Genomic DNA, 72089 nt, shown 5'->3' on the forward strand with positions numbered 1-72089 from the left:
CTCGTCTGGTTGGCCACCCAAAAATAATGGATCGAAAGGTATTACAACCAGAGAGCCAACCTCTAACACTTCAATCGGGAATTTGGTGTTAAGAAAGGTGACACTGAACACCCGTAACCCGAACGAAGTGAAGCTGGGACCGAATTGGGAAGGTCCATATCGAATTATCGAGATTACTGGCAAAGTATCATACAAACTCGAAGAAGGGAATGGTGAGCGACTACTGAACAACTGGAACGTAACCCACTTAAAATGATACTACTGCTAAGGTACGACCCCATCCATTCTTTTCTTTACATATATTACGAATTCGACTAACACTTGCAGGTAACAGCCAAAGAATGATGCAGCTATCAGGCCCGAAAGCACGCGTTGCACTCTTTTTTCCTTGAACCGATTTTGTCCCAAATGGGTTTTTGGACAAGGTTTTTAACGAGGCAATAGTAGATCGTGCTAACTTAGAATTGAAGATCGGTTACAAACCAGAGTCAAGGGTTGCATCAACATCAACTGAGTCCTCTTAACGATCGACCTTGAATACTGGGGGCCATCACCCTCGGATAATGATTTTAGCAAGGAAGGAAACTTTGTGCTTGAACAGTCTGAGCTCGGTGGATAAGATTTATTGTAAGGGGCAAACGGCCAAATGAACCGTGCCCACATAGACCACTTAAGCCATAACACGAAGCTTGTACACATTTACAATCTTGTATGTTGCTCATATAAATAAAAGAAAGTTTCTACCTTGCAAATACATATTTTGTCCCTTAAGACTATTAAATTTTGTTCCTTAAGGATAGATATTAAGCCCAAGGGCCACCTTTATCCGGATCCTAGAGATCTTCCCTACTCGGGGAGTATCGTCCAAGGCAAGCCCGGTCGGGTATCGAAGCCCGGGGGTACAAAACCTATTAGGAAATACCCGAACTTAAAAGGCTACGACCATCCTAGAAACGGCTCGAAGACGTTCGAAGTCCGTAATCAAAACATAAGGCCTTCAAAAATTTCAAACCGGCTCAAAGGCTACCCTCGGCAAAACTATAATCTAAAAACATTTAAGTAAGCACTTTGGGGAAAGCTTCCGGTCATACCAAGCCCCCACGAGTTTCAAAGAAAATTACATCGAGAACGAGCCTTGTTCGAACCTCTGAACAAGACCCTATTACTATGTTTTATTTCGTGCTAAGTCATTTGAAATCTTTGCAATCATAAAGAAAAAATCAATAGAAACAAACTCGAAAATTGCCAAAGGGAAAAAGCCTTATATATATATATATATATATATATATATATATATATATATATATATATATATATATTCTAATAAAGATCTTTACAAAGGCCAAACGACCTCAACAAAATGTACAAAAATACAAAAACAAAAGGAAAATCTCTAAGGCACCTAAGCCTGATCTGCACCGGAGCTAGCCTCGTCACCGGGGCCATCAGGGTTTTCTCCGCCCTCGGGTTCGCCAGAGCCCTCAGAGCCTACATCGTCCTTGGGGTCAGCCAGCTTCTTGGCCTCGACCTCGAGCCTTTTATCATCTTCGATCTTGGCCGACAGGTCGAAATCCCGGCATGGACCTCTTTAAGACTACCACTTCACGTACTCAACAGTGACTTTCAGGCGGTCCTGGGCTGCCTCAGCACCAGCTCTGTACTGAGCCACCATCTCTTCGGCATCGGCCCTGGTTGTTTTCGTCACTGACTTGGCTATTTTAAGCTCCTTTCCAAGGGCATCCCGTTCAGCGATGGTCGAGCCCAGCTGAGACTGGAGGTCTTCGATTTTTTGGGCACGGGCCTCGGCTTTCTCCCTCGCCACTCGAAGTTGGACATACACCAAGGCCAGCTACTCCCGGGGCACTCTCCTTCTCCGAAGCCAATCGGTCCATTTTTTCCTTCCACTTTTCGGCCATGGCCTTGACCTCGTCCATCTCGACTCGAAGTTAGTTGATCCGGTCAACCTTCTGCTGAACCTGCGGATTTTGACCGTTAGTCACCATGTTTAACTCATCATCGCTAACTTCAAAGATCTTTACCTTTTCCACCAGGTTGGCATGTTTCTTCTGAGCCGCGTCCAACTTAGCCCGGAGATTCTTGACTGCTTCTTCGCGTTGCTTGCTGAGAAGCTTATACATATTCCTCTTCTTAGCAAACTCCTTGACCTCAGCCTCGAGCTGGTTAACGTCATCCCGGTACCGAATAAAGACTTCATGATGAAGTACCGAGGCCTCCAAATATATGGATAGGAAAAGGTATGAGAAATATCAAAAACTAAATTCAAAGACAGAAGAGTGTAATGACACCTTACCCGGTTCAGCGCATGTTGTGCTTCGTTGAACAAGCACGACGCATCAACCTCGTTCATTTTCGCCTGACCTTCTTCGGTTACCAGGCACCACAGGTAACTAGCTACTCTAATAGGAGCAAAAAGAACCTGGGCATTCTCCGGGATGGTGATGATAACTGACCTCTTCCGGCCAGGATCCATGCTCGGGGCGGGGAATCAGTTGATCAACTTTGGGCTCGAGTTCGGCCCACCGACCTCCGAGGATGAGCTTTTCCTCGGCACCTCTAAATCACCCAACCTGGAGAAGTCTTCTAGAGAGGTTGAGTACACATCATCAAAAAAGCAACGGAGGGGATCGTCCGCACCATGAGCCCCTTCGTTGGATCGCTCCTTCGTCGCTCGGGATTCATCGAACATGGACTTTGTAAATGAAGGCGACCCGAAAATTTCTATAACACCGGGCAGGGCGGAGCCGGCGTCTCGAGAGGTCTCAACCCTCACTTCTGCACCAGCTTCCTGGACCTAAGGGGGATTAGCCTCCGTTGTTTCCCCCTCAGTTGCCACCCGCTCCTCAGGGACGGATGGTTCGCATGCCACAAAAGGATCGTCCTCATCGGGCTCGTCCCTGAGCCGATAAAGCAAGTTTGAGTCAGGCACTCGGTAGCTAGAGCTTCCCTTTGGCTTATGAGCCAACCTTCTCCTTGGCTTATTTTTCTCCAAGCTCGGGGAACTCGGAGCCCTCCTTCTTTTCTTCTCTCTTGCTGTGGCCCCGGGCTGCCCCAAAGTAGAAGGATCAGCGGGCAGGTCTTTGTCCCCTACCAAGGTCCTAAGCTCAATGGTCTTAGGCAAGCCTGCAAAAAGAGAAGAGAAGGAATGAGAACATAGTGCTGAAAAAGAAAGCCTAGTGCTACTAATTCAGGAAAAGAAATCTTACCGTGGGAACGAGCCTCCCAGTGGCCTTTCGCGATCTCGGCATAAGGCATCTGCGAACAAATGTTCTCGATCCACTTCTTGATCTGAGGAATGGCGTTTGGGACTCGAGCGAGGGCTGCACCACAGCAAATACCGATGAGGAAAAGGGAGGTAAAATGTAAAACCAACATCTAAAAGGAAAGGACACTTATGTGCTACATTCCACTTCTCGGGGAATGGCCTAAATTTGACATGTATTAGGTCGGCGGTCCTCACCCGAACAAAGCGTCCCTGCCAACCCCGATCCCGGTCCTCGTCAATACTTGAAAATGGGGCTTTACTAGCCCCGCGTACGAGCTTTATCAGTCCCCCCCCAGGAAGATTCGGGAATTGTACATGCGGAGTAGATGATCGACAGTGAACAAACAAGAGTCAATTTTGTTCATAAAAAATTGAAGGAGGATTACGATCCTCCATAGTGACAGATGGATCTGACCGAGGCACACGCCATACCTCCTGCAGAAGTCAAAAATGACCGGGTCCACCAGGCCCACTGTGAAAGGGTAAGTGTAAACACTCAAATACCCCTCCACATAAGTAGTAATGTCGTCATCGGGCCCGGGGATCACTACGTCCTTATCCGCCCAGCCACAGTCCTTCCGAATTATAGGAAGAATGGCCTCAGTGATGGAGCAAATGTACCTTGACACCGCCTCGCATCGGCCTTGCGAAGAGGGATTTTCGACCTTAAAGTTGTCTGCGACCTAACATCCCACAGGGACAAACATTTTCAAGGGGGGCTCGGCTGCCGGTTCATCGGTAGCCACATTAGGAGCAGACCTCTCGAGGGAAAATACATCAGGGGAAGTTTCTTCGATCTCGCCGGTCGGCTGCGAGGAAGAGGAAGCATATTTTTTGGGGAATAGTCTTGGAAGTCTTCGCCATTGTTGTCTGGAAAAAAGTTTGAAAGTGTGAAGAAAGATTAGGAGGTGAAGGGTAAAAACTTGCTAAGAAAATCAAACACGCTAGCTTGAGTAGAGGATAAAGAAAAGATTACAGTTTGTTGAAAAAACTTGAATAACGAAGGTAAGAATGTTGGAGTATGAAAAAAGGCAGTGATATCTTGGAGGATCGAAGGTAGAAGCTTGGTCAAAAGTAAAAAATGAACGGAGGAGGGAGTATTTATAGGGGCTTTGCGTCATTTCGAATCTAGAAACGGCTTGTCGATGGCTGAGACGTGTTTGGAGTCATTATAACGCCACTGACGGGACGTTTCGGTTTCTTTGTTGTTTCTGTCACGGCGTGTTGAAGAAGGAATCAAAGAGCTCATGTCGTTCCTCGTCGTTTTCGTAAACTTACTCTCCGAGAAATGAGGGGACTATGTGTATACGGGTGAAACCGGGTCCATGGGACTCCCCGATTTCTAATAAAGTAAATCGAGCAAGAGACGTGATGATAAAAAAATCGGAATCGAAGCGAGGGTCTCATCGAGCCAGGGTCTGGGGCCACAACGCCCAACCTCAGGAATATCGGGGCCGGGATCGGTCCAAATCCCAAAAGACTTTAGAGAGCGTCGTCAGGCAACCAGGCATGATTAACAGAAGGTCGTGATATCCGTGACTAGCCGGGTATCACGGCGTGGATCTCGGCACGTACCAGCGAAAATCCGGTGGTTAGTTAAATGGAAGATTTTAACCTTTTATGGAATTGTACCTAAGGTAGGACTCCCCTACTATATAAAGGGGAGTCTGATTATTCATTAAGGATACTGTAACACGTATATCAAGGTAATATACTATTATTTTCTCTGTTATTCAAAGTTATAGTTCTTGTTCATTAGTGCTTGGTCATTGTGAGTCCGGGATCGAGGGCGGATATTTCATTAAAATTGTTGTTAAGTTCGAAATTACCCTTCTCAAGTGGTTTGATAATTTATTACCTCATTTATCCGTTTAATCTTACGTAATTTATCGTTTGTATTGAATTAATCCACATATCATTAAAAGCACAAACAAATTTAATTGTTATCCGTAAATGATGAACACCATGTAAACATGAATTTGAAGGAAACGGAGAAGAAAAAAACAGAGAGAAATTGGAAGGAATTGCAAATCAAACAACCGAAAAAAACTAAGAAAGAGAATAAAAGGAAGACAAAGGCAAATGAAAGCTCTGAAGCTAATGGTGAAAATAAGCAGGTCACGAAGAAAGTAGCCTCAGAAGGCAAGGGTAAGGAGGACTATGGAAGCTTGGATGACAATGAGCATGATTCTAAAGGAACAGAAAGGGGAAATTCGGTCTCCACAGGTGATGATGAAGGATGCTCAAAGAAGGTTGCCTCTGGTGATGAAGCTAAGATGAGCCTTGAGAAAATTGCTACTGAAGGCAAAGATAAGCCTGAGCTGTCACACAAGAAGAAGAAAAAGAAGAAGAAGGAGTCCGCTGAGCAGGCTGATAGCGTGGGTTATGGCTGTCCAATGGGACGGGACGGGACAAAATTAACGGGACGGGATGGGACGGGATGACATTTAGCCAGGACGGTGGCGGGACGGGACGAAATGGGATGGGACAAACGGGACGAAACGGTAGGCCCATCCCGTCCCGCTAACAAACGAGATGGGACGGGACGGGTTCGCGGGACTTAAGTGCCATTTTTAAAAAAATTATTTAAGCATTGAGTTTGACAACGGATATTCTTTTGGCAATGACTGAGTTTTTAAAGTTTGCAACATCTAGTTTTTTGACTTATTCAATAAATTTAAAAATTAAACAAAAATTAGGAAACTAAGTAAAGAATTATAAAATATTAAAACAAAAGACTTGTAATAAAATATTCTAGCAATTATAAATATATAATAGAGTTATAATTTATTTAATATAATTTCAATCCATTAAGTAACTAAGTAAGAGTGTAAGAGAATTCATAAAACAAATTCAATGCTTAGAGCCTTTTATTTTATTAATAGAACTTTCAAATCTCACATAAAAATATAATTCTTTTGAAGAGTACCTAATCTATGCAGCCATCTTCTAGGAAGGGTTCTGTTTGAACTTTGAACTAGGCCTCTTAGTAGCCAATAAAAAATTATCATACTAATATTTGTAAGCTCCTATATAACTTCGTTGTAACTTATCTACAATTTCTCTCGGATATTGTTCTGGAATTGGCAATGTTGATTGATGTTCCATGAGTTCCATGCTGTCATCGCTCCCAGTGCTAAGTATCTCATTGTATTCTTATTCTTCCCTAGTGGTTAATTTTTTAAAACCAAGATTTCTTCTTTCTGAATTAATCCAATCTCTGAATAATACGGAAATCTCTAGGCTGTCCTCCGCTAATGAATGTCTATGATCTCCGATTTAAAATCTTGCCGCGCTAAAAGCACTCTCCGATGCTACTGATGATGCTTGAATAGCAAGGATATCTCTGGTCATTATGAAAAGTGTTGGAAAAGCCTTGCCACGCTCCCTCCACCATGCCAAAAGTTGTTCATTGCCTTCTTCGTCTTTAATACTTTTCAATCCTTGATTAAGATAAGAATCAAGTTCATCATCAATAGAGGAATCAAAACCTGTTATATCATCCATATCGTCCCATAGAACTTCTACTCTAGACTTAGAAGTAGAAGGAGCAGTTTCACCACCTGTTGTTTCCATAGATTTATATTTATCAAACATTGATCTAACATAATAATATATGTTTGCTTGGCATTCTTCGAGAGATGGTTGTTCATTTTCTTGAATTGCTAAATTCTCATAAATTTTACGAACAAGTCCCTTTGCACCTCTTAATTTTAAAGATGGGTTAAGTATAGTAAAAATTAAATAAACTTGGGGAATAGGGAAAAAATACTTTTTAAATTTTGTAATCATTTCATTAATGGCCGGTGCATAAGTTGGATTAGTTTTATACTTACCAAATACAACAGAAATTCCACAAATATACCATAATATTTGTGTAATAGTAGGATAATATATACCAGAAAATTATTTTGTAGCATAATAAATTTTTTCTAAAAATTTAGTAAGCTCTTTGATCTGATCCCAATCAGAATCAACAATTTGATCAGCGGGGATACCATTATGCATATTAAATACCTTTTGTATAGGCACCCGATAATCATAAGCAACTTTAAGCATTTTATAAGTAGAATTCCACCTAGTACAAACATCTTTTGGAACTTTTCTATATGGAAGGTTAGCACTAGCACATTGTTGAGCAAATTCACGAATTCTACTCGCTTTATTAGCCCGAAAAATATAGCCGCAAGCATGTTGTACTTTACTACAAGCATCAGAAAATAAATTAATACCATCTTTTACAACCAAGTTAAAAATATGGCATGCATATCTAACATGAAAAATTACCGGATTAATTGGACAAAATCTAGTTCTTAAGCTAGTTGCTGCAGTTGTGTTAGCAGAAGCATTATCTAAGATGATAGTTAAAACTTTATCAATAAGTCTATAAAAATCAAGTATTTGTAGAACAGTAGTTGCAATATATGCTCCAGTGTGTTTTGAATCAACAAATTTATAACCAATAATACGTTTTTGCATGTTCAAGTGATGATCAACCCAATGATATGTAACAGTTAAATAATCACAATCATTAGGACTACGACCTATATCAGATGTGATAGATACTTTACAATCTAAGTAAAAAAATACGCAACGAATATACTGAAGATATTCGGTTTGAAATTTAAAAACATCATTTCTAACTGTAGTCTTAGGAAAACCTTGAAAAGAAGGATTATAAGTTTCTTGTATATAATGAACAAAAGCAGGGTGAGAAGAAAAAGTGAAAGGTAAGCCACATACAGCTACCATTTTTGCTAAGTTCTCACGATCTCTATCTTTGTTTTATGGGCGTAAAATCGTACCAGAAGCAGGGTCAAGCTATTGTTGTAAAAAATTAGAACCCCCGCCAGATATACTAGGAGTGCTAGTACAAGTGCTAGGATCCGGTATTTGCCCGGCTTCTATTTTAGCTTGTATCCATAAAGCTTTGTGGTCCCTACCTAAATACCTAGATAAACCCCCCGTCCCACCACTTTTGGTGTGCACAAATCGTTGCTTACATATTTCACATGTAGCACGTTGCTTACTAGGATTAGGATTACTACTACTTTCACCTTTACTACTTTTTTTACTAATTTTTTTAAATACGCCAAATACATTTTTAGGTGCCATAATTTAAATACGAAATTAAATTTAAAAAGTTAACACAAAAATTAAAAACACAAATGAAATACGAAAATAGAACACGTAAAGTAAACACAAAAATTAAGCACTAAAATAATGCGTAACAAATATATATTAAAATTAGGAGATGGAACGAGTGCACCGTGATTAAATATTGAAACTTGAAGAAATTGCCCAAACTATTGCTCCAAATACTTGATAAATTAATTTGAAGCTTGAAAGTTACTCCAAATATTTATCCAAATACTTGAAACTTATCACTTGATTGCGAGAAAATTGAGAGAATAATATAGATAGAATAAAAGGGATTTGAGAGAGAATAATTTATTTTTGTGGGAAGAAATGAAGAAGGATTGGGGTATTTACAGTAGAAAATAGGGTCAAAGTGTAATTTAATAAACTTAGGGATTATATTAAAAGTTTGGGGGTAGGGGTGTTTTGGTGGGAGTGGGGGCCAAATATGGCCGTTTTTGGCCGTTGGGAACGGCTATTTTTGCAATTATAGCCGTTGCCCAACGGCTATAATTAAAAAAAAAAGGGGACGCGGGACGGGACGGGACGAGACAGACGGGATGGGCGGGACGGGACGAGACGAAACGGGATGAAATGGGACGGGATAAACGGGACGAAATGGTCCTTCCGTCCCATCCCGTGTCCCGTTTAACATGGGACCATCCCGTTTAAAATTAAGTGGGACGGGACCGGGACGGGACCGGACCGTTGGACAGCCATAGCGTGGGTATGATTTTCATGTGCAACTCTGAGACAAAGAAGGACTGCTATCTGTACAAGGTTCTAGGACAGCCAGCAAACAAGAGAGATGTTGGAGTAAGTTCAAAAAGGGATGAAACTCTTTCTATATGACGTTGAATTGAAATTGATGAATGAGATCTACAAAGCTGCAGGACATGGGGGTTTTAACATTGAACCCAAGGCTTTTAAGTCACAATTCCCATCTCAGGTCAGCTAGTACGACTTTGAATCCCTTTGAGCTCCACCTTTTTACTCTTTTATAGTTTGTTTGCTTTGAAGAACAATTCTAGTCGTAAAATGCAACAGCAAAGTGACCTCTGACCAATAAATGGTAAGAGCTAACAACATCTCGAGGATCTTTAAAGGGTGGAGTCATAAGACCTTGAATACATTATCAACAAGGTTGACATTTTGTGTAATAGCTTGTTCTTTCGCCACCTCCTCCACTTGCCCTGCTTCCTTCTCTATTTTCTCTAGTGTTCTCCCGTTTGGACTAGTAATTGCTTTATTTACGACCTTCCCTAAGTGGGGAATTTGCACAGTAAATTAACTCTATGATTTTGTTGACATTGTTACTTGGCTGAATCGGCCATAGAGATGAATTATATTCAATTCAGGTTGAGGTACTTCATTTTTCTTCCAATAGGCCGTGACTTGCTAAAAGTATCTGCTGACGTTTGTTTCTTCTTTCCTTGTGGAATAACAAAATGTTTGTTTGCATCCCTAAGAAATCTGATTGAGCTTGAAAAGTATTGTTGGAAAAGCAGTAGTTATTTGATAATTATGAAACTAATTTCTCATTTAGATCCATGCTTTTAGGTAAAAAAAAATTTCTAGTGAGCAGTTTATATTTACAACGATTCTTTGTCAATGCTTTGCACTGATGCCCTAATTTAGTTTCTCTGGTGGATTATTGTGCTATATTCTGGAGACTAAGAGTTGAATTAGCAATATATTTGATTGAATATGTGCATTATCCTATATCAAGGAACAAAACTGTACAAGTGACCATTTTTGGGTATATCAATTTGTGGAGGAGGTATTCTTTCCTTTGTTCTGCCTTTGTTCGTTTTATTGTAGTTAAAATCTGAAATTATTCTACAAGACAATGTCCCATGTGTACACTGAGTACATGAAGTTCTAGAAACTTTCTCTATCCAGTTACTTTCCCTTATGATGTTTATAGGATGATAGTGAAAAGGAAGAGATTGGCTGGGCAGAGGGTCAATAGAAAACTATCTTTTGGATTGTGAAACATCTCGAAAGATAGGGTCTAGGGGCATGTAAAAAAGCTCGTTGTTCCATTTTGAGGTCTTTTGATTTTCATCTGAGATAGGGGCACGTAAAGAAGCTTGTTATAGGTGCATCAGAAGTGAGTTTCTGAAGTTGTTATAACACTGATTGCACTATGCTTGCTGCATTACTGCGTGGTTCATTAGTGTGCCAATGACGACAAAGGATCACTTTGACCATCCTGTTCTTTCCCATTCTATTGGTCAGTTTTTTAAATTTCAAGTGATAATAACTATCTTTTGCTGCATGTAAATTTTCCATTGAATCACATATTACCTGCAATACGTTATCTTTAATTTTTGAGAAGTTCACATATTTCTCTCGGTGCTCGTCCGGCTTTTTTTGTTGCTGGTGTTCAAGGGCCGGGGGGTGGTGCACCATGAGTTTTGTATTGCGAGTTTGGAGAGATGGTTGGTGGTCAAGGGGCTGGGAGGGGTGGTGCATTGTGAGTTTTGTATTGTGAGATGGAGACTGAATGGATTATGCCTCCACATTAATTATGTAACTGGCAATGATGTCACATATACTACAGTAATTCTTGGTTTGTTTAGAAGACTTCCTCAATGCAAATTAAATTCAAGAAGTGTGTTGTGTTGGTGCTTATGTTTTGTGCAGTTTATGGATATGATTGCTTGAATTGCCATTTTATCTTAACTATATATCTGATGATTTCAGGTTCATTTTTCTGTTTGTTGAAGATTGCTTGCCACTAGCAGAGGAGAAGTTTAGGGAAGTGATTAAAACGAACTATTACACGAGGACAAAGTTTGGTTGCAAATTGACCTCTGAACAGGTATCTGGACATTTATTTTGAGAATGGTAACTAAATAGGTATCTGGACATTGTATTTGCATCTATTTGAAATCCTCACACTTGTTTGGATGCTGATTGTAGCCTTGTGTGGGTCATGCCAACAACTTGTTTATATTTGTTGCTAATGAATAGGTGAAGAACTTGTGTAAGCTTTTCACTTCTGCTAGCAAAGAGTCCGGATCCGAGGAGTCTGGTTCACAACTTAAATCAGAGACCAGTATTATGGCCAAGAGGGGCAGAAGTATGGGGCGGCATGTGCATAAGAAGAAAAAAACTGAACGTGCTCGACAAGCTAAGTGGGTGGATGTGGAAGAGTCTAGGTCCATGCATATCCACATCTGCACGGAAGTGATGTAGTTACAACTGCACTGGTGCCATTAGCTTTGCCTCAATATTTACTACCATGGACCACCTGCTACTGGTCAATCATATAACAGAACTTCGGAAATTGATGTTTATGGACGGGACACAATGACACAGAGTCGTGATTCTTACAGAGAGGTGCAACTGGTGGAGCCACATGATACTTATAGGCGGGACATACTGCTAAAGAATCCTACTATTAACAGAAGTGAGGCTCTAGCAGCAGAGCATTGTGATTATTCCAAACAAGATGGATTAGTAGAGCATCATGAATATCAACCAGTAAATTTGGAGACAGGGCACCAAGATGCTGTAAACCATTATCGCGATGCTTTATACCATGAGCATTTGTCATACCATGATACTGTATACCCGACGGGCAGACATCCCAATTATAACCCTCCTGCAGACCGACGACCTGAATACCATTTTGGTGGTCTATCAATGGAGTACAGTTCTACCAGAGTCATCGCTCCTGATTACCATTCATCTGCAAATTCTCAGCCCGAGTTCCATTATCATCATCCTGTACACCGATATTAGATTCTGTCAAAGGTACACAGTAATAAGAGAATGCTAACTCTTCCCACTAGAATTCAGCTTGATCGTGTTGATTATTTAGTGTTTCAATCTTCAAGGATTTGTGTATACTGATGTTTACTTTGTTAGTTTGAGCCGAATTTCATTAGATGGTGACCCTTATTTTACCATAAGTTTTAATTAGTAGTTATTTATCACTTTTGCAGAAGAGAAATCCGTTGATCTAGATTCATCTTGATTTTTATGGTTGTCGTTTGCTCTATTACTTTCAGGCAGCAGTACCAACTACCAAGTAGTGAATATTTCTCTCAACTCTTTTATATAAGGTCAGTTTGACTGGTTTTAATGTTCTTCTTACCACTTATCATTATCTTATAGGTGATATCAGCAATCAAATACAGTAGTATAAGACATAGAAACACTGGAAAGGAAGACCAATTTGACACCCTCCGCTCCATTGAGCAGATATATTGATTGTGGTTCTTTAGTGGATTATTTTGATTAAGCTTATATGTAGGGGTCATAATAGAGACCATCCTAGTTTGAGCTAATTCTGTTCATTTCAGGTCTTACTAGATTTAATTAACCTAAACTACTCTGCCCATCTTCTTAACCTTTGTGTTAAATTTTGATGCAGGCCAGAATTGCAGCTTGTTCTCTAACCGCGCATAGAATTAACAAGGGGGGTCCTTACATGAACATGAGCCGAGCTGAGCATAGAATTGAAGTTTAAACACACGGAATTTAGTGATCTAACAGTAATTTTTCTTTTAATTAATATCAGTATATACATTTTGCTGAAGTTGTTGATCCTAGTTTTGAAACTTCTGAAAAAGCTAGACGAACTCAACTCAGAGCAAACTCTGTCAACCGTGCTGAAAGTTCTTGAATTGTCAGTCCCAACAACAACAAGAACAACAACAACTCAATATAATCCTACTAGTGAGGTCTGGGGAGGGTAGTGTGTACGCATACCTTACCCCTACCCTGGGGTAGAGAGGCTGTTTCCGATAGACCCTCGGCTCCCTCCCTCCAAGAACTCTCCACCTTGCTCTTGGGGTGACTCGAACTCATAATCTCTTGGTTGTAAGTGGAGGGTGCTCATTACTAGAGCAACCCACTCTTGTCAAATTGTCAGTCCCGGGTATTAGTTTTCCATTTTGATTGACATTATTAGCGGAAAATGTTTAGCTTTGAGGATTTTTTGAGATGGAGCTTTCATTTGCTCACACATTGCGTCTATTTTTCTTTTCTCATCAATATTATCTTATACTATTAGTCTTCCTTTGACAATTTAGGGATGGCAATGGGGCGGTGCGGGACGTGTTTATACATATGCGGGGCAGGGCGGGGCGGGTTAAACTAAAAGAAAAATATTTTTTTGCGGGTGCGGTGCGGGTGTGAGTTTAAATACTCATTTTTCGCAAAACTATAAGAATATCGTTCATCAATTAACGCAAAATTATTCGGCCATTTATAAAGAAAATTTCACAATTAGCTTATGACCCATATTTCTTTTATTATTTCAAATATTTGTAAATCACATTTTAATATTCTGAACAAAACGGCTTTTCAGAAAAAAGATAATTAGGTTCATATATTTATAAAGTCGTCTGATGGCATTCAACTTCTTTCCATAATATCCATGGAAATAACAAATATCAATGAAGAATAATACAAAAATTTAAAATTACAAATTAAAATGAAGATACAAAAAGAAATGAAGCGGTAAGCTTCATGATCGGATCCATCTCTTCGTCAACTACCTCGTTTGAATCTGTTAGCTACAAGAAAAAAAGGAAAAAGAAAGTTGCCCAAAAAAGGAATTGTGTGAATGCAATTTGATGAGGTGAATGTGGCGGTAAGAATGTCGCTGTAAGATTGCTTAAGAAATTTTTTTTAAGCAAGTGAGCAAATTTCGCATGAGTTTAAATACTCATTTTTCACATAACTAAAAAGGTTGTGGGGCGGGGCGGGTGGACGCGTGTGTGGTGCGGGGCGGGTGGATGCGGGTTAAAAAAGCTATGCGGGATGGGGCGAGAGTGAAATTTTGCGGGTTAAGAGAGAACCCGCCCCGCACCCGCACCGCCTGCACCGCTTGCCATCCCTATTTAATTTGACAGGGTGATAATGGATTATAGATGGTGCGGCACTGCTATATGAAAATCGTGAAGTCTGGGCCAAGAGAATAATCTCCTATGACTTGTAGGTAAGTTAAGATGGTAGTTTAGTCCTGGATTGGTTATGAGTAGCCTAGCTTGATGTTGGCATGTTTTATGACAAAGTGTCTTCAATGCAGTGGTCCTAAAAAAAGGAAGAAAAATGAGCAAATTTAAACGTGGAGTTATTGCCTAGGTAAGCCATTTCTGCCTGTTTATGAAAACTTACATGGTCCCAATGTGACAGTTTGATGAGCAAACGGTCCCAAATGTTAGAACCTTTCTAGAATTTGGTTTTCCCACATTAACACTCGTAACATAGAAGTATAGATCCCCCTTACATTTCTCTTTGGAGGGGTAAGTTTGATGACAAGAGCGGAGCATGCTCCTTGTAAATGGTCCCCATAAAATTACCAACTCCAACCAAAAGTTGATTTGGAACAATTACTTTTTTCCACTCATAATTTTACATTTATGATAAGTTAATTACAGAGAAATTTTTATACTAAATATCTATTGTTAACTTGGTAAATTGTAATTGATGTGATAATACAGACTAAATAATAAAGTAAATTTTCTTTTACATTGTCACTGTATGCACAGTATAGGTTAAATACTTTCTTAAATATGTGTCTCTTTAGTTGTGGGGCTTCTTAGTTACAACTCTCAGTCAGCAACTTAACTCGCTAGCACCCCTCAGTGAAAGGAGCGGTATGTAGCATTTATGAAGCTTGATCCACTTCCTTTCTTGTTTGGTAGGCTACAGGGTAGTTATGGCAATTACGGTTTCTCATGCACTTGAATCCAAAAATAGTGTGTCGGTTCAAGTAGATTTTAAAGATTTTAAAGCGAGTTTTTTGTCAATATTGTTCTTTATCTTTAAGGGTATATCTATTTTGGTCCCTCAAATATAACCTCGAGCATATTTAGTCTCTTAAATATGCTAAAGTGAAGCACATTTAGTCTCAATGACAGAATCTGCCCAAGATCAATTACGTGGTTCGTTTCGGCACTCACCGCCTTTTTAATTTACTTATCAAAAATATTTTATAAACCAACACCCACTAATAGTACAGAGCTGATAAATTTAAGATTTTAAAGTTGAAACTTTTACTTTTAAAAATTTCGGTTGATTTTTCCAAAAAGAAAAAGTTAAAATTTGAATAAATAGAGCTGCCAATATCACTTTTAGGCATATTATTGAAGCAAACGAATAACCAGATTGTATTATCACTTTTAGCCCGCGTCAGTAACTATTTACATCTAGTAACCGAAAAAGTATATAAAATTTGTATAATTTTTGTATATTAACATACAAAATGTATATATATAATTTTATATATTTTTCGGCTATTATTTTTACAGCAGCTATACGGTGTCATTTTTTCATTGAAAACTGGCACGGAAGGGGATATTATCAAGATCAAAAAATTTAGAAGACATTATCTAAAAATGAGGAATTAAAGTGATAATTTGCGTTATCCAATAAAATGAGAGGAAAGGTTTTGCTTCAGAGCAGAAGATTTGCTTCATGAATCAGAGTAAGTTAACACCATTAATTTTTGAATACATTCTGTCAGTGAGACTAAATGTGCTCCACTTTAGCTTAAGGGACGAAATATGCTCAGGATTATATTTGAGGGACCAAAATAGACCTACCCTCAAAAATAAGGAACAATAATGATCAAAAGCTCGAGTTTAAGCTATGCGTACTTCTATCGTATAAAATATAAATATTATTAGATTAAGTTGATCCATAAATTCAGAGGCAGAGCTAAGAATTAAAACTCATGAATTATGTATTCTAATCTTTTTAAGTTATTGAGTTCTAAACTAATAATTTATACATTGAAAAAAAAATATAAAATTTAAACTAAAGTTATTCGTTCAGTCGACTTCGTAGCCGACCCTCTAGCTCCGCCCTCTCTACAATAACATATAATATTTCGTGGGAGAATATAGAGAACAACAACCTGCTACATACAGTTAGATCGCAGCGATAATGTGAAATTATTTTACATTAACAATATATAACTTAAATATGATTATAAGAGGCCCTAATCCTTAGGGCAGATCTAGTAGTATGTAATATATGGATTGACGTAAATTGCGGGACACATTGCTCTTCAAAATTAGTCAGCCCCTGCATACTTGTAACCAAACAGTTGGACAGGAGCGCACCATGTGCACCCGACCTAACAATTACTCTTTCCGTTTACTAACTCATGAGTCAAAACATATGCCCTATGCTTCAAGATAACTGTTCCTGTCTCTCCTTTTTTAATGACACAGGTGAAGTGTACAATTATTGATAGTATTCAACTTGTTGAAAGTAATGATACTATCTTAAAATCTCATTAATTTGGCCGTGGAAATCATGCGGGATGATTATCATGTCAATCATACAGTTAGCACATATTACCATATACATATATAATTAGAAAACTTGGAAGAATATATTTATACAAAAAATAGTGATGCCCGATGCATGCAATGATATTCTACAATTAATATCCTCGGTCTTCTTCATACTTCACTTGTTACACTTGAATACAACAAGTCGTCAAAACATGTTTTCGTTATTCGATTCTAGAGAAGCTCCCAACACCAAGTGAGATGTTTTCGTTATTCGATTCGATTCTAGAGAAGCTCCCTTATTCGTTATTCGATATAAGGGAATGTCTCATGCATGGACGAGAAGTAGTTGTCAGTTTGGTATAAAAGATCTCTAAAGACGCATGGTTTAATTTTGACTGTAAGGGTAATCTTACTTTTCTTCTCCTTTCAATCCTCTCTCTTCTCTTCCGTTCAGAACACATACTCTGATACACACACTTGTTCTGAACCATATTATTATGCATACACGTCAGTAAAAAATAAGAAAGTTGATCGTTGACCATGCTTTATGTACCTCGTCTTCAAGAGAGGAGGAATTACAATATGAATCTAGTAGTATATCATTAGGCGTATAAAATTTAAACTCATATAATTTCAGAATCTAGTCACTCTCGCCCTTATCATGGAAATACAATAAAATTTTAATGTATTTTACAAGAAATATGCTCTTTACAATATGTCCATGCACCTAGTAGTAGCTAGTTAGGTCCTGCTAGCTATTTTAACAGAGTAGCAATCAGAAGGTCGTTAACACTAGAAGATACCATGTTAGTTCCAGCAGTGCAGTACAAATGAAAGTAACAATACCTAACACCTAACACTATATATATGTGGCCGTTGACAACAAATTAAAGACATTAACAAAATTCCAAATACGAAATGTGAAGCGCAAAGGATGGAACTAATTAAGAACACGATAAAAACAGATCAAGACCAAATTTTGAAACAAAAAGAAATCAAATAAAGTACAAATTCAAGGTGAACTTTTAGACTAAATAATTGAGAAATACGCTTAACAAACTATCTACCAAAAGATAGGTTCCAAATTACATGAAGTTACATAGTTACGTCAAACACTTTTGACTCATGGAAGCACTTTTTCTTTTTACGAATTGACCCCATATTTAAAATCTGTGCACTACAAAGCTCAAAAGCATGTCTCGAATGAAAAAAGAGATTTAATGTTTTAATTAAAGAAGCAAATATACTAAATAAAGCATCTCCATTTTTTAAAGGCCTGGGCATGTCAAAGTTTGTCCTTACTGTCAGCTGCCATATTTCCTTTTCCTTCTCTGAATTTTTTAATTATAGAGTATTTTTGATTAATTTTTTGTTGTCATTTGGTGCTTAATTAAATAAATATAATTTTAGTAGTTAAAGTTAAACTGAAAATTAATATCCCTTACAATTAAGCTTGACATGTGGAACAAGTACTTTTTTTTCATTTCCCTTATTTGAGAAAAATAAGTTTATTATCATAATCATAAGTCGATTGGAATGACTACGAGCTATATTAGGATATATATCTCTAGTCCCAACTTCAACATTTTTTACTTCCATTTTTAGTAGCAAAAGAATGATTCTACCATGATCTACCTTACTAGGGAAAGGAAATCCCCGTGATTGTCTCTTCTTTCCCGTGAATATACCTACTCTTCATCACTTTCCTTTGCTTCAATTTGCACTAATAAGAACTTACTAGGATTCGAGCTGATTACTAATTAAATGTATCGGTAAATATCGATTTCTTAATTTTAATTTTAAATATGTATACGGGTAAAATCGGGCTCGATATTCGATCGAGCTTCTAACCTCCCTAATTAAGGCCAGGGCCGATATATCCGTAATCGGGTAAAAGTCGAGCTCGAAGTTCAATCTTACGTCCAACACAATTAGCCAAGATTGAAATATGGTAATTAAGATCGGACCCAAAGCATTGCTAAAATTAGTCATCAACACCACCAAATTTGCTCTCGAGTTTACCGAAGTCATAACCGGTCCCGGTCCCGGTCATAACGGTCTCAAGGAATATATTGCCACCTTATCCGAAATTCCCGCAATTAACCGGATATTACGGCGAAAATCACAAAATATACCAAAAAAGGAACAAATCAAGGACATTTTTACCTTTTATGATATAATAGAATAATACCTAAAAAGTAGGTTCTTCTAATATATAAAGGGGACCTCACAATTCATGAATACATTGTAGCATACACTGATAAGCAATACATTCTCTAAGTTCTTACTCTTTGGTATCTTCGTGTCAATAAAAGTGCATTTAACTCAAGGGCGGCTTGCTTTCCTAAGTTGAAATCATCCAATTCATGTGGTTTGCAGTTAATTTATCGTTATTTATTTCAATTGCAATCTAATTTATCGCTCTGTATTAAGTTAATCCGCATATCCTTTAAACCACTAACAAATTCAATTGTTATCAGATTTTGAGGGTAAACAGTTTGGCGCCCACCGTGGGGCTAAGGATAATAGCGGCAATTTGATACGAATCATCATAACACACCCCATTTTATACTTGTTCTTTGAAGTGTCTCTGATTTCAGTTCAGGATCGAAATGTCAAACCCACAGTCTGTCCCTCTAAACATAGACACAGAATCTGGCCACCACGGCAGGAACAATAATGTAGCGCTTGGTAACGAGGCAACACCGGTCGATCTTGGTAGAATTCCAGTGGTGGTTTCCATCGACGTCTGTTCGCATATGGCCATCGACATAAACCAGTCCACCGACCCCAAAAACAGCGTGGGCAGGGAAGTGCATTCGATTGACCAAAACACTCACGACGGCGAAAATGATGGGATCAACATGCGTATGATCTTCGAAATGTTACAGGATCAACAAACGGCGATAGCTCAATTGCAGAACCAAGGTCGAACACTGAGCAGGAATGAACCCGAGCTCCCCCGGGAAGCCATCCGCATAAATGAACCAATCTCGAAAAAAATGAGCAAGAGTGAATTAGGGACTAACCTCGAAATCCTAAAATTGCTCGAAGAATTGACGAAACGGATAGAAACAGGGGAAAATAAAATCGAAGTCAATGATAAAAAGGTGGAAACCTACAATTCCAGGGTTGACCAAATCCCAGGAGTACCCCCGATATTGAAGGGCCTGAATTTCAAGAAATTTATTCAAAGGCCTTTTTCCCCGAGCGCGGCTCCGAAGCCGATCCCCAAAAAGTTTCGCATTCCCGAAATCCCTAAGTACAACGGAACGACCGACCCAAACGAGCATGTAACCTCTTATACATGCGCCATCAAAGGAAATAATTTGGAAGATGATGAGATCGAGTCTATCTTGTTGAAAAACATCTGAGAGACCCTGTCAAAGGGAGATATGATATGGTACCACAACCTTCCTCCTAATTCTGATGACTCGTTTGCTATGCTTGCAAATTACTTCGTAAAAGCACACGCTGTTTCTATAAAGGTCGAGACCAGGAAGTCAGACCTTTTCAAAGTAAAGCAGAGGGATAACGAGATGCTCATAGATTTTGTTTCTCGATTCCAGATGGTACAGATGAATTTGCCCCCGGTCGCGGATGATTGAGCCATTCAGGCTTTCACCCAAGGACTCAACATTCGAAGCTCATTGGCTTCGCAACAGTTGAAACATAACTTGATAGAATATTCAGCCATCACTTGGACCGACGACCATCAACGGTATCAATCAAAAATCAAGGTCGAGGATGACCAACTCGGGACCCCTTCCGGATCTGTACACCCTGTCAAGATCACCGACCTAGTCAAGAGAGACACCGATCAAGAACCTAGATCAAACCAGGATCGGTATCAACCATACAATAGGGACCGGAGAAGCAGTGGGTCCGGGCGAAACCCTATGAGAAATGAAAGAAGGAATGACCGAGGACAGAACAACCGAGGACTCATGAGCAAAAACAACGAAAGACCCATCGAGCCTAAAGAAGCACCGAGGCTCTCAAAGTATAATTTCGATGCCTCTGCTATCATGTCCGCCATCAAACACATCAAAGATACCAAATGGCCTCGACTGTTGCAATCCGATCTAAGCCCAAAGGGATCCTAACCTTATGTACAAATATCATGTCACTCATGGACACAGAACGGAAGATTGTCGATAATTAAGAGAAGAAGTAGCACGACTGTTCAACAACGAGCATCTCCAAGAATTCCTCAGTGATTGGGCCAAGTGCCATTTTCGAAATAGGGATTCTAATAAACGAACTGAACCAGAGGAACCCCAGCATGTCATAAACATGATCCTCGGTGGGGTCGACATCCCCCAGGGACCGATGCTGAAGCGTACCAAACTTTCCATCACAAGGGAGAAACGGACTCGAGATTACCTACCGGAAGGAACCTTGGCGTTCAACGACAAAGACGCAGAGGGGATCGCATAACCCCACAATGATGCACTGGTAATATCGGTACTCATAAATAAATATCGAGTTAAACATGTGTTGATTGATCCTGGTAACTCGGCCAACATCATCGGATCGAAGGTCGTGGAATAACTCAGCCTACAAGATCAGATCGTACCTACTATCCGAGTCCTAAACGGGTTCAATATGGCCTGTGAGACCACTAAAGGGGAAATAACACTACTGGTGAACGTCACCGGAACTGTTCAGGAAGCCAAGTTTTATGTAATTGAATAGGATATGAGATACAACGCTCTGCTCGGAAGGCCGTGGATCCACATCATGAGGGCGATACCCTCGACGTTACACCAGGTGCTGAAACTCCCAACTCCCGAAGGAATCAAAATGGTTTTCGGGGAGCAATCGGCTGCGAGGGAGATATTCGCAGTTGATGACGTGATCTCAGCATCTACACTCTCGGTACCGAAGGATCCGAATCCAGTGATCGAAGATGGGGCCAAATAGCAATCACTAATACCAACCTCGACAGAATCGGAGGAGCGGGGGATATACGAGGGTACCGACTACGGAGGCCCCAGATCGTTCATAGCCCCCGATGACTCCGACGCTACAAAATCAATGGTCGAGGAACTGGAGCAAGTCATACTGAGTGAACACTTGCCCGATGGAAAGGTATACCTGGGCACGGGGTTAAATCCCGAGCTCAGGAAAAAGCTCATTCAATTTCTTATAACTAACAAAGATTGTTTTGCCTGGTCCCACCTCGATATGATAGGGATACCGCTGGAAATAACCACTTAGAAGCTGAGCTTAGATCCGAGGTTCCACCCGGTCAAGCAGAAAAGGAGGCCCCAGTCTGAGGTCAAACATGCTTTCATCAAAGATGAGGTATCTAAACTTCTTAAAATAGGGTATGTTTGGGAAGTTAAATACCTGAATTGGTTAGCAATTAGTGGTAGTTCCTAAAAAAAGGGGGTAAATTAAGAATGTGTGTAGACTATAAGGATCTGAATAAAGCATGTCCCAATGACTCTTTCCCTCTGCCAAACATCGATCGCATGATCGATGCCACGGCCGGTCACGAGATCCTCAGTTTTCTCAACGCCTTCTCCAAATACAACCAAATACGGATGAACCCCGATGATCAGGAAAAAACCTCTTGTATCACTAAATACTGCACATACTGCTATAACATAATACCATTCGGATTAAATAACGCCGGTGCCACTTACCAACGCCTAGTAAACCGAATGTTCAAAGAACAAATAGGAAAATCAATGGATGTTTGCATTGACGATATGTTGGTTAAGTCCATGCGAGCAGAGAACCATTTAAAACACTTATCTGCGCTATTTCCTGATCATAGCTGTACTATATTTGATTAGTTATCCGTCTCCCCTACCCTGTTAAAACGCAGGAAACCTTCAACGTATTAAAGAAATACAACATGAAGTTGAACCCAAAAAAGTGTGCGTTCGGAGTTGGATCGGGTAAATTCCTCGGATTCATGGTATCCAACTGAGAAATCGATATCAACCCTAATAAGATCAAATCCATCAAGGATATCACGGTCATAGATAACGTAAAGGCTGTGCAAAGGCTAACCGAACGCATAGCTGCTCTGGGGCGATTCATCTCGAGGTCCTCCAATAAGAGTCACTGATTCTTCTTATTATTGAAGAAAAAGAGTAACTTCTCATGGACTCCGGAATTCCAACGGGCCTTGGAAGATCTCAAACGATATCTATCGAGCCCACCGATGCTCCACACGCCAAAGATAGACGAACAGTTGTACCTTTACTTGGCGATCTCGGAGATAGCGGTAAGTGGAGTCCTGGTACTGGAACAAAAATGTACGCAATTAATATTTACTATGTTAGCAGAACTTTAGGTGAGGCCAAAACTAGAAACCCTCACCTAGAAAAATTGGTGATTGCCTTGATAAGCGCCTCTAGGAAGTTGAAATCGTATTTTCAATGTCACCCCATATGTGTTGTGACTACTTACCCATTGAGTAATATAATGCATAAACCCAAACTCTCGGGAAGATTGGCCAAATAGGCCATTGAGGTCAGCGGGTACGATATTGAGTATCGGCCCCGAACCGCCATTAAATCTCAAATTTTGGCAGACTTTGTGGTCGATATGCCGACGCTAATACCCGAAGTCGAAAGAGAATTATTATTAAACTTGGAGACCCCTTCGGGAATCTAGACCATCTTTACAGACGATGCCTCAAACACGAAACCAGACTTGGCATCGTGCTAAAGCCACCAAAGGGCAGTATAGTTAGACAATCTATTAAAATTATAAAATTTACTAACAACGAGGCCGAATATGAGGCCATGATTGTAGGTCTCGAACTAGCCAAAAGCTTGGGGGCATCAAGGAGAGGCTAAGTGTGATTTCCTCCTTGTGGTAAACCAGGTTAATGGGATGTTCGAGGTAAGAGAAGAACGAATGCAAGATACCTAGATAAATTATAGGTAACATTACACCGATTCAAGGAATGAACTCTATAACATGTGACTCGTGATCAAAACAATGAGGCTGATGCCCTCGCTAATTTGGGGTCTTCGGTAAAAGACAATGAGCTCAATTCAGGGGAAGTAATACAATTAATGAGATCAGTAGTCGAAAAGGGCCACGCCGAAATAAACTCAATGAGCCTAACATAGGATTGGAGAAACAAATACATAGAATACCTAAAAATCAGAAAATTGCCCTCATATCCAAAGGCAGCACGATTTAGTTTGTCTGAGAATGGAACCTTAGTCAGAAGAACGTTTGATAGCCCGATCGCGATATGTTTAGGACCAGGAGATACCGAGTATGTTCTAAGGGAAATTCACGAAGGCACATGCGGAAATCAACAGGTACCGAAGCATTGGTCCGTAAAATAATTAGGACTGGTTACTACTGGATCGACATCGAAAAAGATGCGAAGGAATTCGTGCAAATATGTGATGAATTCCAAAGGCATGCTCCAATGATTCATCGAGCCGGAGAGCTGCTACATTCGGTCTTGTCACTATGGCCATTCATGAAATGGGGCATGGATATCATTGGCCCCCTTCTACGGGCCCCCGGTAAGGCTCAATTTATTTTATTTATGACTGACTATTTTTCTAAATGGGTGGAAGCACATGCATGTGAGAAGGTCAGAGAAAAAGAAGTCTTCGATTTTATCTGGGACCACATCATATGTCGGTTTGGAATATCAACCGAGATCGTGTGCGACAACAGGAAATAGTTTATTGGCAGCAAAGTAAGCAAGTTTCTCGAAGACCATAAGATCAAAAGGATCTTATCCACTCCCTACCACCCTAGTAGGAATGGACAAGCAGAATCCACCAATAAAATCATAATCCAAAACCTCAAAAAGAGGTTGATCGACACCAAAGTAAAATGGAAGGAAATCCTGCTCGAAGTCCTTTGGGCATATCATATAACTTTGAAGTCTAGTACCGGGGCCACCCCATTCTCGCTGATTTACGTTGCCGAAGCTCTGATGTCAGTCGAAGTCGGAGAACCGAGTCTCAGGTTTCGATATGCTACTGAAGAAACAAACAACGAGATCCTGAACACAAGTCTAGAACTACTAGATGAGAGACGTGATGCCGCCCTTATTTGAATGGTAGCCCAGAAACGACGAATCGAGAGATATTATAATCGAAGAGCCAACCTTCGACATTTCAATGTCGGGGACTTACTATTAAGGAAGATCACGTTAAACACTCGGAATCCGAACAAAGGAAAAATGGGACCGAACTGGGAAGGTCTGTATCAGGTTATTGAGATCACCGAAAAAAGGTCATACAAACTCGGAACAATGAACGGTGAATGATTACCGAACAACTGGAACATAACCCACTTGAAACGATATTACTGCTAAGGTATGGCCCCAATCACTTTCTTTTACTCAACTACATTTTTTACTAACACTTGCAGGTACCCCACACAATGTTTTAGGCCTGAAAGCACGCCTTGCACTCTTTTTCCCTTGATCTGATTTTATCCCAAAAGGATTTTCCGGCAAGGTTTTTAACGAGGCAACAATGAAATTGTGCTAACTTAGAATCAAAGTCAAGAGTATTCGAGGCTTATCTACGACAAACCCTGAACACTAAGGGGCATAATCCGGGGGGAATGATTTTTGATTCTTGTGCTTGAACAATCGAGGCTCGCTCAATAATAAGATTTTCTGTAGAGGTCAAACGGTCGATTGAACCATGCCCACATAGATCACCCGAGCCCAGACACAAAATATAAGTTTAACTTTGTAAACTACGCACAAAATTGAAAGGAAGTCTATGCCTTTTGAATAAAAATTCATGTCCTCTCAAAGATATTTTTGTTTGGTTCCCCATAGACATCGAGCCCAAGAGCCACTTTCACTCGGGGCTGCCACTTAGGCATTGCCCAAATTAAAAGGCCAAGGCCATTCCTGGATTAACAAAACCCGAGGGCACAAAAGCTTATTTTGCGTTGCCCAAATTAAAAGGCCAAGGCCATTCCCGGGTTAACAAAACCCGAGGGCATAAAAGCTTATTTGGCATTGCCCGAATTAAAAGACTAAGGCCATTCCCAGGTTAACAAAACCCGAGGGCACAAAATATTATTTGGCATTGTCCGAATTAAAAGGTTAAGGCCATTCCCGGGCTACCAAAACCCGAAGGCACAAAAGCTTATTTGGCATTGCCCGAATTAAAAGACTAAGGCCATTCCCGGGTTAACAAAACCCGAGGGCACAAAGCATATTTGGCATCACCAGAATTAGAAGGCTAAGGCCATTCCGGGTTAACAAAATCCGAGGGCACGAAGCTTATTTGGCATTGCCCGAATTAAAAGGATAAGGCCATTCCCGGGTTAACAAAACCCAATGGCACAAAAGCTTATTTGGCATCGCCCGAATTAAAAGGCTAAGGCCATTCCCGGGTTAACAAAACCTGAGGGCACAAAAGCTTATTTGGCATTGCCCGAATTAAAAGTCTAAGGTCATTCCGGGTTAACAAAACCCGAGGGCACAAAGCTTATTTGGCATCGCCCAAACTAAAAGGTTAAGGCCGTTTTCGGGTTAACAAAGCCCGAAGTTTCAAAAGCTTATGAAAACCTGAGCAAAACACACTTTCGGCAAGTCATATTCTAAAAAGTATAAGTGTTTTAGGGAAAACTTCCCGGACATGGCGGATTCCACGACGCCTTAGAGATTGATTCTATCAAAGGCAAAAGCATGTTCAGAATTCCAAACAAGACTAACTAATGCTAAGGCATTTCAATCTTTGAAAAACATAAAAAGAAAAGCAAAGGAAGAGGTCGAGAATTATTAAAAAGAAATGGAAAATTTGTATTTATGAAATATTGTCTTTACAAAGGCAGAACGGCATCAACAGAAAGTACTAAATACAGAAAGAAAAAAGACAAAATCAGAGAGAGGCACTTAAGCGGCTTGATCTTGGCCGGAGCCTGCCTCATCACCGGGATTCCCGGGGTCTTCTCTACCTTTGGCCTACTTGAGTCCTCGGAATCTTCCTCCTTGGGAAAGGCCAGCTTTCTGGTCTCGGCTTCGAACACCTTGGCATTCTCGATTTCAGCCGATAAATCAAAGCCTCGAGCGTGGATTTCCTCAAGGGCCTGCCTTTGGGATTGCCACTTCATATGCTCGGCTATATTTTTTGATTGATCTTGATCCGCTTCGGCATCGGCCTTATACTGGGCCACCATTTCATCAGCTTCGGCCTTGACCACGGCGACCTTCGACTTGGTCATTTTTATCTCCTTGGCAAAATTATCTCGATCTAAGAAGGCCGAACCTGGCCGAGATTGGAGCTCTTCAACCTTTTTTGTTTGAACCTCGACCCTTTCCTTTGCCGTTCTTAACTAGATTTCGGCCGAAGTTAATTATGCCCGAGCAACCTCTTTCTCCGAGGCCAAACGATCCATTTTGCCTCTCCATTCATCGGTCTCAGCTTTGACCATATCCATTTTGGCTCGGAGCTAATCAATCCGATCGAATTTTTACTGGACCTGCGGATTTTGACCATCAGTCACCGAATAAAATTCATCATCACTTACTTCGAAAACATTTACCAGCTCGACCAAGTCAGCATGATCTTTTCGGGCAACTTCCAGCTCGGCACGGAGGTTCTTGGCCTCCCCTTCGAGCTGCTCATTAAGAAGGTTAGAGGCGTCCCTCTTCTCAGTAAGCTCTCGAACTTCGGCTTCGAGTTGTTTCAGGTCATCTCGGTACCTCAAAAAAGCCTCGTGGTGAAAAACCGAAGCCTATGAACAAGAAAAGAAATGCTAAGTCAATAACAAAAAAAATCTAAGTGTAAATCAAAATTTCACTTAGGAAAGCATGAAGTTACCCGGTTCAACACCTGTTGTGATTCGTTGAAAAGACAAGGTGCAGCCACCTCATTCAACTTAGCTTGTTCATCCTCGGTCACCAGGCATCGAAGATAGCTGGCCACCCCCACGGGGAGGGGGGAAGAATCCGGGCATCCTCTAGAAGGGAAAAAACAATGGTACATTTTCGATCGGGGTATGCACTCGGGGCAGGAAATTTACCTACCAGTCTTTGGTTCGAAGAGGGCCCGCTTGCTTTCGGGGATTGGCTTTTCCTTGGTATATCTAAATCCCCCAACCCGGTAGCATTTTTCGTGGCCGTCGAGTCCACACCATCAAAGATACCACGGAAAGGGTCATTCGTTCCATGAGTCCCTCGGCAAGGCATTCTTTAGCAGTTTGCGCCTCGATAAACATCGATTTCATGAATGAAGGCGACTTGGCAATCTCTATTATGCCCAGTTCTTCCTTCGAAGCATTTCCCGCAGCTTGTGAGGCTTCGACCCCGGCCGCATCGGTTTCTCTAAATTGTTGAGGGTCAGCCTCACCCCCCTCCAGCTCGGAAGCTCCTTGCCCTTCGAGCTGAGGCAATACGCTGTCCGTCAGGTCATAGGACCCTCCTTCCCTATCGGACTCATATCTCAATCGATGGAGTGAATCCGGAGGCGGTGCTCGAGCATTTTCGCACCAATCGTCTCTTCGGTTTGTCCTTCTCGGGGTCCGGAGAACTCGAAGTTTTTTTTCTTTTCTTCTCTTTATCCTGCTTCGAAGCAGGGGGCTCGGTGAAGACATCATCATCACTAGATGGAGACCTCATTTCAACATCTTTTGGAAAACCTGCAAAAAGAAAATAAAACAAGTTAGAAATCAACAGTTGAAAGTGAAGTCAAATGTAACTTAGAAGAAAAATCTCACCGTGAGAACGGGCCTCCCATCGGCCTTTCGAAAGCTCACTCCATGAGCGCTCGGAGTATGATATTTGTGTTGCGATACCCTAGACCCACTCCTTGAGTCGAGGTACTGCTTCCGGAATCCGAGAAACAGCTACACCGCCACAAGGCACCAATGGAAAAAGAAAAAGAAGGGAAAAATGATGGGCAAAATCTTGAAACTAATATTGTACTTACGTGACATGTTCCACTTCTCAGGAAATGGCATGTACTCGACATGGATTAAATCCAAGGTCTTCACTCGAACGAATTGGCCTAACCAGCCTCGGTTTCGATCTTCATCGATGCTCGAGAATGGGCCTTACTGGCCCGACGTGCAAGCTTGATTAATCCCCCCCGATAAAGTCGGGGACTATACAAACACATTAGATGATCTATGGTGAAAAGACAACTTTCGATCTTGCTCACGAAGAAGCGGAGGAGTATTACTATCCTCCAAAATGAGGGATGAATTTGACCGGGGGTCATCTCGTACCTCTTACAGAAGGCGATAATGACCGGGTCCAAGGGGCCCAACGTGAAGGGATAAGTGTAAACACTCAAAAAACCCTCCACGTGGGTGGTAATGGCTTCCTCGGGCTTGGGTACTACCACGTGCTTGTCAGCCCAGTTATAATCTTCTTTGACCTTGGAAAGAACGTCCTCTGTGACCGAGCAGATATATCTCGAGACCGGCTCACACCGACCCAGTACCAAGGAAGTTTTCTCGACCTTAAAATCAGCACCGGTTGGGCACCCCGTAGGTACGAACATTTTCAGAGGGGGTTCCAGTGTCGGTTCCTCAACAGCAACAAACGAAACATTTTACTCAACAGATGGTCGTGAGGAAGAGGGGTTTTCTTTTTGGGGAACGGATTTTGAAGTCTTCGCCATTACTTTTAAATTGAAAAAAAAATGAAGGAAGGAAGGTGTAGATGAAGGACAAAGAGTGATTAGCAAATAAAAACTCTTGTAGAAAATCTCAAAAAAACAGAATTAGAGAACTTAAAGGTGTTCAAATCCCTGAAATACGGGGGCAGAAGGTTAGATGTAAAGTTTGAATGAACAAAGGAGGAAGTATTTATAGTTTCCAAATGACGATTCGCATCTAGGAGTGGCCGACCGACGACTGACAAGCATTTAATGCCTTGAAAACTGGACCGACAGGACGTTTCAACTATTCTTATCACTTACATTAGGATTTCGTCGTCATAATTTATCGAAGTGAGAATCGGAAGCTCGCATCGTTTCTCATCATTTACTCTCCGAAAAATAAGGGGATTTTATGTCATGATTTTGTCACTTACGTCATGATATATCGAAGTGAGAATCCGAGGCTCATATCATTTCTCGTCATCTACTCTCCGAAAAAACGAGGGAACTATCTGTATACGGGTAAAATCGGGCTAGATGTTCGTTCGAGCTTCCAACCTCCCTAATTAAGGCCAGGGCCGAAATATCCGTAATAGGGTAAAAGTCGAGCTCGAAGTTCAATCTTACGTCCAACACAATCAGCCAAGATCGAAATATGATAATTAAGATCTGACCCAAAGCATTGCTAAAATTAGTCATCAACACCACCAGATTTGCCCTCGAGTTTACCGAAGTCATAATCGGTCCCGGTCATAACGGTCTCAAGGAATATATTGGCAGCTTATCCGAAATTCCCGCAATTAACCGGATATTACGGCAAAAATTACGGAATATACCAAAAAAGGAACCAACGGTCAACAAATCAAGGACCCTTTTACCTTTTATGAAATAATAGAATAATACCTAAAAAGTAAGTTGCTCTAATATATATAAAGGGGGCCTCACAATTCATGAATATATTGTAACATACACTGATAAACAATACATTCTCTAAGTTCTTACTCTTTGGTATCTTTGTGTCAATAAAAGTGCATTCAACTCAAGGGCGGCTTGCTTTCCTAAGCTGAAATCATTCAATTCACGTGGTTTGCAATTAATTTATCGTTATTTATTTCAATTACAATCTAATTTATCGCTATGTATCAAGCTAATCCGCATATCATTTAAACTATTAATAAATTCAATTGTTATCCGATTTTGAGGGTAAACAGAATAACAAACATGGAACAAGAAAGACTTAATCACAGCTTACTAGGATTCGAGCTCATGTATTGCAATTCGAGTTGTCGCTTCTTGACAATGAGTTCTCTCACTAGGAATTTTATCTCACCTTTTTTCAGGTGTGCTTGGAAGTATTTGACTAATGTCATATTATGGTTTTACATTGTAGCATTAATATTAAACTAATTAAGGTTAAAAATGCACTCTTTTTTTCAAGTATATACTATGGTGGATTATTTGAATATCCATTTTATATATGGGAAAAAGAAACAAGAGAAATAAAGAAAATTACGACCAGTCAAACCAATGATGAATGCAGCTTTTATGTTGCTGATTTAATTGAATCGAGTATTTTCAACAAAGATTAAATATGTATGTGAATAAATATTAAATTTGAACTCTCGCCTTCAAAAAGTGTGATTTAAAAAAATAAATAAAATTAGAACAAATTTTGAATAAGTTCTAGGAGTGGGAGAAATGGTAAGAAAATTTTAAACTAGAACAAAAGCATGAAGGTGTAGGCTATAATTTTGGAGGGACACAATCATTGGATTTCCATGTAAATTCTCAATGAAACTTGTTAAATCTTAACCCTACTGCCTAAAAAATATTTCAAAACGAAAAGCAGCCATAGCTCAGAACATTCTGGTGGGGAAAAAGTTAAGATAATTTGGTCCCCAAAGTAAAAAAAAAAAACAACAACAACAATAACAATCCAGTATAATCCTATTAGTGGGGTATGAGAAGAATAGTGTGTACGCAGACCTTACCCCTACCCTGGGATAGAGAGGTTATTTTCAATAGACCCTCGGCATCCTTCCCTCCAAGAACCCCTACCTTGCTCTTGGGATGACTCGAACTCACAACCTCTTGATTGGAAGTGAATGATACTTGGCGTTGGAGCAACCCACTTTGTCCCCAAAGTAAAAAAGAGAAGGTAAAATCCTTTGTTCCTTGTTTTAACTTTGGTTTCACGCACCTCGAGAAGATGCATTTGTCTTAAGGGCCCACCCCAAAATTGAAGCCCACAATGCTCTTCGTATTATTGACCCATTAATTATGGTGATGTAGCTCTGACCCCTACCAAGTTAATCCAGCTGGTTTGCTCTTGTTTCCCTTTGCTTTTAAAGCAAAATAATTACCCCACATTGAGTATTAGATTTATATAATAGTGTGATTATATACGAAATTTAATATTAAATAAATTATAAATCATCTCATTATAATAAAATAATAAAATAAAATTATTATACTAAATATTAAAAGGTTACTACTTTTCTTACATTGCAAAAAATGTAGAGCGAGTATAATTTTGCAAAAAAGTTTTTTTTTTTTCTTTCATGTAGATACCACTTGCTCTGTTGATGTGTGCATCTCGTGCGAAAAGACTCTGATTAGACAAAAAGTATTTTGTGGACCATAAGAAAGAAAACAAATACGGCAGAGTTTTGATGTAAAAAGTAGAAATATGTCAAAAAAAACATTTTTACTGAGTTAAGATACGAATGACACTATCTCGAAATTGTTAAGCCCTTTAGCGAGCGTGACAGTAGAAAAGTTAATTATCGTTTGGGACTCCTATTAAACATAGCTTGTATTTACAAAATGGGACAACTGATGGCACCATAATTACATGAAGTGCCACTGATTCACTTTTAGGGCTCCCTCCATAAGTAGTAGTAGTAGCAAGTAGTAAGCACTACATCCACATTATCTTTCTATTTTACAGAAATGGTGTTTTTGAATGTGGCCTTTATTGCTTGTGTTTTTTCATTAATGTTAGTAGTAGCAGTTGAAAGCAGAATCCCAGGTGTTTATAGTGGTGGAGCATGGCAGAGTGCGCATGCTACTTTCTATGGCGGCAGTGATGCCTCTGGTACTATGGGTACGTCACCATTTTCAGGGGTTTTCTTGCTCCATTTCTATTCTGTTTTTGCTCTCATTGTCATTGTTTAAATTTAAGACTAATTTTGTGATTTACACAGGTGGGGCGTGTGGGTACGGTAATCTATACAGTCAAGGGTACGGAGTGAACAATGGAGCGTTGAGCACAGCGCTATTCAACAATGGCTTAAGCTGTGGAGCTTGCTTTGAGATCAAGTGTGACAAGGACCCACAATGGTGCCATTCCGGTAGTCCTTCCATCTTCATTACTGCTACCAATTTCTGCCCTCCCAACTTTGCACTACCCAATGACAATGGCGGATGGTGTAATCCTCCTCGCTCTCATTTTGACCTCGCCATGCCTATGTTCCTTAAGATTGCTGAGTACCGTGCCGGAATTGTCCCCGTCGTTTACCGCCGGTATGTATTTTGTGCTTTTCCTCATTCTTTTGGTGCCTTGGGTTTGTCCTTCTCCTTCTCGTGGGGTTATCTTTATGTGTTTGGTTTTAATTTATTGCTTTTGTCAGATTTTCTCTTCTTTCATAGTACCGGTAGAAGGAAAATAACCTGTCACAACGTACATTGGCTGGCATGCTTTCTTCTTTTTACACTATTTTTAGTTTGTGCAGTATTATTACATGTAGTTATTTTTTGGCCCAAAGTTTTGTTACACAGAGTTGAACTCTCTGTTTATGTCTCAATTAACTTATTAACTGGTTAAATGGTAAAGGTGATATTAAGAAAATCAAACGAAACACAGTATTCCACAAGAATGTCAAACATCAAACCGTAGGTAGTGGAGCACAGTCTTCTATAGCCACCTAATCCTTGCCGTACTGCGTCCTCATATTTAATTTACTCTCTACGTAGCACATTAACAAATCTGTCCACATGTTTGTTTCTCAAATGACCAAACTAACCTGAGGTTTTTAAATTTATTTACGCAGGGTGCCATGCAGGAAGAAAGGTGGAATAAGGTTCACAATTAACGGCTTCCGTTACTTCAACTTGGTTTTGGTTACCAACGTCGCGGGTGCAGGGGATATCGTGAGGGTTTACGTAAAAGGTTCAAAGACTAATTGGATAACAATGAGCCGTAATTGGGGTCAAAATTATCAAACAAATTCGGTTTTGATTGGTCAGTCACTTTCATTTAGGGTCACAGCCAGTGATAGACGCAGCTCCACTTCATGGAATATTGCTCCAGCTCATTGGCAATTTGGTCAAACTTTCAGTGGGAAGAATTTCAGAGTTTAACAAGAAAAAGTAGCTAAATTCAAGACTTTTTATTATTATGTTTCTGTTTGTTTGACTATTGTGGTTAACGGGGTTTTGGGGGGATTGTAAAAGTCTTTAAAAAACATTGCTTTTTTGGAGTTGGGATTAGGGAAAAGTATGGTCTTCTTATTGTGGGGTTATTTGTTTTTTTACTTTTTCTTTTTGGTTGTGGTGGTGAAGGAAAAGGGTTGATGAGTTTTGTGGAGAAATTAGGGATTTGAGAAGGGATGAATTGTAGATGACATGAGAAGAGCTGAGGCGGCTGCAAAAACATGTAGCCCGCAGCTACTAGTTGGACTATATATTATTAACTGTATTTGTGGTTTAATTGAAAATATGTATGTTGTTTTAGGTATCTTACGTGTTACATATATAGTAGCTGGTGTACCTAAATCGACAATTTGGACTTTGACGATACTAGTAATTCGGTATTAGTTTAAATAATTGATGTGCACAAATTGGCTTGGGATATTACTATTATTATCATTTAGAAATGCTAAACTATTAAGAGGAATTTCATGGACGAAAGCTTAGGCCATTAAAGGACTTCTCTTTGCAAGTTTTGTTCAACGCTATATTTATTCAATGAAGGGTTCCAATTCTATGCCTTTCTTTTTGGTGGGAGTTCCCATATCAACTCCTTGTATAATGTTGTCCCCTCTTCATTTTCTTATGATACAAAAACCAATTAGATTCTTTAATTCATTGGCTCCGGCATCCCTTGCCGTGTATATCTTCGAACGCAGTTACAAGATAGGCAAGCACATCTCAGCATATCTGTTATACCATATAGATTATAGGACTATTGGAAGGAGGAGCCCAATTACATCGTTAACTTCATACCTTTGGAATAAACCAAGCTCAACAAAAACTCTTTGCGTATTTCTATTTGTCTTTTATCAAAGGAAGTAGAAAGCACAATTTCATGGGAATTTTACAAAAGGTTATTTCAATTCAAGGCACAAGAAGTGCGTTTGAGTAACTGAATAGAAAGTTGGGCATTCCTTGGGGTCATCATTTGGTCTCATTCTTCGGTTATACCCCAAGTCTAACAGCACAATAATATGTCTTTACTCCCCAAGTATCACATGATTATCAAGTTAATCAACAAAATCATTTACCCAACCAATAACACAAATGCCTTTGTTTGCCTGGATAGACAAATACCTAATAACAAACAAAAGTAAATATAAACAAAGGGAAAAAGCAAATGGTGGTATAAAAAGTGTTTTGAAAGAAGGAAGATCAGGCAACATTCGTCAGTTTGAGAAGAATAACATAGAAGAGAGAGGATATAATGGGTCGTTAATAAAGAGAATGACGGAGCTGCTGCAAAATTACAGAGTGCTCCTCTGTAAATCAACTTTGTACAGTAAACTATCCAATGACTTAATCCATATATTTCTAGCTGTTTCTGGTCAGAATTTACAAAACAGTTGAAGCTGCTATGTATCAAATGACAAAATGAAACAGCAGACAAAGAACAAGCTGTCTCATCTAAAATTTTCACAAAAAATATAGAGCTAAATGAAGGGATGGGTAATAAAACTAAGTTGTTGCAGACTTAGAGAATTCCTGCTAATGGTTAAGCTGGCCTACTAGAATTTATCATGCGACCATCATAATATTTCTACTTCTTTCCTCTCAAAGTTCAGTCAAATGCTTCATCTTGTTTTCCTCTTATACAGCTTCCACTGTTTCAATATGTACTCAGCTCCTTCTGTCAATGATGCAGTTCTTTTTTCCTTATTATTCCACAACTGAGGTACTGGGTACCTACCACTGGGGTTATGCTCATTCAACTCATTTAAGGCAGTTACCACAGCTTGATACACTTCTTCACCATACTCAGTCTTTAGATCCTTCAACTTCTCATCATCTTCATCAATTACTTCCTGAGAAATCAAAAATTAAATAAAATTTACATTGAAAATATAAAACCAAAAAAGAATACAGATAACAATATATGAAAGAGTGCATACCTCAACATTTTGACCCTTTTGGATAACCTTATACGGATGCCAATTTGGATCCCTCAGGTGATCCTCCCACAAGGAACATAGTTCCATTGCTTTCTCTGCTGCTTCTTCCGAGTTGTAAATTTTTCTTGCAGCAGCATGGAATGGTTTCTCATTAAGTTCCCCCATTCTCTTGACACAGATAAAAGCACAGCTCTCCTTTAAACCCTGTGACAAAATAAATCAAGCACTAATTATCTAGAGCAAAGGGAAAGAACATGACGATTGCTCATAGAATTGCTGTTCCTACTGTATTGGTTGGCAGAATGAGATTGGAATCATCTTCATGTTAAGAAGATACTTTTATAAACATTAGAATAATTGTACTGTGGCATGTTTGTAGGTCTACAATTCGTTTCCTTTGTTCTAGATATACGGCAATGTAAATGTAAAGCTACAACAGCTTGCAGCTATTCCTGCAGATTGTCTTCAGATGCCAATTTAATGCATGAGCCATATTGCAGATATCAGACTCATTTGCACTTCCTTGCAGTAATATCAAGCTTGAGCTGATTATGAATGAGAATCTCCAAGAAACAAACACGACCATATTAAGAGAGAACGTCATGAAGAATGGTAAAAACTAAAAGAAATAAATACACTTAACAATAACCAAGCAAGAAGTATGATAAATTCAAAAGTCAAAAAAACATGTTTATGAGAAATCATGTATGTATAAAACTAGATCGAAAAGGCAAGGACATACTTGAAAAAAAAGCACAATTTTAGGAGTAAAACAAATTGTCAATCAAGTTTACCATCTTCAAAAGGTTCCTCTGTAGTGCATATCTCCAGAATTTTATAGAGATAGTTTTAAACTTTTAGCTGCTACAAACTTGTAAATAACATTGGCATATAATATAGGTGTGCATACTGTTACAAGCAGAGGAACCGGGCAGATGTAAAAATGTTATGGAACTATCCATTTCTCCTTTTTTTTTTCTTTCTTTTTAACAATGATGAGCATTTCTTCAAACTGATTGAATGTAGTTCAAGATTGAATCCCAATGAAAGCTAATTAAAGATCAATTAGAATGGAAGAAAATGATGTGAGTGCCTGTAACTACAAGCCACCCTTATTCTTCACTACTTTAACTTCAAATTCATCTGTTCATTTTACAAAAAGTATACTTCCTAAAAAAGGCAATGTATGGTGAACTCGAATTATTTGGAAATCAATTTGTCACATTTAAACTCCTTAGTAAATACGGAGTAGAAGGATTTGCTGCTCATGAAGGTGAATAAAAATGCTCGTTACTTTAGTGGACAAATATAAAGTAACCAAAACCTTTATAAAACATAATAGTATATGTTTAGCTCCAATCATAATCACATTGCTTCATTAGAAAAAAAAATTACGAGGATGAATTAAAAATGTACGAATGCTCACATTGATAAGCTCTTTACGGGCTTCTTGCACCTCGTCATTTGTAAGTCTTTCCTTTATAATTAGAGTTTGATTCAGTGTTTCCAAGCTTTCAAGTTCTTCTTCACTCTCCTTGATTTCTTCTTGAATTGACTCCAGTTTCTTCTTTGCTTCGAGATCTCCTTCCACATTCATGTGTCTCATCACTTCCGTGGCACCTCGCAAGCGCTCAATCTGCAACTCCAGTGCTTGCTTCTGATCAAGTTTTGCTTGAAGTTCAATTATTCTTTTATGAAGTTGTTCCTTTTCTTTCTGCAAGTAAAAGCCCAAAGTCAATAGCTAAAAAGCTATGAAATATTGTGTTCTCAAAGAGGCAGTCTTAGCCAAAACTGCACAGCACACCTTCTGATCTTCAGCCAATTTCAAAATTTTCTCATCAGCCTTCTTCTGCTCCAAAATCGCCCTCTCATTCTGCAGATAAAGAATTTTCAGAAAAAATTGCCAAATTAGGCATCAGAATTACATCTAAGGACCTGGAATGCTAAGTAACCTATATTATCAGGAAAAAGGTATGCAAGCAAACTGGACACATAAAGGCGGAGATGACAACACTGAATATGCTCAAGTAAGTCAAATTCCATTCGATTGGATAAAATTATGTTAGATATCCTTAAAACGAAAATTTCAGTATTTTAGACACTCAAGAGTATCATCTCCAATTTCCTTCTTGCAAAGCACCACTTGCAAAACAATGCACTTCTCTGTGAGCCTCTTTTCTTTTCATATCCAACAGACAGACAGCAAGCTAAAGCAGGAAGCTTATGACAGCATCTTAGAAAGATATTACCATCTCCTTTTGATGGTCAAGCTTTCTTTGCTCACTCTCATTTAGTGCTTCACGTTCTCTCAATTCTTGTTCTCGTAGCATCAATTCTTTTTTTTGAGCTTTGAGCTGCATTCGACTTTTCTCATGCTCACGTATGGAATCCCGGAGCTGATTGAATGCTTTACGCCGCATCACCTCCATCTCTAGTACACAAATTAAATGACATTAGAGGAGAAAATAAACAACAGAATGAGGCACAACTTCATGATATGATTAACAAATTTCGCACAGGTGTATCTTTAGTATTCTGTTAAAGTAAAGCAATAAAATAGTAAAAAGATATTGTATGACTAGTTTACAGCAAATAGGCAAAAGAAAACTACACCTTCATTGTAGTTTTGAACCATCTCCTCCTTTTGACTCATCACATTATCCATAAAAACTTCAGTTCTGCTTATTTTTCTCTTCATCTCTTCACATGCCTTGTTCTTCATCTCTAACTCATTGGTCAAGTTGCATAGTAGACTAGAATCTTTCCTTTTATTCTCTGCTTGTATTTCAGAAACTGTCTTTAGATCTCCATGTTTGCGGAGATGTTTACCAATGAGAGCCTCAGAGTAGTAATCTTCATCACGCGCAATCCAAGCATATAATTTATCATCCCGATGTCTTACTAAATTCCAATCTCTCTTCCCATGTTTATCCAATTCAAATGCTTTACCAAATGCCATAGCATTCATGAATCCCGACCAATCCCCTTTAAATTCAACTATGGCATAGCCAGTGTGACCCCGGAAATTCCATAAAGGATGAACCTTCACTGGATTAAACCCTTTGGCAATCCACTCCTTTTTTAGATTTGTTCCACTTTTACCTACATACCTACCTCCCTTATTTTCAACCGGGATATTGGCTACTACTCCCATCCAGGGAAAAACTATAGGATCGTCCTTGGCCTCATTGATAAATGGCTCATTAGATGCTAGGACAGGTTGGGGTGGCATATCATCTTTAGTACTTCTGAGAGGAGGTTGGGATGCCACTGTGTTCTCTGCATTTAGTTTTTCCCTTCTCGGGCGCTCTTCAGCACAATCAACAGGTTTATCTACTGCTTCACTTGTCCTAACAGAAGACGAATAAAATTTTCCTCCGCTTTTGTACTGCTCAGTGATGTGAGATGGCTCTACTGGATCACTCTTAGCATCTCGAGAACTCTTCCCTGATGGCTCAAAACTTTTCCTTCGACTTGATTGGGATACCTTCTTGTCTGCATCGACGTACCTATCCAAGTACTTGAGCAATCCCAAATGTCTAGCTATGTCTCTAAAACTAGCACTCTTTGAATCTCTACCAATGCGGGAAGAATGCCTTAGAAGATCTTGCAAATCATATTCTTTACTAGAATTATCACAGTATGGACATCTGAAATATTTTCCAGAACGTCTAATTTTGACTTTTTCATCTCTTAAATCTTTATAGTATTTATACTTCAACTCTTCCAACTCTGAATTAGCACTCTCACTTTTCTCCGATCTTCTACGAGACATCTTCAACCTGTAATTACGTTAAAAGCTAAGGATCAGTTTGTGTTTTGTTAATAACCAAACTAAACTTGACTTAACCAAAAATACTTAACAAAGGAAATTGAAATGCAGTCGGAACAGATATGCTTCTAACACAATGACAAGTAAGACGGGTAACATAGAAGGCTCAATTTTTAAATCCAGCTGCTTGGATTCATCTTCCCACTAACAAAATGATATTGCTACCACTTGCATTGCTGCATCAAGTGGTATCAGCAACTACTGGTCATTCAGAATGAAAAATGGAAGAGCGGAGAATTGAATATTGAGCAAGAAACTTCCTCACTTTCTGATGCAAGCCTCTTCTTAAGCACAACTCACCCAAAATTGTATTTCCCCAAACTGCGGATAAATATCTCTCTTTCATATATTGATGAAGCCAACCTCAAAGAAACCATCTAAGTTTACATTAGCTACTCCTGCAGCTCCAATAGAACTAATATATTTTTTCCAAAAAGTTCAATAGAAGTAATACAGCCCACACAAATGCACTCAACTTAGTTATCGTATACCACAGATATATTCCTTGAGTTACATGCTATATTATGTGTAAACATTGGCCTGCCAATCTAGTTACAATGCCCAATGAGCAGAGATTCAATTAATCAACCTGTTTCTAGTCTCTACAAAAATTTCGACCCCAAAAGCTAGAACACGAAAATGAGGATAGTCTACGGGACAAGAAATGCTGGAAAGAGCAATTAACCAATTTACATGGGTCCTATTTTCACCTAGGGTCCAATGTAATCACAGCATTAAAGACATACATCCACGCCGATGAATAGAGCCAATATTTTCTTTGATTTGCTGCTTTTCACATTTTCAATCAAAGACTAATCCGGGATCTAAAGGCAGTAGATGCACCATTTACTACACACACACACACACACAAAGAGAGAGAGAGAGAGAGAGATATATTAAAATGTATTTCTAAAATTTTCTGGAACCGCCATTCACAACACACGCACACACACATTTTAAAATGTTTTTCTAAAATTTTCTCTTCTTTTTTTCATCTTTTTCTAGAATTTTCCGGAACCACCATTTACTACACACCCACACCCACACATTTGTAAATGTTTTTTCTAAACTTTTTAGAACCACCGTTTACTACACACACACACACATTTTGAGAAAAAATTCAAAAATTTTCTGGAATCTCCCCTGTTCTCAACAACATGATATCTATTTTCTCCTACACTGATCGAGAAGCCCCTTTGTATTAAGTTTTTCCCAACAAAACAGGAAATATAAAAATTATCCCATTTTATATCAGCAGAAATCAAACTTAAAAATAGCAGAAAGCTCTATAGTGAATCATCCATCATAATGACCCTAAAATCCCAAAACCCGCAGCCACGTGAAGGTTGTAATAGTGAGTGCACAAACCCTAGGATGTTTCGAGAAGAAATAAATACTAGTAAAATGGTAAGACATGAACGTATATTACACATGCTATTGGTACGTTGTAAAAGCATATTAAGTTATTAACTGTGTATATAAGCTTATTATGTGAAAACGAAAAAGAAGAGTTCATATACCTCGATCAGAAAATCGAAATCTTCAAAATAAGAATTTCCTAAACATTTTGCAAGGGCTTTGAAACTTCAATACTGTATTTTGAGTTGTACTGTTTCTTTTGATAATATCAGAAGCAAGAAAAAAAAGGGGGGGGGGGGGGGGGGGGAGAATGGACGAAAACAGAGGAAATTTTCCAGTTCACTTAGGAATCAATTGAACGGATTATTTTTCGAGAAGGGAGAGAGATTTTTGGTTCACGCGGTAGACATGAAGAAGGAAGAACGGAAAAATGATCAGGGGAAAATAAAAGGGTGAACCACTTTCTCTGGTGTTATACTCTGTGTTTTTGGAAAACTTTTTTTTTTCCGGTGTTTTTGGTAAACTGAAATGGACAGAATATTTTTTATGGACAGATTTTTTTTTTTTTTTTTTAGCTATTAAAAAGATAAAAAAGCTAAAATCTAATGAACTAGCTATTACAACATAATAAGTTGAATGCTTCCTTCTCCTTTACGTGAATTCAATTATCATTGGCAAATACCAACACCTATCAAGCTCTCACCAGGCGCCAGGATATACTATCCATATGCTAAAATGAATTCCAAACATCTCCACCACAGAGTTGAAGCCAGCATAGTCTTCCAAGTGTAGCTACTATATGATCTCCATATGCAGTGGACTGATTTTGTCCAAGTATTCTCACTCATCAAAATTAATGTGTAGAAGAGGAGCCTCGCTTTAGGCAGGCTTTGCAAGGCAAAAGCCAGGCTTGAGCTGGCTTTAGGCAGGCTTTGCAGGGCAAAAGCCAGGCATGAGCTGGCGTTAGGCCGGCTTTGCAAGGCAAGAGCCAGGAATGAGCTGGCTTTAAGCAGGCTTTGCAAGGCAAAGGCCAGGCTTTGAAACTGTGCCTTTTTATGATCTTGTAAGCTCAGATCCTTCCCTACTAGAACCTTTAATGTAGACATCATTCTAAACATTGCTAAACCATCCTCAGATTGAGCATGAAAGCATGCTAATACCACTGAGAAATGATTCAACAATCTCCAGAAATACCATATGATGGGTTCAGCATTTTCCTTAGCATTTAGACATATCAGAAGTAGGATAAATTGTACCATCCCACACATGCTTATCACATTTTTCTGTACACTATCAAAGCACACCCAGAATGAGCATGGAACCATGCTAATACCATTGGAAAGTACCTTAATAGCATACTGAATGAGATAAAGAAACATGCAGGTTTGTGCAAAGTCCAATTCCGTGAAACCATCAGTCTGGGGTTCTTCTCTTTGCTATCCTAACCCTAAGGTTAGGTGATTGGGATTTGTCTAGATTGATCAACCTCTCCCCTACACTAGGCAGTTCAGAGAATGAATGAAACTCAGACGTACCTCTTGCAAATTCTGTAATAGCTCCAACTGCCTGAAACACTCCATTAGCAACCTTTGAATGCATGTAGTATGAACTCTTATCTTTGTTGATCATCTGACCTGATATCTTCTCATAGTTCCCCAACACTGCCATAATCTTGCTGAAGGAGGGAGGATGAGCAGATGCAAAGATTATCGTATCATTAGCATATGCCAAGTGGTTTAAAGGATCAGACCACTTAGGCATTCCAAATCCCACAAATGACTTGTCTTCAAAGAGCTTATTCAACGACATGGAAAGTACCTCAGCTGACAGAATGAACAATGCTGGAGATAGGGGATCCCTTTGTTTCACACCCCTTGTAGACTTAAACAACCCCGAGGACTGCCCATTCACCAATACTGAATACCAGTTATTTGACATCAAGTTCCATACCATGTTGATGAAGTGCTCAGAAAATCCTATCTTCCTTAGCACATACAATAAGTACTTCCATGAAATCCTATCATAGGCCTTAGCCATATCAAGCTTGATCACCACATTAGCTGGTTTTCCCCTTAACCTTATGTCAGTGACAATTTCTTGAGTCAATAAGATGTTCAAAAATATACTCCTACCCTTTACAAATCCGGATTGATTAGGAGATATTAGAGATGGCAAAAAACTCTCCAATCTGTCATGTAACACCCTAGACAAGACCTTGTTAATGAAGTTTCTCAAACTAATAGGTCTTAAGTCAAAGAAGGTCTCAACTCTAGGTTTCTTGGGCAGCAACACTAGATTGGTGTAAGTGATGGATTTAGGCAATGCAGCTCCTCCATAGAAGTGTAGCACCATGTTGTGTATATCAGCACCAATAACATCCCAGCATGTTTGATAAAACAGGCCAGTGAATCCATCAGGACCACTAACACTCTCCCCACTAAGCTCAAAAACTGCTGCCCTTACTTCTTCAATTGTTGGCAATCTGCTAAGTTCCAAATTTTTATCCATAGTGACCATTGAAGGTACATTATTGAGCAAGGAAAATTCAGAAGCATCACCTTCATTTGTGAACTGTTTTTGATAGAAGTCCACTGCAGCTATAGCCAATTGCTCCTGGTCTTCAATCCATACCCCACTGCCATTTTTAATCCTCTTCAGTTGCAATTTCTTTCTTTTGCCATTGACATGATTGTGAAAGAAACTTGTATTCCTATCTCCTTCAGCAAACCAAGTCATCCCAGCCTTTTGCTTCCAATACTGCTCCTCAATACTCAAGTATTTCTTCAATTCAGATTGAGCCTTTTGAAGCACAATCCTATTCTCAGTTGTAGGCTCTTCTCCAAACAACATCTCCTTCACCCTAACAATGTCCTCCAAAATAGCCAATTGCTTGAAGATATCACCAAATGTTTCCCTACTACATTTTGAAAGTGCTGCCTTCACCCTTTTGATATTCTGCTTGAACATCAAAAATGGATCCCCTATGAAATCAACTTCCCAATTCTGCCTCACCACATCCATAAATGTAGCATGCTTTGTCCCAAAGTTCAAGAACCTGAAAGGCTTGACAAAATTGGTTGTCTGCACCCCACATGTCATTAGCAATGTTGCATGATCTGATCCAGTTCTGATTAGATGCTCAACTTCAATAGTTGGCAACATGTTCTGAAATGGCAAATTCACAAAAATCCTATCCAATCTCTTGAATAAACACTCAGCTTTGGATCTCCCATTCCACCATGTAAATGGACTTCCTTTGTACCCTTGCTCAAACAAACCACAAGAGTTTACACAAAATGCAAAATCCTCATATTCAGGAGGGTATAATGTAAGTCCCCCTATTTTCTCATCTTCATGCAATACCATATTGAAATCCCCTCCTACCAACCATGGTAATTCCATAACACTTGCTAAGTAATACAAGTGATCCAAAAATTCCAACCTCTCAATTGCTAAACATTTTGCATAAACAAATGTTATCATCATGTGCTGCCCTAGGTCATGGTGAAACACTCTCACAGTCACATGTTGCTCAGTATCCTCCACTAATTCCCATTCCACCAATGCATCGAAGAACAACCATATTTGCCCATTAATATTTGCATAAGCAGTCTCCATATTCAACCTCCTTCTATATCTATCAATGAGTCCCTTCTTTTGAAAAGGCTCCATCAATGCAACTACACAAAAATTATGCTTCCTATTCATGTTGATCACCCTAGGAAAGTCCTGTTGTGTATTCACAGACCTTATATTCCATATTAATGCTTTGATCATCATCATTTAGATAGAGAAGCTGCCCCCCTGGACATTATTCTTGAAGGTTGTGGTGGATCTTTACTCTGATTCTTCTTAGTTTTCTTACCTACTTTAGCACTAGCTGTGGGTGATAAATCCCCTTCCCTAGCCACTTGTTTGAAGTTTTATGCAGTTGATTCATCATTTCCTTCATCCTCCATTGGATTTTGTCTCAATAAGTCTTCATCAATTGGTGTCACATTATGTGTAACTAAATCATGTAAATGTTGTAGAGGAGTCTTAAGTGGAACATTAAGATGTAGCTGTATAATTTGGTTAGTTCCAGATTCCAAAGGCACTTCCTCTATTTCCCCAGATGTTCTTGGAACAATTGCCCGCTCATCAGCCCGTTCATACTCCTTGAATTGTAGCTCATAGACACTGCCTAGCCCAGGAGTTACTGTAGCAGTCTGCTCTGAATGCACTATTCTAGTGAGATCACCACCCTTACCATTGCCTGAAATTTGGTCTGAACCCACTATATCATCCCCAATCTTCACATTAACATCTCCATCAAGTTTGTTCTCCAATGCATACATCGGAACACCATCTACATAGACAAATATCTCTCCAGTTACACTAAGGTTGGGTTTTACTATAGCTGCCTCATCAGGTGAGCCTGGCTTTAGGCCTGCCGTCTCCAGCCTAACGTATGGGGAGTCTAGCTTTAGGCCTGGCGTCGCCAGCCTAACGCTTGATGAGCCTGGCTTTAGGCTTGGCGTCGCCAGCCTATCGCCAGGTGAGCTTGGCTTGTTATCCTTCTTCACTTTGACTTCTGTTGTCTTTGTTGTGCCCAACTGATCATCCTTAACCTCAACTGCATCACTCCATAAGACCTTTGTAGAGTTTACCTCATCAAGATCCTCAATCTTCCCAGAATCTTTAAATGTTTGAGATGGAATCTCATGACAAGATTGGTTTGTGGTCACATTGAGTTGTTTTAGCTCCTCATTTCTAGTCCCAAACCTTCTATGAACCCAGTCGATTGTGGATTCCTTATTAGCCCTTTCATCAGTACGTTGATCACTAGGAACACTAGAATTAGCCTTAGCTAATTCTTGATCATCTTTAGGAGCTGAAGACTGAATCCCAGAAGGAATATGGTTACCATTATGCTCATTTTCCACCACCTTCTCGACTGCTTCCTTCTTCACACGCTTATATTCATGTTGAGTATTGACTTCCTTTTCCTTCTCCTGGCCCTTCTTAGCTTGCTTTTCCCCATGTTCCTTCTTCTTACCATTGCTATGATCCTCACCTTTGCCTTCAGAAATTTGTAGAGTAGGCTGATGAACTTCCTCAACCTCTAGTGCATTAAACTTGTTCTTGATTGCAACTTCCTCAACTTTGGACTTCCCTTTACCCTTGTCAGCTTCCTTTCCTTGTTTGTTATCAACAATGTGACCCCTATTATCTCGTTGGTATTTGTTCTTCCTTGCTTGTATCCATTCCTGCTTGGCATGATTAGTAGTAGGCTTACCAACCACCTTTCCACTAGTTAGGACCTTTGTTGAATTTGTAGCAGTCCCAATTGCATCAGAACTCACCACAACTGCCTTCTCCTTGCTTTGTTCCTCAACACCTTCTTCAAATCTCTTGTGTAATTCAGGATGAATTACCCCGCATTCTACCTCACTATGCCCCTGTTTTTTTTGCAAGGTTTGCAAAATTTTGGCATATAATCATACTTAATCCTGATCCACTTGAACTCTTCTGGTCTAGATTCATCAGCTTCTTCCACAATCTTAATACGATGAGGGAACTTACTTAACAAGTTAACTTTCACCTTCACCTTAGCACAACTAGGTCTAGTCCCATTTTGAGTGGCTAGGTCTACATGTAATGGATTACCAACTGCAGGAGCTAAGAAAAATACACATTCCTTCCCAAAGAAATTAGGAGGCAGTTCTGGAAAGCTAATCCAAGAAATGGTAATGGGAGTCTCTTCATCAGGTGTCCACCATGGATTCCATTTTGTACAATGCATCTGCCACATGTCTGACTGAGCTTTTAAATAAAAAGATGGCTTTGAAAGAAGATGAACATAGTCCTCTAATAAAGACAGCCTAATCAACACATGCTTATCTTCAATTAAACCAACTGAACAATGGCCTTTAATCTCACATTGAATTGGAATCACTTTACGTAATTCACTAATAACAGTCTTCCCATACAAAAATTTCCCAAAAATTGCAAGTAGAAGTCCTTGTTGTACGATAGATTGCTTCACTTCTTGTTTCTTCCACTTCACAACTGGTTCTCCGTGAAGGAACTCAATTGGTTTTAATGGTAGCGTAGCGAAGGTTTGCATAGGGGCATTAATGGAAGTAGGTTTTAAAAGTTTTGAATAATCTATGGATTGGGGATTGTTGTTTGTTGTCGTAGATGATTGGGCGATGGGCTGCACTGAAGCCTGGGCAATAGTCATTGCAGGAGGATTGGTTGAGTTGGGTGTCAAAATCTTTGAGTAATCTAGAGTTTGTGGATTGATAGTTGGCGTTGTTTGTGGTTGGGCGATGTTGGAGGAGGGCAGACCCGCCGGAAAAGATGGCTGGTCGCCGGCCATCGCGGCCATTGAAGCTCAAACTCACAGCTTTCCACGATGAACAATATCGAATCACTGTTTCGTTGGATGAACAGTGAAGTGATGCTACTGTTCACTACACTATAGCAGCGAAACAGTAGCGAAATCATTGTTCGCGCCACTGTTTGGCACTATTCACCGTACTGTTTTGCGCTGTAGCGGCTGTTCGCGCACTATTCACCGCTATAGTGACGGCGAAATTTTGAAAGCGTTTTATGGACAGAATATTTGGCCTATTGTGCAAGGTGAGGTTTTCATTCCTATATATTATTTGAAACCTTATTACAAAAAATGTCCATATTTTGTAATTACCCGACCTAAACATATTTTAGTTATAAAATGCCATTTTTCCTTTCGCAAAAAGTAAACTTGGACTTCTTTCCTAAGCGGAGAATATATAATCCACCTTAAAAGGCTCCCAAATCCATTATTTGTGCCTTCAATCAAGGGATTTAGTTACACCATTTTTCTTTTTTTTTTCTCCTCTTCTCTTTCCTTATTTTTCTTCTGCCCTATTTTTCTCCACCCTTTGAATAAATATCAATAAGTTACGTAAGTGATTGATGCAGAGGTTTTACTGCTACTTTATCCTTGGAAGGGTGGGAATTAATAAGTGTACCTCCATGAATTGCATTATGAAATCAATAAGCTTCTGCTTCTACATCTCTTCACAATGATAATTTGTAATGAGAAAACTAATGTCGTATCCCTGAAACATAATGCGCCCAACAGAATTCAGATGACTAAAAGTTGGTCAAGAAATAAGTTATTTACCTTTTTTTATAAAGAAACAAATCATTCACATACACCTAAAAAAGTTCATTCAACCATTTGTGAAACATGTCAAATATTCTCAACCTAGGTAGCCTTTTAGACAAGGTAGATGCTTTATTTTATTCAGGAAATACTTGACCATACTCCAAAGATGCTTCTTCCAAGATATTGCTACTCTCCATCTAGGTCTAATACATGAATACACATCAAGACTAAACAAATTTTTATGTCTCAACCGACTCGAAGAAGCAATCACGTAAATGTTGTAAACAAATTTTATACACCTAATTATATATTATACAACTTATCTACAAATTATCTATAATTTTCATATATTATTTTTACCCAGTTATATACAACTACAATATCATACAACTTAAATACAATTTTTATACTATATATCTTTTGTATATTTTGTATCTGATTTATACATAGTAAAAACAAATTTCATACAACTAATTATATATTATACAACTTATCTACAACTTTCATACATTATTTCTACCCAGTTATATACAACTTCAATATCATACAACTTAAATACAAATTTTATACAATATTGTTCAACTTTCATACAATATTTAAATTAAAAAATATATATAAATAACAGAATACAATTTTTCTACAACTTTACTACAATTTCGTAAGTATAATGTATGGCATGTCTTGTCACGACCCAAAATCCCGCCACAGACGTCGTGATGGCACCTAGTCTCTAAGATTAGGTAAGCCGATTTCCATTACATTTTGAAGCCATTTTTAAAAAAATAGGAACTAACAGCGGAACAAACATGAATATAACAACCTCCCAAGACTTGTAGTACTGAGTCACAAACTCTAACTGAATACATGAAATGATATCAAGGATCGAATACCCAATACTGTTTGAATAATAAATAACGGTACAATAAAATGGAAAGACTCCAAGAAACTGCGACGACCAAGCAACTCTACCTTGAATCCTTACGATCCCGCTTTAACTCTGTCCAAGTCCGATATCTCCAATATCTGGCTCTGTACAAAAATATGCAGAAGTGTAGTATAAGTACACCACGGTCGGTACCCAATAAGTATCAAGACTAACCTCAGTGGAGTAGAGACGAGGTCAGACACCCACTAGTCTAAAAACCTGTGCAATATGATATACAAATAATAGGAAACAAATAACAATAAGGACAACACAAATCAACCAGTAAAATCCATAGCAGGGCAACAAAAACACCATTAATATCGTTCAACGATTAATAAATATAAGTACACCCAATTAAATCAAGTCCTTCAATTAAATATCTTTTACATATAATTCTTTCAAATAAATCTTTTTCAAATATAATTCCTTCAAATAAATATCTTTCAAATATACTTCCTTTAAATACATCTCTCTCAAATATAATTTCTTCAAATAAATACCTTTTGAATGTAATTCTTTCAAATAAATCTTTTTGAGTATAATTCTTTCAATTAAAAAGTCACCATGTGACACTTCATTTCATAGTCATACAACTACGGGTTTCAGCCCATTTTTATATTTTTCATAAACACGGGCCTCAGCCCTCTTTTATATTTTTACGGTACTTCATGCCCATAATTAAATCATCATATTACCCTAGCACCTCGTGCCCACTTTTTATATTACAACTGCACGGACAGTTCACGTGCCAATAAATAAACCATCATATGTTTTCTGGCACCTCGTGCCCTCATTTCATATCACAACTGCACGGACAATTCACGTGCCAATATCATCATTATTTACTCACGGCACCTCATGCCCACATTTCATTTTATAATCCGCCCGGCAATAGCCACATACTCCCAATTTCAACATAAATTAGATTATTATCAATTTACCAACAACAAGACAAATTGCACAAGGTATAAAAATAAACACAAGGAAAATCACAAAATCACATGAAAATCACCAATGCAACCACTCCACATCATCACATATCATCCCTGACAATAGCCACTCTTATCTCTCCTATAGCCACCCTTATCACTCATATAATAGTGATAGAATGTATAAGTCCACCAAACTATATAGAGACCTGGTCCTATACCAGTTCCCACAGAAATAGCTAATGAACCAGTAAGTAAATGACACGAGAGATTTTTATGTGGAAATATCCCTGCTCAAGGGGATAAAAAATCACGACCTACACTGGTAGGATTTCAACTTCACTATTGAGCGATCTTTAGATTACAACCTATTACAACCTAAGAATTAAACTCTTAATCCCTCACTAACTTGCAATACACCTATTACAAAGACTTCAACTCATAACTAACTCTAGTCATGACACAAACACTAAGGGTTTATGGTTTTCCAAGGTTCCTAATTAAAGCTTCTAAATAAGCAAAGTAGGAATTACAATGAAGAACAAATACAAAGTTACAACTCAACTAAGGACATACAAAAGACTTGTTGTAGGAACTGGTCCGTAGTAGTGTTGTACTTTGTTCTTGATGCACTTGTGACTTCAATACTTGATTATCAGATGTGGAGTTCTTGAAATCAATTCACCAAGTGTTCAACTGATGTTTTTTATTGTAATGCTTCTTGTTTATGTCCTTTGAATGACATCACTTAGATGATGTAAACACTTGGTTAGTAAAAGGCCCTTCCCAATGGGAAGTAACTACTGCACTGTTTCTGTACTATAGCATGTACAGTGCAGGCAGTCACTTTCCAGCTGTAGAGTTGACTTCGTACTACTGTCAGGGAAACTCAAATGGATCAGGTCCCTGAGTTGATTCTTTTCTGTCTGAAGTCATACAATACACATTAGCTTGAGTCCGTTGATAGAGATATATACCAAGTGTACATCAGGTCCTTTGTTTGGTTCTTAACAATAAGTTTGTTAGATCATCAAAACATAATTCTAAGATACTTTAAACCCATCAATTTCTCCCTTTTTGATGATGACAAACTTTAAAAATTGACAACCATTTGCAGAGCACAATAAACCGGATAAAGTACCAAGAACTTCACCAGTTCCCCCGGACTCTATGCTTCCCCCTTAATCAGATCCCCCTGCTTCAATCTATCTTCCCCCTTTTGGCATCATTAAAAATACACAAGCAAGCAATCAACATAAAGAAGTCTAGCCTAGCTAATTCGTGCCACATGTGTGCACATAACATGATGGAAAAGAGAAGCAGAAAAAGACAAGCATTTAACAGCAAAAGAGAGTCTTCATTGATTTTCATAAAATATAAGCCTTTGTCATTACATCAAAGGCAAGTTTGGACTATTGAAGGCGGGAGCAGTACATGTGAAATCCATCCACAGCACAAAAAAAACAAAAACAACTACCACAAGTCATCAAAACAAAAGATAGAAATTTGACACTGGTTACTATAAGATTTTCTTAGGGGGCACTAGAGGAGGAAGGCTTGGAGGAGGCAACAAGAGTGTTAAGAACAAGGTCAATCCGAGCATTTGCGGACATGTGCTCTGCGAGCAGTTTTTCTCTCAGGTTCTCCACCTATTGCTTGAGCTCAGTATTTTCTTTAGACAGATGAGCAACTTCTTCATTTGATGAACTGGAGGGTCCTGATGCTGCTATAGCCTGACTAAGCTGAGTCTCAAGAATGGTTTTCCGTGCCTTCAACTTCCTGATCTCCTCTGTGGCACTATTCTGGGCGTTGATTAGCTGTGAGATCGTCGAAGTGCTTCCCATTCCTCCAACCTTTTCAATACATTCACATTTCTCCAATGTAGTTTTTGAGAAGGTTTGTTTCCTGGTCCCCATCTTGGGATTTTCTAAGGGTACATCAAAGAACTTGAAGACACGCATGAGAAGAAAGCCATACAGAAGTCCATGGTTCCCATATTTAAAAGCTGCCACTTTCTGTATATGTTCAATCATAATAGCATGCAAGTTGATAGAACATAACTCATCTAGTGCTTCCATTAAGTATAGATCAGACCTGGAAGTAATGGACATTCTTTCAGCACGAGGGAGCAGAACCTTGTTAACCAACTCGAACAACAGTTGGTGCATAGGAAGCAGATCCTTCTTGTGTACCCGTTCCCCATGCTGGACAGCTTTTTCTTTCACAATGACACACCTAAAATTAGAGCCACAAACACCTCTCACAGATGACAACCCTTCAGATGGAACCTTGAGAATGTCCCCCAACACAGTAGCATCCAATACCATATCTACTCTATTTACTAAAACACAGATGTGGTCATCTTCAATAGTGAAGAGGTCGGCATAGAAGTTTTTGACCTCATCCTCATATACTTTGGCCACATCCTCTTTGAACAGATGGCCCCACTGCTGAAATTCCACCATCTCAAGAATTTGTCTCATACCCGCCATTTCAGAAATCTCTGGGTCAAAAGTGCGACCCCATAGTACCTTTTGATGTCTCAACCTTTCTTGCCCTAGTACACTTACACTTTTCACCTTTTTTGCAGAATCGGGTTCCCCAACTTCCTTTTGCCAGACCTTCCAATGGACTTGCCCTTATCACTTATTTTTCCAGAATATCATCATCAGATACAGAGTCTTCCTCCACAGCTTGCTTAGACTTGACACTACCTTTCTGTAACGACCCGGTCATTCGTTCTGAGAGTTATAGCCTCATTTCCCCCATCTATCCTTATTTATGTGTTGTTTAGATGTGTTGAGTTGTATCTGGTTAGTTGGTTTGGGTCTGAAAGGAACTCGAAGTGAAATAAGACACTTAGTCTCATAATTGAGAAATTTAAGTTAGAAAAGTGGACCGGATATGGATCTATGTGTAAACGCCCTCGAAATTTAATTTTGATGATTCCAATAGCTCCGTATGATATCTTAGGACTTGTTGGTATATTTGGTTAAGGTCCCGAGGGGCTCGGGATGATTTCGGATGGTTAATGAGAAGTTTGGAAGTTGGAAATTTCATAAGATTAAAGTTTCAAGTGAGTTCGCATAAAACCTAAATTCCATTGAGCATAACTCTCATTATACGAAGTTTTATATGGTTTATTACCTATCAATTGAAAGATCTTTGAGTCTAGTTTCTAACTCTTCAAACCGTTCGTCAGTTATACATTCCTACAAGAAGTTATGACCAAATTACCAAAGGCTGGTGGAGGAGCTTGCGGATGCGAAGCATCCGAGGTCGCGTCTGAAAGAGAGGCTGGCAGTGAAGTGCTGCCATAGCATCCAGGTCCGTATCCGACCTTCAAAGAGGAGTGAAGTGGGGATGCGAAGCATCCAGGGCCGCATCCGAAACCCAGAAATCTAGGCCTATAAATACAAGGTCGGGGAAGGGGGATATTTTGAGTATTTGGGGGTTAGGGTTCTTGAGGTGAATGGACGATTTTGAGCTCAAATCAAGTCCAATCAACCAAGGTAAGTTGTTAATGATGTTTTGGGTTGATTATTACTCAATATATATGATTTCTAACATCATTCTTACATCCAAATACAAGATTTTATCATCAAATCCTCAAGAACACAAAAATCACCAAAGTTGTGATTTTTCAAGATTGATCTACTAAAGATAATTCCAATGCTTCAAACTAGTTTATTATGAGTAGTTAGAAGTATTTGAAGCATTTGTTACAACTTTTAAAGGTTGAAATATTGGATTATAAAACTCTAGTTTATTGCATGAATAGTACTTTTGAGAAAATAAGGGAGAAGGTGAATGGTAATCTTGGCGATGAAATTTATGAATACAATGAAACTATGGAATGGGTTACTAATGTTGGTCCCAATGGATGTTGATATTGTAGATTGAAGTTGCTTAGTATAGTAGATCGTTGTATTATCATTAAGGGGTGAATTTTAGTTTCGGATCGTTGGCATTGAATTGAGGAGACAAGAAAGCATTCAGAGGTGGATACGCACAAAGTGGAAATTTCCTGAGTATTGATTAGCTTGCTCGATGTTGGGTTCATCTTGTTGAGGTAAGTAACGATTGTAAATCTAGTCCTGAGGGTATGAAACCCCGGATTTTGTATCATTCTATTATTTTGAAGTGACGCACATGCTAGGTGACGGGCGTGTGGGCGTGCACTGTTGGGGATTTGTGACTTGGTCCATCCCGTGGCAACTGTAAAGTTGCATACTTTGTTGAAACCATTGATACTTATATGTTTTAGAAAGAATTTCTGTAAATTGGGCTGAATTCCATGTTTGGGCCTTGCGCCAATGCTGTATGGACCCTTAGGGGCTGTTTCTTACCATCCTCTCATTGTTTTCGATTGAAAATCTATACTCAGTCATGTTTATACTTGTTTACCGCATAACTCAATTTTATGACTCTATTTTGATGCATATAAATGTTTTGGGCTGAATACCCTATTTTATTGAAATGCCGAGTGGATTGAGATATTTATGACTGAGTGAGGCCGAGGGCCTGATTTATGAGGATGAGTGTGGATCGGGGCTGCCCGCCTGCAGCATACTTATGACTGAGTGAGGCCGAGGGCCTGATTTGTGAGGATGAGTGTGGATCGGGTCTGCCCGCCTGTAGTATACTGTATTGTTATCGCACATGAGTTGTCCGTGCAGATTATAGCACTTGGGATGAAGGAGCCCCTCCGGAGTCTGTACACATCCCCAGTGAGCGCAGGTACCTACTGAGTGCGAGTGTCGAGTGCCGAGTGCTCAGTGACTGGGAGGCAAGAGTGATTAAGAGGTATGCCCGAGTGGCAAGAGTGATTATGAGGTATGCCCGAGTGGCAAGAGTGATTGTGAGGTATGCCCGAGTGGCACGAGTGACTGTGAGGTCTGCTCGAGCGGCTGTTTATGATTTCATCAATTTTTGCTCACCTTTGCATTGAGCCTTTGTTTGAAAAACTGTTGGAAAAATGTCTTTAAAATGATTTTTACTGGAACTGGGTTTAAACGAGATGTTTGATTCAAATCCTGATTTTTAAGAGCATGTGGTATTTTGCTGAGATTTCCTTATATGAACGTTACATGCTTTATTGCTCGTCACTACTGCTCAGTCTTTATTTATTGTTGTTACTTACTGAGTTGGCGTACTCACGTTACTCCCTGCACCTTGTGTGCAGATTCAGGTGTAGCTGGATACAGTAGTGGTTATTGATTGTTCTGGTTACAGGTTTTCTTGGAGATAGTAAGGTAGCTGTTTGGCGATCACAGCCCCTGCTTTTCTCCCTCTTATCTTCCTCTAGTTGTATTTAGCTATTTTCCAGGCTAAGTTAGCCTTGATATTGTTAGATAGATTATAGTAGATGCTCATGACTAGTGACACCCCGATGTCGGACTTTTCTTTTCCGCACTTCTGTTTTTCTTTGATTTGAACTCTTTAAATGGAGGTTTTTACCTTGAAATTATCTTTGAAATGAATATATCGGTTTGTTTTGGAAATGAGTCAGCTTGCCTAGTTTCACAATAGGCGCCATCACGACAGGGTTAGTTTGGGGGTCGTGACAGATTGGTACCAGAGCCTAGGTTACATAGGTCTCACGAGTCATGAGCGGGTTTAGTAGAGTCTTGCGGATCGGTACAGAGACGTCTGTACTTATCTTCGAGAGGCTGCAGAACCTTTAGGAAACTTCACATTCTTATATTCTATTGTGCGAAAATGATTCAGCTTGAGACATAACTCTTTGAATTCCTTCCACGCATCTCGTACGCGCACATGAGCGCTCGGTATCAGTTGTGCATCGCCGGCTTGTGATTCTATGAACAAGGTTGAGAAGTGTATTCTGTGTTATGGTGGTGGGCCAGTCTGGAGGACTTGAGGCCATGGTTAGACCGCAGCTTAGGCTCGGTTGCTTCAGTTGTAACCTATACATTTGGACGCATATGTCCGATAATGTCACTACGAGTTGAATTGTGGCTCGATGAGCAGTGGAAGGGCTTTGTGGTGAGTATGACGTAACTGCTGGAAGTGTTCAGACTATGTGAATGTGACGAGAAGTGTTTTCTTTGAATGTAAAGGAAGGCCATTGGGTGCTTGGATTTTCATTTTGATGCGACGTACCGTCTCGAGTGTGAATATTTTGAAGGATCTTTCACGTTGTTAAATTTTGGGGCAAATTAAATTCTCATGTATGTCAATGAGTTTGAACTCAGGAAGAGTAAATGGTTGTGTAGTAATGGTTGTTGCGAATGGGTATTTTGATGTTGATGGCTCGGGAAAGATAATCTTTGAAGAGACTTAGAGTCGGTAACATTTTATTAGTTCAGGTGCGACAAAAATACATTTCGATTTGATGCAGCAGTTGGGTAGCAAAGTATGAGGGAAGAAATGACGGGAAGTGTTTCGCGGTGGTTGAAGTACTAGCAGGTCAAGTAGAAGAAGTAGAGGTTGAGAAGTTTCTTAAAGGAGATGATTTAACCGAAGTAAGAGTGGCAGATTATATGAATTCACTAGTAGGGTAGTCGTGCACCTTGAGAAAGTGTAGAATGGTTTGGGATTGTGTTACTATGTGAACCAGCCTGCATACTATATTTGGAATGATGGTTAGTGTACAAAGTGTGTTTGAAATGAATAGAGGCGTGAAGATCTGATTATTGTGTCAGGTGCAATATGACTTGAGTTCGGAAGGTATTGTTGACGTACAGTTGATATCAATAGGGGAAGTGCTGACTTATATAAATGGTGGGCGAGCATGAACTCAGGAGAATTTACGAATTTCATGATCGTTGCACTCAGTGCAGTGTCATTGGGAGACGTCGGTAAGGAATTCCACATGTGGGTTATCTCCTGTGTGCAGCTAGCGGTGGCGTGATATTGATGAAGCTTTGTGAGGAATATTACTTGCTACCCGGTAGGAGGTCGCGTGTGTGATTTTGGCTGGAGATTCAGAATGTTCATGAAGGTCTTAATAAAAGACTTCGAGAAGTCTGGCAGTTTAACGGTGCGAGACCTTGGTAATTGAGAAGGAGAAATCCTTACGGATTCTAATTTTATATAATTGCAGCTTAAGGCTAAGTGGAGGAGTCTGCTATCGACGAGTTGATTGCACGGTTATGGGTCGTATTAGTTTCGGTTTGGGGTATACCAGTAAATCAATTATGACTTGCAGAGGTCGAGGTCGAGGATGACTCGGGTAAAGAAATTTCTGGACATAAGTTGTATTACACTCTATGGTTATAGGAGGACCATAAAATAATTGAGTGGTTATTCGCAGAGAATGTAGTGTACATGGAGCGGGAATTTGCTCGGTTACGTAGGAGTGTGGGTTACTCTTTATTCCCTTGGGTGTTGGTGTTCTAATGGGGCACATGTCGTTTCGGTCTGTTTGGTCGGTTAATTCGAGAATGGTTACAATGGATTCAAGATTTATAAATATGGCTAGAAAAGAAGGAGTTGCATTAAACGGTGTTGAGACTCGTGGCATCTTATATCATTGTGAATTATGCATTTCAGTATCAAGAAGGTAAAGGAAACTGTTTTAGATTCACCTAAAGTCTCTTCGGAGTAAGCATTTTTGGTTGTGGAATTTTGGAATACATAAAAAGGGAATTCGGCGGCTTATAAGACTTAGGGCGCTGTGATTCTATGCTAGAGTTCGCGGGGCAAGTTTTAGTTAAGGATAGTAGTGTTCTAATAAGGAAATAAAATAGCAATTTGAAGGCAATTTGGAAAGGACTTGGGGAAAAAGGACAGTTTGGAAGTAGGTTAGGGTAGCACAGTAATGGGTATGATCGGTTATTTGTGTACTTATGACGTGGCTAGTATCTACAGGTGCTTCGTGGCAATGCTCCCAGATTTGGCAACCTGTGTGGCTTGGTGAAGTTAGAGGGATTCGGTTCAGATAGCTTGATTATGTGCAAATGGATTTCAAAGTGTTCATGATGGGTTCTACCATGGTTTAAACCGGATAATTTCTACCGATGTACGGAGCGTGTTGTACTTATGATTTCCTCCTAGAAAGAAGCAAGAAAGAGGTTTCTAACTAATAAGGTATGTAATTTGCTAGTGACTCAGAGTTGATAATGGAATTCTTATGCTTGTCACATGATGACATAATAGATATGGTGTGTTGTGCGGGAATAGAATTTACATGTACAAGGTCACAGTTCAGTTTTGAAGGAAAGGACTTAAATTCTTAGGCAGCATGAACGGTTTCCGATGACTAGGTAAATGATGTTACAATCTGGTATAACTTGATGAGAGTGTACATTTCAGAAGGAGCAGATTGTTTCAGGGTTGTGGACTGTGAAGTTGTGGACGGAGCTAGCCAGATGATAGAAGGTATTATGATTCCATTATTGTGGACTTTCGGAGGTTGTTTATCTATTGGTGGCTGACTATAGTTGATTTGGGGCCTATTGGTAGGCCCAATTAGGATGTGTATTCTATACCGAGCCGGATTGATTGGCTCGATACTGCTATTGTTGAAGGATGTGCCATTCGGTTGATGTGAAGCTTATTCGTGTTCTGGAATGATCTGTGAGTTACTCTTCTATGCTACAAAGATTTGTGATTCGTTGGTTATATGCACATATGGTGCGGTTCTATTGTGGCCTTATAATGGAATTTGAGCGAGAATAGTATTGGAATGTTGCTATCTGGTGCACGGATTGCACGGGTTGTGGCTTTAGATTGTATTGATGTGTCATGTCACTAGAGTGGTTGTGTTGGATGAGACGAGGTCATTGGGCCTAGAATGGATGCTATCAGATTTGATTGTGGTATAATAGGGAGGATAATATCGGAAGTCGGCTTTGAAATTGGCTGTAGTTCTTGTAGAAGGAACGAGAGCTCCATGGCCTGATGGTCTAATGAATGGTTATGAATTTGGTATGTTTCTCTCATCATCGGCATTGTACGAAGGTTTTAGAACGAGGGTTTGGTTGATATGAGGTTTATTACTGGCACTGGATTGATTTGAGTCAATACTGTGATTTGAAATCATTGCTTCGAGCATTCGAGCTATGCGGTATTTAAATTTGAGTATTTGAGTTATGATTACATCTTTTGGTACAGATTGTTCAGACTTATACGGTATGTAGATGCAAACTTTTCATCTTATAGGTAATTTTGGATGTTGGAAATTTGATTCGAAGGCTTGTAGGCTAGGTTGAATTGAGAAATTTCAGTTATGCTATGCTATCGGACCTGTATGGGATAGGGTGACGTGGGATCAGCCCCGGGTATGTGCATGGGAAAGTTACACAGTGATTTGATGGCTTTTGGAACAACTCTGGGCACGTTCGAGGACGAACGTATGTTTAAGTGGGGGAGGATGTAACGACCCGGTCGTTCGTTCTGAGAGTTATAGCCTCGTTTCCCCCATCTATCCTTATTTATGTGTTGTTCAGATGTGTTGAGTTGTATCTGGTTAGTTGGTTTGGGTCCGAAAGGAACTCGGAGTGAAATAAGACACAGTCTCATAATTGAGAAATTTAAGTTAGAAAAGTGGACCGGATATGGATCTATGTGTAAACGCCCTCGAAATTTAATTTTGATGATTCCAATAGCTCCGTATGATATCTTAGGACTTGTTGGTATATTTGGTTAAGGTCCCGAGGGGCTCGGGATGATTTCAGATGGTTAATGAGAAGATTGGAAGTTGGAAATTTCAAAAGATTAAAGTTTCAAGTAAGTTCACATAAAACCTAAATTCCATTGAGCATAACTCTCATTATACGAAATGTTATATGGTTTATTACCTATCAAATGAAAGATCTTTGAGTCTAGTTTCTAACTCTTTAAACCGTTCGTCAGTTGTACATTCCTACAAGAAGTTATGACCAAATTACCAAAGGCTGGCGGAGGAGCTTGCGGATGCGAAGCATTCGAGGTCGCGTCTGAAAGAGAGGCTAGCAGTGAAGTGCTGCCATAGCGTCCAGGTCCGCATCCGACCTTCAAAGAGGAGTGAAGTGGGGATGCGAAGCATCTAGGGCCGCATCCGAAACCAAAAAATCTGGGACTATAAATACAAGGTCGGGGAAGGGGGATATTTGAGTATTTGGGGGTTAGGGTTCTTGAGGTGAAGGGACGATTTTGAGCTCAAATCAAGTCCAATCAACCAAGGTAAGCTGTTAATGATGTTTTGGCTTGATTATTACTCAATATAGATGATTTCTAACATCATTCTTACATCCAAATACAAGATTTCATCATCAAATCCTCAAGAACACAAAAATCACCAAAGTTGTGATTTTTCAAGATTGATCTACTAAAGATAATTCCAATGCTTCAAACTCGTTTATTATGAGTAGTTAGAAGTATTTGAAGCATTTGTTACAACTTTTAAAGGTTGAAAGATTGGATTATAAAACTCTAGTTTATTGCATGAATAGTACTTTTGAGAAAATAAGAGAGAAGGTGAATGGTAATCTTGGTGATGAAATTTATAAATACAATGAAACTATGGAATGGGTTACTAATGTTGGTCCCAATGGATGTTGATATTGTAGATTGAAGTTGCTTAGTATAGTAGATCGTTGTATTATCATTAAGGGGTGAATTTCAATTTCGGATCATTGGCATTGAATTGAGGAGACAAGAAAGCATTCAGAGGTGGATACACACAGAGTGGAAATTTCCTGAGTATTGATTAGCTTGCTCGATGTTGGGTTCATCTTGTTGAGGTAAGTAACGATTGTAAATCTAGTCCTGAGGGTATGAAACCCCGGATTTTGTATCATTCTATTATTTTGAAGTGACGCATATGCTAGGTGACGGGCGTGTGGGCGTGCACTATTGGGGATTTGTGACTTGGTCCATCTCGTGGCAACTGTAAAGTTGCATACTTTGTTGAAACCATTGATACTTATATGTTTTAGAAAGAATTTCTGTAAATTGGGCTGAATGCCATGTTTGGGCCTTGCGCCAATGCTGTATGGACCCTTAGGGGCTGTTTCTTACCATCCTCTTATTGTTTTCGATTGAAAATCTATACTCAGTCATGTTTATACTTGTTTACCGCATAACTCAGTTTTATGACTCTATTTTGATGCATATAAATGTTTTGGGCTGAATACCCTATTTTACTGAAATGTCGAGTGGATTGAGATATTTATGACTGAGTGAGGCCGAGGGCCTGATTTGTGAGGATGAGTGTGGATCGGGGCTGCCCGCCTACAGCATACTTATGACTGAGTGAGGCCGAGGGCCTGATTTGTGAGGATGAGTGTGGATCGGGTCTGCCCGCCTGCAGTATACTGTATTGTTATCGCACGTGAGTTGTCCGTGCAGATTATAGCGCTTGGGATGAAGGAGCCCCTCCGGAGTCTGTACACATCCCCAGTGAGCGCAGGTACCTACTGAGTGCGAGTGTCGAGTGCCGAGTGCTCAGTGACTGGGAGGCAAGAGTGATTGAGAGGTATGCCCGAGTGGCAAGAGTGATTGTGAGGTATGCCCGAGTGGCAAGAGTGATTGTGAGGTATGCCCGATTGGCACGAGTGACTGTGAGGTCTGCTCGAGCGGCTATTTATGATTTCATCAATTTTTTCTCACCTTTGCATTGAGCCTTTGTTTGAAAAACTGTTGGAAAAATGTCTTTAAAATGATTTTTACTGGAACTGGGTTTAAACGAGATGTTTGATTCAAATCCTGATTTTTAAGAGCATGTGGTATTTTGCTGAGATTTCCTGATATGAACGTTACATGCTTTATTGCTCGTCACTACTGCTCAGTCTTTATTTATTGTTGTTACTTACTGAGTTGGCGTACTCACGTTACTCTCTGCACCTTGTGTGCAGATTTAGGTGTAGCTGGACACAGTAGTGGTTATTGAGTGTTCTGGATACAGGTTTTCTTAGAGATAGTAAGGTAGCTGTTTGGCGATCGCAGCCCCTGCTTTTCTCCCTCTTATCTTCCTCTAGTTGTATTTAGCTATTTTCCAGGCTAAGTTAGCCTTGATATTGTTAGACAGATTATAGTAGATGCTCATGACTAATGACACCCCGATGTCGGGCTTTTCTTTTCCGCACTTCTATTTTTCTTTGATTTGAACTCTTTAAATGGAGGTTTTTACCTTGAAATTATCTTTGAAATGAATATATCGGTTTGTTTTGGAAATGAGTCGGCTTGCCTAGTTTCACAATAGGTGCCATCACGACAGGGTTAGTTTTTGGGTCGTGACAGATTGGTATCAGAGCCTAGGTTACATAGGTCTCACGAGTCATGAGCGGGTTTAGTAGAGTCTTGCGGATTGGTACAGAGACGTCTGTACTTATCTTTGAGAGGCTGCAGAACCTTTAGGAAACTTCACATTCTTATATTCTATTGTGCGAAAATGATTCAGCTTGAGACATAACTCTTTGAATTCCTTCCACGCATCTCGTACGCGCACATGAGCGCTCGGTATCAGTTGTGCATCGCCGGCTTGTGATTCTATGAAAAAGGTTGAGAAGTGTATTCTGTGTTATGGTGGTGGTCCAGTCTGGAGGACTTGAGGCCATGGTTAGACCGCAACTTAGGCTCGGTTGCTTCAGTTGTAACCTATATATTTGGACGCATATGTCCGATAATGTCACTACGAGTTGAATTGTGGCTCGATGAGCAGTGGAATGGCTTTGTGGTGCGTATGACGTAACTGCTGGAAGTGTTCAGACTATGTGAATGTGACGAGAAGTGTTTTCTTTGAATGTAAAGGAAGGCCATTGGGTGCTTGGATTTTCATTTTGATGCGACGTACCGTCTCGAATGTGAATGTTTTGAAGGATCTTTCACATTGTTAAATTTTGGGGCAAATTAAATTCTCATGTATGTCAATGAGTTTGAACTCAGGAAGAGTAAATGGTTGTGTAGTAATGGTGGTTGCGAATGGGTATTTTGATGTTGATGGCTCGGGAAAGATAATCTTTGAAGAGACTTAGAGTCGGTAACATTTTATTGGTTCAGGTGCGACAAAAATACATTTCGATTTGATGCAGCAGTTGGGTAGCAAAGTATGAGGGAAGACATGACGGGAAGTGTTTCGCGGTGGTTGAAGTACTAGCAGGTCAAGTAGAAGAAGTAGAGGTTGAGAAGTTTCTTAAAGGAGATGATTTAACCGAAGTAAGAGTGGCAGATTATATGAATTCACTAGTAGGGTAGTCGTGCGCCTTGAGAAAGTGTAGAATGGTTTGGGATCGTGTTACTATGTGAACCAGCCTGCATACTCTATTTGGAATGTGAAGAGAAGGAGACGAGTCAAAGCTGACCTGGGAAGATGATTCCTGACCTGTTTCCTCAGGGAGGGGATCAGGTTCATCAACAGGGTTCCCAGTAGCTTCTTCAGGTGCAGGTGGTTCAAAGAGCACCATTGTTCCTTTTTCTCCTAAGAGCGGAGTCCCTTCCCCTGAGACTCAGGCATGGTAGAAAGTCCTTCATCCACCAGTCCCTCAGCAGTAATGGCCAATATGTTTTCAGCGGCCTCCTTTTCCCGAGACTCCATGGGAGCAACAATGTCCAAGACTGGAGAACTTATGTACTGAGCAATATCTTCCTCAAAACCCTCTTTTTCTTGTTGAGTTTCACCCTCTTTTTCATCCTTGTTCTGGTTGTTGAGAGTATCAGCAACAGAGAAGGAACAATGTCGACTTTTGAGGCTTTGGAGTGCTCAACACTTAACGAAGGAATAAGGTCAGATGGAGTGGTAAGAGAGACAAGAGGTGAAAGGGAATCAAGTTTGGATATATCGATGTCAGTAATGGTGGAAGAGGGAATTTTTGGTGGTGTTTCGAAGGTGGCAGATGAGTCGAAGATGTTACCTTCCAAGGTGGGTAGTGTAGCTTGCTCTTCAGCCATGGTAGATAGTTTAATTGAAGATTCTGGAAGGATGGAGAGAGAGAGAGGGATGATCGCTCAAGGTTAGGAATGAAGGGGTTTTAAGGAGGGAAAGGATAATTATGAGGGAAGAGAGAAACGGGTTCTAAAACGGCGGTAGGTTTGTGGGAAGATGCACCGTTGCAGAGGGAAGTGAAAATATTTGAAAGAAAAGACGTGATATACAAGGTCTGAAAAGGTGGATGACGTGGCAGTTAATTTGTTTCTTTTGAGATACGCATGAGAAAACACAAGACTACTAACCTGTGGTACAAGAACTAGGTTCCTGATCGGTCCTTTTAAAAAGATTTTCAACTCTCTTTTGCTGCTCATGCATTGTTCCTTCAGCTTCTATAATCATCATGCGTGTCTACCTGCAATGGTATAGAAGTGAGTTAAGCTTGGCCAGAAAACACTTTAGCTAGATTTACATGAAATGTAATTTTCATAGCCATAGGGAAGGGAATCAGGTTCTCAATTTGGCGCGAAAGTTTTTCTCCACTGCTTTCCTGTTTGCGTCGTTGTATTCTTTCCTATTTTTTGGCATTGTCACAGTAGGGTCTCCGACCTTCTTTGTTGGGACATATGGACCATCACAAATAACATCCCACAACTCGGAATCTTCTGCCATTATAAAGTCTTGCATTCTAGTTTTCCACCAGCCATAGTATTGGCCGTTGAATCTCGGGGGTCTATAGGTTGATTGTCCTTCCTCGAAGTTTGGTGGAGCAGCCATGATGAGGATCCTTTCTAGATGTTAACCTTTAAGAAAGAACCTGCTCTGATACCAATTGATAGAATGTATGAGTCCACCAAATTGTATAGAGACCTGTTCCTATACCAGTTCCCACAGAAATAGCTAATGAACCAGTAAGTAAATGACATGAGAGATTTTTACGTGGAAAAATCCCTGCTCAAGGGGATAAAAAACCACGACCTACACTGGTAGGATTTCAACTTCACTATTGAGCGATCTTTAGATTACAACCTATTGTAACCTAGGAATTAAACTCTTAATCCCTCACTAACTTGCAATACACCTATCACAAACCACTTTGCAATACACCTATTACAAAGACTTCAACTCATAACTAACTCTAGTCATGACACAAACACTAAGGGTTTATGGTTTTCCAAGGTTCCTAATTAAAGCTTCTAAATAAGCAAAGTAGGAATTACAATGAAGAACAAATACAAAGTTACAACTCAACTAAGGACATACAAAAGACTTGTTGTAGGAACTGGTCCGTAGTAGTGTTGTACTTTGTTCTTGATGCACTTGTGACTTCAATACTTGATTATCAGATGTGGAGTTCTTGAAATCAATTCACCAAGTGTTCAAGTGATGTTTTTTGTTGTAATGCTTCTTGTTTATGTCCTTTGAATGACATCACTTAGATGATGTAAACACTTGGTTGGTAAAAGGCCCTTTCCAATGAGAAGTGACTGCTGCACTGTTTCTGTGCGGTAGCATGTACAGTGCAGGCAGTCACTTTCCGACTGTAGAGTTGATATCGTACTGCTGTCAGGGAAACACAAAGGGATCAGGTCTCTGAGTTGATTCTTTTCTGTCTGAAGTCATACATCACACATTAGCTTGAGTACGTTGATAGAGATATATACCAAGTGTACATCAGGTCCTTTATCTGGTTCTTAACAATAAGTTTGTTAGATCATCAAAACATAATTCTAAGATACTTTAAACCCATCAAATAGCCTCCCTTATCCCTCCGCCCTGATAATATCAATAGCTACCCTTATCTCTCCTATAGCCATCCTTATCGCTCTGCCCAGACAATATCCCAACACACACAACAACAGTGAAATGCCACCCTTATATCCATATTATATCAACAGTGGAATTCCACCCTTATATCCTCAAAATAATAACTCAAATAGCACAATAATTTACACGGAATATTCTCACGGTAACATAACAAAATCAATTCATATCACGATTTGCCCAATGGCCACAACCAATTCCAAAGATATAACAAAATCAATTAATTTCACAATAAATAGACCAAGGCTCCACACAATGTGTATAAAATCTCAAAAACAATCGACAGAGATAGAAATTAATCAGCATAGGGCAATGCCTTCATTAATCCAAATTTTTATAATTATATTAACACTTTTTCTTAAGCTTGTTTAATTAATTATTTGCATGGGAAAAATTCATAATGAAATTAAATTCCAAGAATATCAAACCATCAAACTCACGGAATTCATATAAATATATAGGTAACATTCACATCAAATCGTTAAATAAAAACAAATTCAATAAATGCAAATTAAGGCATGACAAACAGATGATTAAATAAATGACAACAAATATCCAATTTACTACACAATATGCTTAAGACTTTAACCCAATATATTTTGCATATATAAGCCCGAGTATGTACTTGTCACCTCGCGTACACGGCTTTTCACATTCCACAAATGGCACATAAGACTCGATGCCTGAGGGGTAATTCCCCCACTCAAGGTTAGGCAAGATACTTACTTTTTTTGAAGTTAGGCCGATATTCCAAAATAGCCTTCTTGCTTGAATTAACCTCCGGATAGCTCAAATCTATCCAAATTAATTGTATAACTTCATTAAAATTCATTGGAAACAATTCCGGATAATAAAACGTCGACTTGAAAATTTATTCTAAAAAGTCAACAAAAGTCAACGCGGGGCTCGCCTCTCGAAACCCGACATAATGTTTACTAAATCCGAACACCCATTCCGATACGAGTTCAACCATACCAATTTTATCAAATTCCAACAACAAATCGTTCTCCAAATCTTGAATTTTCGTTTTTGGAAGATTTTTCAAAAAACTTGATTTCTTCCATTTAAATCCGAATTAAACGATGAATATAACCATAGATTCATGAAATATAATCACTTTCGGATATAGAATACTTACCCAGTCGAAGTCGTGAAGAAATTCTCAAAATCACCCAAAAAGCGAGCTCCAAAATTCCCAATCGAATATGAAGAAATGATAGATTTTCAATCCTTAAGTTTCTGCCTAGGTTCGCATTTGCGGACAAAAACTTCGCATTTGTGAATGAACCGTGTTTTCGCATTTGCGGACAAAAACTTCGTATTTGCGAATGAACAGTGTTTTTGCATTTGCGGATAAAATTTTGCATTTGCGAATGAACAATATTTTAGCATTTGCGGACAAAACTTCACATTTGCGAATGAATAGTACCGCACCAGAAACCAGCAAAACCCAAACTTCTTCGAAATGATCCGAAACCACTCCGAAACTCATCCGGAACCTCCCGGACACAAACCATATATGAATTTCAATCATAAAACACGCTACGGACCTGCTCGCACACTCAAAACACAGAAAAGAGGTCGTCTTGACCCAATATTGACCATGGTCAAACTCCCAAATTTCTTAACTTTACTAGTCTCTCAACCAATGATCCAAAAATACACCTAAGCCCCTCGGGACCTGTCAAATCATACCAACAAGTCCTAAAACATCATACGAACTTAGTCAAAATTTCAAATTACATCGAACAATGCTAGAACCGCAAATCATACCCCAATTCAAGCTTAATAAAACTAAAAAATTCCAACTTCTACATTTAATGCCGAAACCTATCAAATCACGTCCGATTGACCTCAAATTTTGCACACAAGTCATAAATTACATAACGGGCCTATATAAATTTTCAGAACTAGATTCCGACCCCGATATCAAAAATTCAACTCCCCGGTCAAACTTCCCAAAAAATCTATTTTCACCATTTCAAGCCAAATTCCACTACGGACTTCCAAATAATTTTTCGGACATGCTCCTACGTCCAAAATCACCATATGAAGCTATTGAAATCATTAGAATTTGAATCCGAGGTCGTTTACTCAAAAGTCATGTCACGGCCCGAAATACCCACCTTCGGGACCGTGATGACGCCTAACATTTCACTTTCTAGGCAAGCCAATGTTTGAATATAATTAGCCATTTTAACAAAAATTTAAAATTAATTAATAACAAGAAAACAAATGCGGAAATAAAGTCTGAAATTAATTGAATAATCCATAATAATCGCGATATCTAAATACCATCCCAGAACTGGAGTCACAAGTGCACGAACTTCTAGAATAATACAAATAAAGGTCTGAATAAAATTCAAGATGTTTGAAATATAATGCACAGTTGAGATAATATAGAAGGAGACTTCAGAACTGCGAACGCTGTGCAGTTATACCTCACGTCTCCACTACAGTACGCCGCTGGGACCAACTCCGAAATCTGCACAAGAAGTGCAGAGTGTCAGTACAACCGACCCCATGTACTGGTAAGTGTCGAGCCTAACCTCGACGAAATAGTGACGAGGCTAAGGCAGGTCACTTACATTAACCTGTATGCGATAATAGTAATAACAACAATAATAGAAATAAATCAGATAACTCATTTTAACAGTTGAAGTCAACTCAGCAGTCATAACCAATTATTATTTCCATCAATTTTTATTGCGGCGTGCAACCCGATCTCACAATATATTCATATTCAATTATGTTGCGGCGTGCAACCCTCTCCTCCAACATATTCATTTCAATCAGTTCTGTTGCAGCGCACAACCCGCTCCCCCAATATAAACTTTAAATAAGTCTATTGCGTCGTGCAACCCGATCCCCCAATATATTTACTTTCATTTCCGTTGCGGCGTGCAACCCGATTCTCCAATATATTTTAACAACTCATAAATATAATAAAAATTACTCCAATAAATACTACGTTCAATGAGAAACTTTTAAGCATCAAGACACACAATAAGTATAATTTATTTATAAACAAACAATGACAATTAGCAATTAATTGTGGAAATCATGGAGAAAATAGACAATTTAATATTTAGTATGCTAAATATCAAATAGCAGTTAAGACATATAAGTCAAAATAAGCATGTAACAATTATTGCAGGAATTCAAGAATTAATATTTGACAAGGAATATGAGTAAAACAATTAATATAATAATTAATTCATGATTTAAAATGATTTATGATTTTTCAAGTAGTTATGCAAACAATTAATTTGATGACGTATAGGCACTCGTCACCTTGCCTATACGTCATTCACATGCATCTCACATAAAAAATAATTTAAGGGTTCTATTCCCACAAGTTAAGGTTAACCACGACACTTACCTCGCTTTGCAACCAAGTTCAAGAATTCAATAAACCTTTGCCTCGCGAATTCGTGTCCGAAATCCTCAAATCTAGTCATAAATAATTCAATATACTTAATACAAATCGCAGGAATTAATTCCATATGAATTTACTAATTTTCTGGATTAAAATCCAAAATTCATCTCAAAAATCGACAGTGGGCCCCACATCTTGAATCTAGGAAAAACTTACGAAATTCGAACACCTGTTCCGATACGATTTTAACCATAAAAAAATTATCAAACACCCGTTGCCTTTCGCGATCGAGGAAAATGCTTCGCGATCGCGAAGAACAAGTGCCGAGCTCTTCCAGATAGCCTCTAGTATAATGGTCATAACATTTTGTACAAAACTCCAAATTACAAATGGTTTAATTTTCTGAAGACTAGACACCAAGGGCTATAACTTTTATTAGTTGTTCATCTCCCAATTCCTTATAGATTGCGAGATAAAAGCTTCCAAAGTCGGCCCTGTGCAACAGAGATTTCCAAACTCTTCCCAGACAGCCTATAGTGTATCTATCATAACCCTTTGTACACAACTCCAAATGACAAATGGTTTACCTTTCTGAAAACTAGACACAAAGGTCTACAATTTACATTTTGGATCATCTCCAAATTCCTTATAAATTGCATGATATAAGCTTCCAAAATCAGGTCAGTGTAGCATGATTTTCCTCTACACGATCGCGAAGAGGCTTCCGCGATCGCGATTCACAGTGTCCAAACAGCAAATTGCTCTTCGCGATTGCAGCCGTTTGTCACGATCGCGATGTATACCTCTGTGGCCAAAAACCAGCAGCTAAAAATGTCCTAGAAATGGTCCGAAACCACCCTGAAACTCACCCGAGCCACTCGGGACCCCGTCCCAACATACCAACAAGTCTCAAAACATATTACAGACTTAGTCGAAACCTCAAATCACATCAAACAATGTTAAAATCATGAATCATACCCCAATTCAAGCTTAATGAAACTAAGAAATTTTAATTTTTACATTCGACACCGAAACCTATCAAATCAAGTCCGATTGACCTCAAATTTTGCACACTAGTCATAAATGACATAACAGACCTACTCCAACTTTCGGAATCAGAATCCGACCCCGATATCAAAAAGTCAAATCCGTGGTCAAACTTTGAAAATCCTTAGCCTTTAAATTCCTAGTTTTCGTCAAATGGCCATAACTTGAGCTAGGGACCTCTAATTTAAATTTTGGGAATACGCCCAAGTCCCAAATTACGATACAGACCCATTGGAACTGTAAAAATACTGATCCAGGTTCGTTTGCTCAAAATGTTGACCAAAGTCAACTCAGTTGAGTTTTAAAGCTTTATTTCATATTTTAATCCATTTTTCACATACAAACTTTCCGAAAAATTATACGGACTTCGCACACATGTCGAGGGATAATAAATAGTGCTTTTCAAGGTCTTAGAAAACTGAATTAACTATTAGATGACCTTTTGGGTCATCACATTCTCCACCTCTAAAACAAACGTTTGTCCTCGAACGGAATTAGAAACGTACATGAGCTGGTGAATAGGTGTGGATATTTACTCTTCTTGTCCCCGGACTCTCAGGTAGCCGCTTCTACCGGCTGACCCCTCCATTGCACACGAACTGAAGGATAACTCTTAGACCTCCACTGTCGTACCTGCCAGGCTAGAATAGCTACCGGCTCTTCGTAAGTCAAATCTTTGTCCAATTGGACTGAGATGAAATCTAACACATGGGACGGGTCACCTTGATATTTTCGGAGCATAGATACATGGAACACCGGATGAACCGCTGCTAAACTAGGTGGTAATGCAAGCCTATAGGCTATTTCGCCCATCCTTTCAAGAGTTTCGAAGGGTCCTATATACCTAGGGCTCAACTTGCCCTTCTTTTCGAACCTCATTACACCTTTTGTAGGTGAAACCCAGAGCAATACTCGTTTTCCAACCATGAATGTAATATCACGAACTTTACGGTCGGCATAACTTTTGCATAGACTGAGCTGTGCGAAGTCGATCCTGAATAATTTTGACCTTATCCAAGGCATCATGTACCAAATCGGTACCCAAGAACTGAGCCTCTCCCGGTTCAAACCAGCCAACTAGCGATCGGCATCTCGCCATCGCCTTCCGTACAATGCCTCATATGGAGCCATCTGAATGCTCGACTGGTAGCTATTATTATAAGCAAACTCCTCAAGTGGCAAGAATTGATCCCAAGAACCTCCAAAGTCTATAACACAAGCGTGAAGCATATCTTCCAATATCTGAATAGTGCGTTCTGACTGTCCGTCTGTCTGTGGATGAAACGTTATACTTAACTCAACCTGCGTGCCTAACTCACGCTGTATAACCCTCCAAAAGTATGAGGTGAACTGCGTACCTCGATCAGAAATGATAGACACGGGCACACCGTGAAGGCGGACAATCTCACGAATGTAAATTTCAGCTAACCGCTTTGTAGAATAGGTAACTGCCACTGGAATGAAATGTACCGACTTGGTCAACCTATCCATAATAACCCATATTGCGTCAAATTTTATCTGAGTCTGTGGAAGCCTAACAACAAAATCCATAGTGATACGCTCCCACTTCCACTCAGGAATTTCTAACTTCTGACGCCAACCACCGGCTCTCTAATGCTCGTACTTGACTTGCTAACAATTTAGACACCGAGCTATAAATGCAACTATATCCTTCTTCATTCTCCTCCACTAATAACGTTGTCTCAAATCTTGATACATTTTGGCGACACCCGGATGAATAGAATACCGGAAACTGTGGGCCTCTTCAAGAATTAATTCACGAAGCCCATCCACATTAGGAACACATATACGACCTTGCATCTGCAAAACTCCATCATCTCCCATAGCAACCTGCTTGGAACCACGGTGCTGCACCGTATCCTTAAGGACAAGCAAATGAGGATCATCATACTGTCGCTCTCTGATATGCTCATATAAAGAAGACCGAGTGACTGTACAAGCTAGAATCCGACTAGGCTCTGAAACATCCAACCTCACAAACTAATTGGCCAAAGTCTGAACATCTGTAGCTAGCAGACTCTCACCAACTGGAATATATCCAAGGCTGCCCATACTCACAGCCTTTTTACTCAAAGCATCGGCCACCGCATTGGCCTTTCCAGGGTGATACAAAATGGTGATATCATAATATTTCAACACCTCCAACCATCTTCTCTACCTCAAATTAAGATCTTTTTGTCTGAATAGATATTGTAG

At 39.4% G+C, this 72089-nt stretch overlaps 5 protein-coding genes across 6 annotated transcripts; 3 read left to right on the plus strand and 2 right to left on the minus strand.

Moving 5' to 3' along the window:
- Positions 1–5256: 5256 nt before the first annotated feature.
- Positions 5257–5727, plus strand: LOC138894309 (protein PXR1-like). Its single transcript, XM_070178999.1, has one exon. The coding sequence runs from the start codon at positions 5257–5259 to the stop codon at positions 5725–5727; it is 471 nt and encodes a 156-aa protein (XP_070035100.1).
- Positions 5728–9154: 3427 nt separating this feature from the next.
- LOC104093703 (uncharacterized) lies at positions 9155–13401 on the plus strand. Of its 2 annotated transcripts, none has more exons than XR_685706.4 (5): positions 9155–9379; positions 11132–11249; positions 11402–12187; positions 12445–12498; positions 12810–13401. XR_685706.4 is itself a non-coding variant. In XM_070177524.1 (5 exons), the coding sequence occupies exons 1-3, from the start codon at positions 9295–9297 to the stop codon at positions 11624–11626; spliced, it is 420 nt and encodes a 139-aa protein (XP_070033625.1). In that variant the 5' UTR covers positions 9155–9294; the 3' UTR covers positions 11627–12187; positions 12445–12498; positions 12810–13401. The 2 variants fall into 2 exon arrangements, 1 of the variants encoding a protein (XP_070033625.1); XM_070177524.1 differs by having other exon boundaries at positions 9155–9371.
- An 18689-nt stretch (positions 13402–32090) lies between these two features.
- LOC104093704 (expansin-A6-like) lies at positions 32091–33999 on the plus strand. The gene is made up of 3 exons (XM_009599498.4): positions 32091–32367; positions 32468–32786; positions 33314–33999. The coding sequence occupies exons 1-3, from the start codon at positions 32214–32216 to the stop codon at positions 33621–33623; spliced, it is 783 nt and encodes a 260-aa protein (XP_009597793.1). The 5' UTR covers positions 32091–32213; the 3' UTR covers positions 33624–33999.
- Positions 34000–34934: 935 nt separating this feature from the next.
- LOC104093705 (factor of DNA methylation 4-like) lies at positions 34935–41335 on the minus strand. The gene is made up of 7 exons (XM_009599499.4): positions 40979–41335; positions 38240–39408; positions 37876–38057; positions 37431–37499; positions 37053–37340; positions 35627–35830; positions 34935–35539 (listed from the first exon to the last, which is right to left on the minus strand). The coding sequence occupies exons 2-7, from the start codon at positions 39399–39401 to the stop codon at positions 35309–35311; spliced, it is 2136 nt and encodes a 711-aa protein (XP_009597794.1). The 5' UTR covers positions 39402–39408; positions 40979–41335; the 3' UTR covers positions 34935–35308.
- Positions 41336–42230: 895 nt separating this feature from the next.
- Positions 42231–44600, minus strand: LOC138894310 (uncharacterized). The gene is made up of 4 exons (XM_070179000.1): positions 43666–44600; positions 43332–43488; positions 42636–42716; positions 42231–42383 (listed from the first exon to the last, which is right to left on the minus strand). The coding sequence occupies exons 1-4, from the start codon at positions 44598–44600 to the stop codon at positions 42231–42233; spliced, it is 1326 nt and encodes a 441-aa protein (XP_070035101.1).
- Positions 44601–72089: the final 27489 nt, after the last annotated feature.

Source organism: Nicotiana tomentosiformis, chromosome 6, assembly GCF_000390325.3.
Source record: "Nicotiana tomentosiformis chromosome 6, ASM39032v3, whole genome shotgun sequence".
Taxonomy (NCBI): Eukaryota; Viridiplantae; Streptophyta; class Magnoliopsida; order Solanales; family Solanaceae; genus Nicotiana; species Nicotiana tomentosiformis.

Excerpts from the sequence above, each read along its gene's own strand:
- LOC138894309 (XM_070178999.1), top strand. The coding sequence starts at position 5,257 with ATGAATTTGAAGGAAACGGAGAAGAAAAAAACAGAGAGAAATTGGAAG.
- LOC104093703 (XM_070177524.1), top strand. The coding sequence starts at position 9,295 with ATGAGATCTACAAAGCTGCAGGACATGGGGGTTTTAACATTGAACCCA. Across the intron at positions 9,372-11,131 it reads AGTCACAATTCCCATCTCAG|GTTCATTTTTCTGTTTGTTG; the intron begins GTCAGCTAGTAC and ends TGATGATTTCAG. Across the intron at positions 11,250-11,401 it reads GCAAATTGACCTCTGAACAG|GTGAAGAACTTGTGTAAGCT; the intron begins GTATCTGGACAT and ends GCTAATGAATAG.
- LOC104093704 (XM_009599498.4), top strand. The coding sequence starts at position 32,214 with ATGGTGTTTTTGAATGTGGCCTTTATTGCTTGTGTTTTTTCATTAATG. Across the intron at positions 32,368-32,467 it reads TGATGCCTCTGGTACTATGG|GTGGGGCGTGTGGGTACGGT; the intron begins GTACGTCACCAT and ends TGATTTACACAG. Across the intron at positions 32,787-33,313 it reads GTCCCCGTCGTTTACCGCCG|GGTGCCATGCAGGAAGAAAG; the intron begins GTATGTATTTTG and ends TTATTTACGCAG.
- LOC104093705 (XM_009599499.4), bottom strand. The coding sequence starts at position 39,401 with ATGTCTCGTAGAAGATCGGAGAAAAGTGAGAGTGCTAATTCAGAGTTG. Across the intron at positions 38,058-38,239 it reads GGTTCAAAACTACAATGAAG|AGATGGAGGTGATGCGGCGT; the intron begins GTGTAGTTTTCT and ends TTTGTGTACTAG. Across the intron at positions 37,341-37,430 it reads AATTGGCTGAAGATCAGAAG|AAAGAAAAGGAACAACTTCA; the intron begins GTGTGCTGTGCA and ends TTTTACTTGCAG.
- LOC138894310 (XM_070179000.1), bottom strand. The coding sequence starts at position 44,600 with ATGATGATGATCAAAGCATTAATATGGAATATAAGGTCTGTGAATACA. Across the intron at positions 43,489-43,665 it reads ATTGTTAGGGTGAAGGAGAT|AAAGAAATTGCAACTGAAGA; the intron begins GTTGTTTGGAGA and ends CAATGGCAAAAG. Across the intron at positions 42,384-42,635 it reads TGTTCATTCTGTCAGCTGAG|GCAGTTGGAGCTATTACAGA; the intron begins GTACTTTCCATG and ends GGAGTGTTTCAG.